Consider the following 68,191-nt stretch of genomic DNA (forward strand, 5'->3'; position numbering starts at 1 on the left):
GTCGTTCCAGTTGAGAGGAAAGGGGTTTCCCCCGTTTCTGAGCATGGAGTGCGTCTTGGACTTCCTCCGCCTGACTAGGAGCTGGGAGAAAACAGGACAAGGCTCACTGTTGAGCGGAGAAATGTGGGATTCAGAATGCTGATACAGCAGCTGTAAACCAACGGGACGCGCTCGTGTTTACTTTGAGTGGAGTACATTTTTGAACTTTGCTCGTTCAGCGTCCATGTTGGTCGGCGAGCATTCCGGCTTGTGTGCGTCAGCGCCCCAGTGGCAGTCGTCAAAAATGTTAACGGCACGCAGTGTGCACTACCGACAACGTGCTTCAAAAGAATATCTCTATCCACCAGTAGCTTCAGGCTGTGTGTACCCCAACATGGGTGCTCCACGAGCCATAAACCGCTATATCCCAGCCCTGACAGTTGACCATGGCCCCCATCACGGCCACGCCGGAGCCTCGAGCGGACGTTACCCTTCGCGGCTAGGAGCTGTTGGTTTCCCCTTGCTTGGCACTGCTGAACGGAGAAGTGAACAGGGTGCTTCTCACTGATGGCAGGAACATGGAAGAGTGCTGTGCCGCTCACCGGAGTTCGCCTGCCGCTGAATGCCTGCTCTGGCTGTCCTCTTGCAGGACAACTCTCATCCCGGCCCTTGGTATACAGGCCCCTCCGACGTGACATTCTGCCACTATCCTTCCTCTGGTCAGCTTCTAGGATGGTTGCTTGCGTTAGGTCAAAGGCCTCGCCACCTCCGCCTGAAGGGGGTATTCCCACGGCCCTCTGTTCAGTTTTCACACGGCGTCTCCACCCACGCCGGCGTGACGCTTCTCGGGATCCTGACCCTCTATCACAGACTTGGTCCATAAAGTGTCCCCGGATGGCAACCGCGCTAACGGTAGCTGCCACACAGGTAACGCCCTCGATAGCCTCAGTTTCAGCCCCGCGGGTGCCGCTAACTGATGCTTTGTTTTCGCCAAAAGCACCTGGCATCACACGCCCGCACTGATCGAGTGAATTACCACAGTTACACACGTTCGCTCCCTCTCTCCACTTGGCTTCCATCCTTCGCCTGCCTTTCCGACCCATCACTAACGAGAAGAAAGGATCGAAGACTTTGTTCAAAACTAATACGCAGAGCGGTGTGACATTCTCCCAATATAGGGTTGATGCATTACTTAGGCGCGTCGACGAAGGCGGGGCCCCTGGGCGGGCCGTTCAGAGACTTCTATCCGTGATGCCCAGGAACATAGAAATCGCTCAGAGAGTGGCGGTTCTACAGCTCGATAGTCAACAGCCTCCATCCTAGTGCAGTTTCAGCCTGACCGCTCTGGCGTGAGGGCGACCCGTGCTACGAACGTCGTTGGTCCCCCTGCTAGTCATGCTAACGGCACGATCAGCGAAGCTGCGATGTATGGCGAAGTGCCATCCCCCGAAAAAGACTGAAGGGGCGACTCGAGAATCAGCCCAGTTCAACGGGACCGAGGACAATCTGAAGTAGACGCTGTCGCCAACATCTCCGCATCCACGGCAAACTGTCACTCTTCTGTCGGCAACATCTGCTCAAGCACAAGCGGGGACTATGCACGTTCCCTCCCCGGACATGTGAAAGAGGAGAATGCCCTGTGTCGTCTCTAGCATAGATAAATAGACTAGGGGGGATATTGCGGGGACCACAGAACGCGGGACCATCCATCTGGAATGCTGCAGCCCGGGTCTACGTCATGGAATGTGGCTTCGTTATCAAGTAAAATTCCCCACATCCACCACGTATGTGGACACCTTCATGGAGGGACGCACGTCAAGCTAACTGGCGTCTGTCACAGCATGCGAGATGTGAACAGTTATAGTATAGAAACAAGCAAGCGCGCGGTATGCCCTCATGTGAGGCGTCAGGAACAACAGGCCAGCTCCGCTCAGGGGATCCCTTTGGGTTAGGGAGAAGAAAACCGATCAGCGTCGATACTGCGCCAGTCCCACGCCAAGCGTATGTGTCGTTCGCTGTACGCGCTGTTGTTCGCGATGAGGTAAAGACAAAACTGTTCGTATATCCGTTCGGTAGAAAGTCAAACTTCAACCGCGAGGGGATCAACCGGCACGGCACAAAGATCAAAGCCGCTATTCGTGGATCCGATCGAAGAGGGCTCTCTGGGAAAGGCACAGCAGTCTCAGAAACCGATGCCTTCCTTGCCACTTGATGGAAACCAGACACAACTACACTCGCAGCAAGAAGCAAGTAAGATTAACTGTCACCGCAGAGGAAAGACGTGCACCACACGTTCGATCACAAATTATGTGCCACCGACCCCTGCCATCAGTTCCACCTTTCTGGGAAACAACACCCGAAGTTCTCCATGATCGGACAGCATTGGTGATCATCTACATAGTATGAAAGAGATGTATGACCGCCACACTTTTGGGGCTCGGCGTGGCTTTTCTCTCTGTGGGATTGAAACGTCGAATGACTCAGTATATAAGTGAGCCACTGGTCACGACCCAGCTCAGGCAGAATGGGGACAAGCGGGAAGCCTTTATTCGAAGAGCCCAGAGCTGTTTTTTCCCAGTTGCTCCGCCACAGGGGTTCTTAGTGGGGGGGTCAACCGGCGTCGTCGGCGACCAAGCATCGGAGGAATCCATCACTATATGATGGAGAGGAAGCTTTGTAAGAGTCATCCATTTTTATGTGGGGTATCACTATGCGCAAAGACAGTGCGATGAGGCTGGCGTAGTAAACACATCCATACGGGCTTGGCTTGTGCTGTATTGTGCATCACGGGGTGTATCTATTCCCCGTCTCACGCGTGTGGGTCAGAAACGCCCAACAAGATGCGGAGACTCCCTCACTCCCGGGGTTCGAACCGCGGCTGAGAGGGATTATTAACTCTCCTTTGCTAGAGTCGCCCATTTAGCATATCCACGGCAATCCCACTGTTCCATCATCGTCACCACAGTACCCTCATATTCGAGTCGCTGAGGGCGGTCGTCCGATGCTTCGCGGGTTTGTGTCGCTTAGTTGCACAGCCGCCTCGTCCGTCGCTTGCACCAGCCACTAGGGCTAAAATTTCTTTTTCCTGCTGATCTGGCCTTCTGATCCTTTGGGGCTGGGACTTTTGTCACCCATCACCACTTTTGCAGGAGCCAGCGAAGGTGTGGGAGTGATGGCAGACATGGTACACAATTTTCTCAAGAGCTTCCCTTGCTACTGCCCGGGGGCTCCTGTTCCTACCGTACGATGATGGGCTGCGTGACTGCATGTGCACACTCGAGCTGGTGTCACTCGCGCTCACAGCGCATGTCTCGGCTCAAGAGAGGGGGGCAGACATGCGGTTCCTGCCTGCCAACTCACACTGATTCAAGCGCATTGGTCGAATAATTTAGTATCCCAATAATAAGTTCTTTATGTGCACATCCTGCGCTTCTGTGTGGTCTGCGTGTCTACTGACCCGGTACAACGCCGCACGCGGCCCACGCATGTCTTTCAGTCGCTCGCAAACTACATGCAGTACCGCTGCCGCCACTTGACTAATTGCCCGTGGTTTTTCTAAACTCGCGCTGTTGTCTTCTCCTCTCACCCTCTACACCCGTTCCTTATTAGGCGCGCTCAAGTGCTTGGTTCGATTCTGGTAGAAAGAGGACGTCTAATTCTTAAGGGAGGGGACTGCATGCTCGCATTTGTTATTCTATTTCACCTGCTTTGACAATTTCCTCGTGTCCTTTCGTAACAGCAAATATCCTTTGGTATATCCTCTCCAGGGATCTATTTGTTCCCCAATTTCTGCCGAGGCTCTACCCTTAGCAGGTGCTGCAGCGGGGAGTTCTGTCTAGTCGGTAACTTTCGATGTGTAACTCATGCATCGGCGCGGAACCCTTTTTTAATTACTGTTTCTTCTCGGACGCGAACGATCATGGCATTCTGTAGATGCGCGCTGTGTTGGAACACATGGCGGTTCTGAGTGTGAGAGCCTTCCAACTGCAGCACTAGCTCGAGGGACGCAGACGCTTGGTTGTTTCCTGGCAAGAGGTGCCTCTGCTGTTCTTCGCGTCCCGTTCGGGGGTCGCGTTTGCCGAGTAGCCTGACCGGCAGGGTCATACAGTTTTTCCTAAACTGCTTGCTTTCCTGTCTTGCTCAAAGCTGCTCCACGATGCGTTCGTCATCGAACGACCGTCGCAGAGTTTTCTGAAGTCAGCATCTGTGTCCTTCCTCGGCTGGAGGCCGGAGTTGGGTAGGCGCCATCACGACGAGCAGTGCGACGCACTTTTGACTAACGAGATGCAAATAGGGCATTGGCAGACCTTCGTCTTCGAGTATTAGTTTTCCCTGCCGTAGTCGATCGCATTTGAAACCTGGTCTCTCGCTCATCGTGAACACTGCGGGCCTAATCTGTCAGTGGCGCTCTGTCTGCTCATGGTATCCAACGCAGAGGCCGTGTGGATGACTGCATTGTTCTACTTAGCGTTGAGCCTCTGCTGAAGGCCGAGAACCTGCCTGCCAGCGTGGCGGGTCGCGCGCCTGGCGGCGGGCGGCCCCCTTGTGTCGGTGGTTGAGGGCGGGTGACTCTCGTCGCGTGTCCCACTCTGCTCCAGCAGCGCCAACAGACGCTCGGCTGGCAATCCTCCAACAGATATTGGAGACGCTCTCGACCTTGCCCCCCGTCCTTGAAGACCCGCCCCGCGCTCGAGGATGGAAACGTCTTCCCTCGCACACAGGGGCATTCACGCGAACCAGGTAGATGCGCCGCAAAGCGAGCACCCAAAAAAGGTGGAAAACTGGGAGGTCCTCCGCGCGGCGGGACGCGGCCGGCGATCAAGTGTGGGCAGCACGGCCAGCGGAGGCCTGGATACTGGCAGCAGCAGCACATGCAGCAGCCGCAGGGACTTGAGCAGGCCAGTTCATAGCCCACCCGTCTGCAGACAGGCTTCCGCGGCGTCGGGTCGTTCGCGGACGCCTGCGAGTGCTCCGCTTCGCGGGCTTTGCCACTTGGGGTATGCGGCGACCGAGTCTGCTCGCGGGGGCCTCATCCTGAACCCGTCCGCGTCCGCAGGACAACGGAAGGCCGGTCCCCAGCCCCCGGCCGCGTTGCCGCTGCCGAGCGAACGCCGTGGGCACTCGGCGGCCGCATGCCACGTTCCAACCCCCACTCCCGCCGACTTCGTCAATCCCACTGCGGGCGAGGCAGGCCGGGTGCCTTGTGCCGCCGACAGTACCAGGCAGTGTGACTCTGCAGCGCCCCATGCCCGCAGCAAGGGCGAGCGGGCGCCCGGCGGCGGCCAAACAGGAACTCCGCGGCCGGGGCCGAAGTCAGCGGGTCGCCGACTCGGCTTAAATGGGGGCCCAGGCTCTGTGGAGGCTTGTGCTGACCAGAGCTGGTGCCCGCGTGACCACCCGGGAGACGGCAGAGGCGAGGAAGCAGAGAACGCTTGCGCCATCCGCAAATCTCCCGCCCTTACCTGGGACCACCAGCACACGGACACAGCCGCCAGATGGCGGACGCTCACCGAGCAAACCTCGCCTGCCACACAGAAACACCGGAACCGACTTCGGCGGAGGAAACCACGTACGCGGAAGACGCTTCCGCCAGTGGCTAGCTCCGCAGATGCCACTGCTGGAGCTGCACACGCCCCCCAGGGTGCTGCGAACGTGGACCGCGGGACAGGGATCGAGCGCCAGAACGGCGGCGACATACGGCGTCGGGATAAGGACTACCGGCGCGAAGTCGAATCGGAAGAATGTGATTCGTGGGGGGAGGACGCTGACGCTCGCGGCCCGTACACGATGGCAGACCCTCGAAAAAAAGCCAGCCAGGTGGAAGCGTTCGGGCAAGCGAACAAGGAGGCACTGGAGGACGGTGTGCGTCTGATCCTACAGGTAAGCGACCTCGTCGGAGAGCTGTGAGGAACACGGACAGAAGTGACACCCTATTCTGCAGCAGCCGTCATTGTGGAGCGGCGTCAGCGCAGCTTGCAGACAGATGCACACGCTTCTGGTTTGACTGAATCATCGCACCCAGATAATTCCATACCAGTGGACCGGTTTGTAACTCCGCAAGGGATGTGTGCCGCGGCCGAACGAAGTCGTAGGGATTTTTCAGCTTCCTTTCCTCGTATTCCTCGTCGCCTGCATGTGCGCAGTGCATTTCCGACCTACCAGACAAATTCAAAGTGGGAAAGCTCTGTTTCCTACGTGGTCGAGGCGTTTGGCTGTCAGTGTCGGAGACGCTTACTCGAAAGTGCTTGTACACAAAGAACAGTGAGCGCGGCAGTCCGTGAGGCTTGTCTGTGACGTGTGACTGATGTGACAGGCTATAGGCGAGGATTTGAATCGGCCGGGCCTGCGGGACACGCCGAAGAGAGTCGCGGCTGCCTTCGAAGCTTTCTCTCAGGGCTATCGTTACGACCCGAAAGGTATGAATTCATGCGTCTTCCACTCGACTCGAGTGCCCGTGGTGTTCGGGTTTGTTGTTGAGAGCGAACGGCATTGCGTGAGTGTCCGCGGGCGAGCGTTCCAGCTGCGGCTGCGGTGCCGTTCGATGCTGTGACCCACCAGATATCATGCTCGCGCGACAGGCCCGATGCGCTCGCGAGAGGGGTTAGTGTGCTTGTGAACGGCGCTGTGAACTCGCATTCTGTTGCGTGCAGAGGTCATCCAGGACGCACTCTTCCATGTGGACGATTGGGCAGGAGCACGCGGAGACTTCACCTCTGGCAAGCGGATGGTCACCGTGGGGCAGATTGATGTAAGCTCCCTGTGCGAGCATCACCTGCTCCCGTTCTTCGGCAAATGCCATATCGGGTAAGAAAGGCATTGCTAGCCTTGGGCACGGAGGGCGGCGGCAGCAATCTGCGGCTGCCCACGCAGATGAAGGGTACCAGTTGTCGGGAGACAGGCGACGAGGCGTCTCTCCTAGAGGACATTTTGGCATGCGACGAATCTGTGAGGAGGAGGAGTAGCCTGAACATATTGCACGGGTCTCGCGAGCGATGCCGCTTCTGGAAGGCCCTATGTACACTCGAAGCTGGAACCATACAGCATGTGCAAATGGTGCAGCCCACGTGGGTGAGTCTTCATGTGCGTGGGTGTTGCAGGTATATCCCTGACAAGCACGTGCTGGGCCTTTCGAAATTTGCACGGCTCACGCAAGTTTATTCGCGCAGACTGCAGATTCAGGTAGGTGTCGCTCCGAAGTATGGAGCGTGAATGTGTCTTGCCCTATATCCTGAGGAAACCGGGGGAGCGCACCTCATTGTGGGCGGCACTGTGTGGCTCCATCACTTGCCTCTACTGCGGACCACAGGGTGCGAGTTCAGGTGATACGTACAGTGCGCTGACGTACTAGTGTGACGTATTGAGGCCGCTGCCCACTTTTGCGGACCCCGGAGTATGGTGCCGACAAACGTATTTTTCACAGCTGCGGGTGGCAAACTGCACGCGTCGTCTCATCCACAGATGCGAGAGACTTCTCGCTGACGTTGAGTACGTATCTTGGGATAGATGTGACTGAGATGGGTCTCAAGAGGAATATATCAGTGGCAGGTCGGGTTCTGCGCCTTGGCTGTGTTTATCTGCTCTCAGGAGAGGCTGACTCAGCAGATTGCCGCGGCGGTGATGGAAGTCGTGAAACCTCGAGGGGTTGCTGTTCTGCTTGAGTGCAAGTTAGTGACTCGCAGGGGGGTGCTTGCTGTCGCGACAAGTCTCACTCATTGCGCGGGGACGTGTCGGTGCGTCCAGCGAAATGCCAGTCAAGAAGCCATTTGTCACGAAATGGCACCCGGGACAAACACGGGCGCCCACTGACGATCGTTATAGTAACTCGTTGCAGTTTTGAGTGTAGCAGAGCTGCGTTTAACGGCCAGTTTTCTTTCCTCATCCTAAGGGACAGACAACGTATGAGACACCATTCCGACCTGCGTGCTGTGCTGTTCTCAGTCACATGTGCATGGCAATGCGAGGCGTCTGTATACCGAATAGCGTGACGACGACGAAAGCCTTCCTCGGCGTCTTCGAGTGAGTTTCTCCAACGACAGAGATCATGACAATTCTTTTTTACTTAATTGCTAATCAGTTTTTACAGCGGTCTGTTGATGATTTATTAAATATCAAAGCTGATTCTTCAATGCTGGAATGTTTTGCTTTACAAAGAAAGAAGAAAAATAAAGTTTCCACCAGCCGAATGTGGGGGTGGGATACAACCATTTGGCTAGTGACAATGTGACAACGTAGACGACAGCGAAGCTATGTGTGTAGGTGACCATGCTTCTCCCAAAGGAAGTGTATGCCTGCTTACGCTTGCGATTTCTTCCCAGAACGGATTCTGACCTTCGGAGCGAGTTCCTGTCGTCAGTTTATCGGCGGCTGCCGTTCACAACGTAGCATCTACCCGATAGAGGATAATTACTGCAAGATGGAAACCTTGCGGTGATCGTCTCTACGCTCCGACGACAGCATCAGCAACTACTTGAACGCTTGCTTCGCGAGGGAAACCTCCGACGTTTTCAGTTTCTACTGAAGGCGACAGCCTTATGGCGCTGCGAAGGCAGCCAAATTCTGTGGCCGCCGGTCGTGTATGCGCCAGGATTGCACCTCTCCATTTCGGGAGCGAGCACAAGCATCGCCAGCGACCTTCGCTCGGCACGCAGTGTAGCATGTGTCGGAGACGCTGCTGACGCATCCATGCAGTAAACGGATATTCCACTTGGGGTTAGCTGTTCCAGCTCACACGACGAGTTGTTGTCTGCCAGTCGCGTTGTTGTCTTGTATGTGTGAGCCTGTACAGCGTGGCTCTCGGTAGTCGTGCGTGAGCTGTAAACAGGTGTGTCTACCTGTTTTCGGTATCCGTCCGCAGGCCTGGAATGGAAGCGGCGAAGCGCCGCTACAGTGCGTGCAGTCGGTTGGCAGTGGTTCGCAAGCGGCTGAAAAGTGCAGAATACTGTATTTACTGCGTGCACCCGTTGGCCGCGCAGGACGCCTCATGTTATTCCGGCCTAATTAGATCGTGTGTGTTTGCACCTACAACAACTTGGAAGGTGCGCGACTGTGTGCAGAGAAATGCACGCGCTGGCCTCTCTTGGTGGTGCGAGCTCGCGCTGACGTCCAGCTCAATGCTGTATTTCTTATAGAGACCAGCGTGCATGTCAAGTGTCTGTTGTGCCCCCCGGGTTGGCGTAAATGCACTGAATATATAATGCGATTTGAGTACAAAAAGGAAACATTCTCCACGTCGATTTGCTTGTTCGCCTGATTCCGTGTGCAAAACTTAAGAGCTGGAGCGGTAGTAATTCGCCCTAGTGCGACGCCTGTCAGCGACGCTGTTTTCAGCACGGAAGCCCCCAAAATTGTGGGCAATGGATGATGCTACCCGGCTGAACAGTGAGAGTGCGTCACCCGGTTTGAGAGACTACCACGCGCGCCAAGCAGTCATTATATGGCGAGGCGCGGAGGCAATGTTTCTAGGAGAGCATAATGCAGATGATCGGCGGCAATCCTTTCTAGCAAGAGGGGCAAACTGAAAGTAATAATGCCCGATAAAAAGAGCCTGGTGTAAAACTGCTCGTGGCCTGGCGTCGTGGAACAGAAGAAGGCCTTGCGCAGCTGTGACACACGTCAGCCGCGCAGTCAGTAAGAAACATGTTAGCGCGGCCATGACTGTTCCTACAGGCTGTAGGTTTTCGATTATCCATATGATGCAAATAATCGCACAGATTTGAAACAAATCACGGCTCCCTGCACACCGCATCGAATGCGTGAGATGCGCTAGGGAATCCGCATCAGAACCGGAGTGTTATTATCATAAAGCATTTCATACCAGGCACGTAGAGTAAGTATGTGACCCCTCCTCATGCTCAGTACTCGTAGTTCGACTGTTCACAGTCGCACGCACGTAAAGAGTAACGCTGTGCTGGTTTCGCTGATGGAAGAGACACCGCCTCTGGCAACATCACCTTTTTCCACGCGATATGCCACGTAACAGTCCTGCGCCAAGAGCTGTCGTACCGTCGAATCATTATAGATGTAGGCGCGACCCACAAACGTCAAGTGGTAAAGGCCATTGCAGATTTGCAGAGTGTCGTTGGAGGCGTTTTTCCGCCGAAGCGATTCGGGCGAGTTGCGGCCGTGCGATGGAAACACACATCGCGTAGCGGTCGACGTTGCGACGCGTGTTCTGCTCAGAGTAGTGTTGACGCCCTGAGAGTTACAAGTGGACGATTGGCAACGCATCCGGAACGATCCGCACACAGTGACGACACCGCCGATGACACTGTATGGTCACACCTTGATCATGGGTTGCGTGCTTCTTTGCCCCAATGGTTTATAGTGCATTTCCTACTAGCAGTAGACGTCGCGGCGCTGGGTAATGCTGGAAGACCGGTTCTCTGCTCCCTGTAGTCTCCCAGTTGTTCCCAAGGAAGCGAGGTGAAAGTGTCCGTAGTACCAACTGAGTGCGCCGGTGCCCGGTCACCTTCCCACGCGGAAAAATAATTAGGCAGGATCCGCAGACCCTACGGCTTCACTGGCCTGCCGCAGCGGCCAGGTGGTGATACTTCACGGCTGCCAAAAACACGGCGAGTTTGCTTGATTTACCCGGCCCTGATGTCAACGGATGCTATTCGGGGCGAAGTTATGTTGTCTCGTTAATGGCTCAGAGTCACCGCAACACTTACAACGGTGATCGCGCAGAGCGGGTTTCGAGTTTTTCAAGCCTGACCAGCTGGTGCCGCCGCCTCAGCCGGCGCCCTAGCCTGACCTTGCAAGCGTCTTCTCAGACCTGCGTACAAAGACAGCCATCCACGACGCCAAGACAAACAGTCATTCACAGCCGCTGAGAATGCTCTCCCGTTGCGTCATATGCGTTTCCAGCTTGCGGTCCTCTAGACTCATCTGATTCTCATCCGGCGTTTTTTACGAGTCGTACTGTCTGTTTCGAGAGGTATCGCCCCGTAGCAAACACTTTCGTTAATTCGGGCGAGACCGGAAATCCAGTGGTGACTTCTTGTCCCTCTTTACGTCTGACACACCAGTGTTCCTATCACATAAATAATAGGGGCATCGAGGGCGGCAGTCCCGACTCTGGGGCTCCAGTGTTGATTTGGTTGAAGCAACACGGGACACTAACTCTTCTCCTCCCACTTTCTTCTTGAAGTGAAACATCGAGCAAATTTTTGAAAAGGATGATTCAAGAAGACATCCGTGGTGTGCGAATAAATCTCTCTATGCTTGGGCTTGCATGCACAGCGATACCTGAGTCGGCAGCCGCATGTGCGGTCTTTGTACTGCGGCTCCACATGAGGGTTAAAGAGCGTGGACACACGGTTCTCCACTATTGCCTCGTCGCGGATTGCTCCACACTATTGCTTCGCTTGTGACGCAGGAGTTTTCAGTGAAGACGTACTGACTGATGTTGAGCAATGGAACACGGTCGAAACATCGCCAGTGATGAAAAGCCAGGGGCACATCTATGCTTCCAGTACACATCTGGTCGCAGTACCGCGCCAACTCCAAATTGCCCATGGACGTAAGATCTCCACTGTCCTTCGGTGTCGATGGCTAGCTAAGTCTGTCCCCCCTTGAGTAAAAACGACTGGAAGAATGCAAGTTCATTAGAGGGCGAGCGACGCCGTCAGTGACACGCGGGGTCTCGTGCTCCCGTGGCAGCGAACTCGAGGATCATTTGCCTACTCTCTGGGTTAGGAAGCAAATCGGACGCGCGGAAGCGCATATTGTGGGCTGTGTGAATATATGCCGCGAGCCCGCTGGTTGACCGTGTTTCAAGGCTCCGCTGATTCACCGCCTTCAAAGACACCGCAGCCTTCCGGCGCGGGATCAAGCCTCCCTGCGCGGCTTCTCCCCTCAACCAAAAATAAAATCCGTGTGACGTACTTGCTGAGCGTGAAGGTAACACGTGCCGACACAACGTCACGGTGATGCATTAGGCCTCCAACCGCCGTTCAAGCCGCTACCCTATTCTCCCGCAAACTACCGCGCCTCACTACTGGCAAGGCGGTGAGGTCTCAATTATCATGTCGCGAAAATTCCAAGCTTACGCACTGAAAGTACAGCGTCCATGCAGATTCGACCTCAGATCGTTCATGCTGTCGTACTCAGGGCAGTGTTTCCCCACGTCCATCGCTTAGCTGTCCACAAACTGGCGCCGTGGTCTGGTTTCCCTCTGGTGATCTATGACGCTTCGCCCCAACGCACCTATGCCCTAACTTTTCTCTTCGCTTCAGTCTCGACTCATCGTCATATTCTTACATTCTGAGCGGGACATAAGAGAAACAACGACCTCTCCAGTTGCTTAGTGAAGTCTCGAAGACGGAACACCGCATAGTCATGTTTCTTCCAACAGAGAAGAGCATGTCATAACTAGCTGCGCGGTGTGCTTTATGCAAAACGGAAGTAAGCTCTAAACCGCTCGGGGACTCGGCATTTCGGCCTCAAGGTACACTGCTCCCTGTGTGCGGTGCTCACGGTCTGAGAATAAGCGTTAGTTCCACGCATTAAAAAGCGACCATGTGTGCTCGAGGCTTACATTATGGGAGGCGTGTGCTAAGGAAGCTTAGCTGTGGGGGATGCCACTGCACATTAGGCCCAAGCGGCGGAGCTTCCTTAGTAGACGCCGCTTCGTTAATCGCTGCTGGCTGACTTGGAACACACGCGCCTGCTTGGCGTCGCTTGCTCTCTAGAGCAATGCCACACGAGCCCTGCTGACATGATTCACGCATCTAGCCTGCAGCTTTTCCCGCACATGCTTGTTTTTCCAACGACGTACTGACTGAAGCAATTTGCACAATTGCACAGTATCCACTAGAGCAACGTGTCGCTTCCTAACGGATACTACCTTGCTCCCCGATAGGCACGCATCGTACAGGTGATCTAGTTCAACAAACAAGAAGGGTTAGACAGCGCCAACAGATGTGATCAACCTGCCAGAGAACGTCTATTGCCCGCATGTTGGGCGTTGGAGCGGAACTCGATGAAGGTTTGCAGATGAATGCATTCGCATACATTATATTTGGTCATCTGAGACATGTGAACTACCACTTGCTCATCCCTAACGTCACGCTGGGCTTACATGCTGAATTAGACGGTATAGACGCACGGGAGACTCAAGCTGAAGTCATAGCGGGCAACCCTTACGCGGCAAGAGTTCACACACCTCAGAAATAATCCTAAGCCTGACGACGGATCCCCCCACCCGGTCCTTAGTTCTGCTCGGATAGCACGTTGGGAGTCTCGCTTACGAACTGGTGAAGGCCAACACGAAAAACAACCACAGGAATTTATGTGATTAGATTGTCCCGTCCTTGTAAGCGGTGCTCCCCCCACCTGCCCCCCAACCCTCCGCACGGCGGACGACCCGGAACCGCACAGAGGGAGGACTGTATTACCCCGGATCTGATGGCACGGTGGAATTCTACCAATGTTTGCTCTCTGTGCTCATGGGGGTGATACTTACAGACTGTCACCGATGGCACATAAATAAAAACCAGCACGATGATACACGTTTCCAAACGAAGTCGATGCGTATGGGCAGGCAGAATCTGTGGTAGAAGAGCGGGACGGAAGCTAGGACGGGGCGTTTGGCACTTGAAATCCTGAAGCTGCCAAGGTGCCATTTGACGGGGCTCCATTGGCTATGCGATTCCCGTAAATCCAGAATCCTTACCCGCTGAAGGAATGTAGAGAATGAACACGTGGCGCAGACACATTTGACGTGCATTGTCCAAAAACGCAAATTATCACGTAAAATCCTCGCGTGGAGACGACAGCAGCACCCTGTAGCAAATGAGCAGGATGGAAATGCCAAAAACAGCGACCGTACCTCCCTCCGGCTTTCACCTAAACGTGTAGATATTGCTAGACTACTTAATATCCCGTCACGATTAGCTCCTTTTCCTCGGATCCTCAGCCTTCCCTCTGCAACGACCTCTTACTGACTGGAGGAACGCAGTTCATCCAAGCGGACGAATAGTTATTTTCTGTGTGCTTTTCACAGCCCGATGTCATGTCGTGGTGACGGCTACAAAGCGCATTTTGTCACCGTGTATCCGGACGTCCGCTGTACGTTCCAAATAACTCCAGTACACAGCTACGCCTCCCTAGAATCAATCCGCGGCGACCTGTGCAGCAAACCAGTGTGACCGTGCCAGACCACGACAGCCCAATCCTTACATGCTGGATAAGGGCAACAAAGAGTGGACACGAAACAAGAACTACGCTGTGCCTCCAAACGACGATAAATTCGAGGATTCCCAGCCTTGCTCTTCCCCGCACTGTACCGTTACACGCGTTTCTGTGTGAGCACTGAGGAATGCCAAAACTGCTTACGAACTGATGATACAAACGGCGACACACAGCATCACGACAGGCACGTGACGTTGACGGTCTGAAAGCTCCAGTGCGTATTTGCTTCGGGATATGCTTCGCAAGTAAGGTATCTCGCATTCTAGACACAGTCGTCGGAAGCTCCGCCACCACTCTGCAAGCATATTGCACTGCACCTCTGGCATCCAATTAGGGTTCTGGCGTTCCCGCTCCTACATCCTGTTAGGAATTGGAGAAGCCGCAGCGTTTTGCAAGGGTATCGCACACGTCTACGACGTTCTCGCAGACTGTGTTGCACATGAGGCGAAGACCGGAGTTCTGCGGCGGGATGACATAAAGTTGAGAGCAAACCGAGGTCTGGCCCTAATTGGTACGGTACGTACGCTCTGATATCGTTCCAGGTAGACACCAAGACAGAGTGCGACGCGGCTGAAACTGCAGGCATCTCGCGGCCTAATGGACCGTGCTTCGTCCGGTCACCCTCAACCGCCGGTCTGCATCAGGCGACATGGGATGCCCAAGATCCGGTGCTGAGTGATCAGACCTCATACAGTTATTTCAATGAAATAGTTCAATGAACATCGGAGCTGCTTGTGCTCCGAAATCGAGATAATGCTAAGAAAAAAGGAACAAATAAAACAACTGCGTTCTAGAAGTGAGTCGCGACAACGATTGCGCGATACTCTCCCAGCTCCCTTCCTGACTGGAAGAAGTCTGCTCATTCCCTCACACAGCTACTTACTCACTGTGAGTAGAGACAGTGTGTGTGAAAAGCGCTTGGTGGTAAAGTTTGAATCGGTGGCTTGTTTCAGCCCTTTCCGCGCCTGCCCTCATTTGACGCACACAATATGGAAAATGCATATCGAGCACTCTGAGTCATTTTGTGTGTCTACTCCTGTCGCACGCTTCACTTCACGGATCAAGGAGAAGACGCATCAGCTTGACGCTGCGTGCTACAAGCGCGTCTGTCCGGGTGGACTCCTAGCTGAGGCACTGAGAGGAGGTTATCTGCCTGCCAACACGGATAATGGCGTAGGGAAAACAAATCGGTGTTACTAGCATGAGTGACCTGCTTGGAGAAAGGGCTTCTCTCTATACAAGGTGCATCCCTGGCTGTCGCTTTAAGGTGCCCACCGCGTGGCAGCCTACGCGCTGTTCGTTCCGATGAACGGGGCAGACACAGCGGTCGTGATGACTTCCGCGCACGTCGCCTCTTGCTTCAGCTTCACCGCTACACTCGGATGCTAAATTCTGTTACCCAAGCACCCTGAACTCGCTGACGTACGGCCTTTTTACAAGCAGACACGTAATGCGAGCATTCGCATTGGACTTCTTGAATGCTCCTTCGCCGGGTGGTCGGTCATCATTTCTATTCTCGAGGATACGGGAATTCAGAGGATAGGCGGATACCGCTTACATGCAATTCGGCAGCGCCCTAGAGACACGTAGTCTGTGACTCGAAATCCACTTTCAGCAGAAGGCTGAGACACACTACAAGACATGCTGTCGTCGCTGGCAGCTGGCTATAAAAAACGTCGACTGTCGATCACCATGCTTACATGTTTCTGAGGAGGAAGAGGGGACACGCCGGCAACAGGACACCCTAAAGAAATTGCTTTGTGCTCAAAAAAATCAAGGAATGCATATCCGCCCTGAACGAAGCTACCGAAGGCTGCAAGATGCGATGCGTTTGTTGGAACCACCTCATGAGGTGGCGCAGTGCGGCAGTAGGATGCCTCAGCAAGATCTGCATTGGCTGACGCGAATTGCGCCAACAATCTTCTGGCGCACCTTGCGCAACAACCTGAAGATTATATACAGGCTTTACTTGCAAAAGAGATGTAATGCGCAGTCGGATTTCAGGCTTACTTGAATAATGGCACTGAATTTGCGCGTAGGCGAAATAGGCGAGGAACGCATAGAATGCGACCTCCAGCAAAATCAGGCTGGCGCGGAGAGCTTTACGTGCCTTCCCTGTGCGACGAGTCGTCTTTTTCGACTTGGCTCGACTGAAGAAAACAGAGATATGTTAGCAGTGAAACTGCAACGGCTGAGATTGGCGACGAGGCATACAGATGTCAGTGTGTACCAAGAACACACCTCTGATATTCTCTTCCAGGCCTTGTCACTCGGAGGCGCGTGGAGTGGTTGGTTTGCAGAGAGATGTTCCACCTCTGATCTGGAAGCGCCACCGTCGGCTTCCTCGCAGCAGAGGACGTCTGTACCAACCAGCTATCCCCGTGCACCGAGCTGTATTGTCGCGCTATACGGCTTTCCACCCTCTTCTGTAGGCCGCGCCAAGGTGTTTCCCTGTACTTCGACCCCCTATATATTCATTGCGGCCCTTGTCCGCTACTTACGAGGCAATATCCAGACGATGCGACTCCGTCGCCTCCGCTTGTCGTGCTGATTCTTCGGGCGAGCTGGGTGTTCTTTCGACCTCAAGAGCCACAGCCTCATCCCTAAAGAAAATAGCGTTGCACGTCAGCTGTATTTCATCGGAGATATCCTTCGATGGGGATGGCACATAAACCGTCTACTTCCCTCTCTGGCTGTTTGGATTCGCACGAGTGTTGAAATCGATAAATCTACTCTGATATTCTCTTCCAGGCCGTGTCACTCGGAGGCGCGTGGAGTGGTTGGTTTGCAGAGAGATGTTCCACCTCCGATCTGGAAGCGCCACCGTCGGCTTCCTCGCAGCAGAGGACGTCTGTACCAACCAGCTATCCCCGTGCACCGAGCTGTATTGTCGCGCTATACGGCTTTCCACCCTCTTCTGTAGGCCGCGCCAAGGTGTTTCCCTGTACTTCGACCCCCTATATATTCATTGCGGCCCTTGTCCGCTACTTACGAGGCAATATCCAGACGATGCGACTCCGTCGCCTCCGCTTGTTGTTCTGATTCTTCGGGCGAGCTGAGTGTTCTTTCGACCTCAAGAGCCACAGCCTCATCCCTAAAGAAAATAGCGTAGCACGTCAGCTGTATTTCATCTGAGATATCCTTCGATGGGGATGGCACATAAACCGTCTACTTCCCTCTCTGGCTGTTTGGATTCGCACGAATGTTGGAATCAATGGATCTACTCCTGGGTGGATGGCAAATAAGGCGTCAAGAGGGGGTGGCAGTATAAGAGGAGACACGTTCATACAGCTGGATGGGATACTGGAAGAAATAGATGCGATCCAGGGGAGAGCCTTTGTTGTCTGGGACACGAATCCCTCAAGATGCAGGACAGGGGGGCAGAATCGCTAGATTTGTTTTGACAGACGGCCGAGTTCAGAAGCAAAGTCCGCAATTCGCACACGCAGAAACATGCAGCGTCTATCAGGGAAACCCGCAGAGTCCAATGCGCCTATGAGAGAACTATCATGTAGAGCCACACCGCAGAGCTCGGCCCTTCGACGGCTAGCGCAGCAGCGCACGCGTTGACCAGCCTTGAGCAGAAATGCTGACACTGAAAAACACGCGACAATGGTAGTCGACGGCCAGCAGAAAAATCGAAGAAGATGGTGCTCAAGTTATGCTGTGGGCTGTCTTGTAATCGATGAAGCAGACAAGGAAAAGAGAGCGGGCTTGCCCGTACCCATGTTGAGGCTCCTGCGCCTTTGGATCCAAAGCGGCGTCGGCTGCCGTCAAGTAAGCAGCCGCCAAGAAAAGCAGCGCCACTACGAAGTGGGCAATGTATCGGCAGGAACTCATTTGGCTTTGTTACGTTTTAAAGACGATAACGAGGGGTTCCGCGAGTTGTGAGTAGTTAGCTCGACGGCACCTCGATGCCCAAGATCGACGAGTAGGCAGGTCAAGCCGTACGCAGCCTTTCGAACAGACAGAAAGATCACAGTATGCAAAGATTGCGCAACCACAAGACGTTCTGGAGCCTGGACTAATCCTAGCAAGAGACGGCAGCAGGCTGCGGTTAGCCAGTGTGGCCTGCTTCACATGCATTCCGAGGTGAATTTTCCGGGGGCTGTGTCCCAGCGCGCGGTGAAGGCGGCCGACGCTGGAGGCGTGCGGGGAACTACTGTTGCCAGCTGAGGTGCCAGCTGTGGCACTGCCGAGTGACGGAAGCGGTGAGTACAGCAAAACAGTTCTTGCAGGGAAGCTGTGTGTGTGTCCGGAGGAATGATGGCACTTTGAGTTGCCCGTAGCTTCTGGACTCCTAGTATCGTTGCTTGAGGGCACTCGAGCGACTCGAGCGACGAGGCGCGGCGCGGCCGGGCCGGGTCGCTCGAAACCCCTGGCATGGCCAGGCGCGGTCGTCTCCGAGCCCCATGCCAGGCCACTGTGTGCGCGGAAACTAGTACAGCGGCACTACGAGTTGCTCCGCGCGTACGGACTGGTGTCTGAGGGACCTGCCACCGCACTTTCGCACAAGCTTTTCGACAATGAATAGTGATACACTTCTCCTGTGTCGCTTTCGGGGCGTTTGTAGTAGCGCTGCGCCCCACCTCCACGCCTGCGGGTCGTTCCGCCAAGCCGAAAATAATCGTACTGCGGCGGTGCTTCTGCAGTAAAAATAAAAGCCGCGCACAAACAGCACTTAAGACCATGGACGAAATCTGTTGTCACTGACGAGGTGTTCTAGACCGCCATGATCGGGCGCTCGCATAGAAGTATTCCAATACAACCTTTCCGCCTTGCCCATTCAGCAAAGGTACAAAGAAGAAGATCAACAGCGAAAGCATCTTAGGGGGTCGATACTGACCCGGAGATACGAAAGTTAAGGGAGCAAATGGGATTAGATACCCCCGTTGTCTTAACTGTAAATTATGGATACTCGCTATTGGAAATATTGAAAATCAAACACCAGGGACGTGTTGCCATGAGTTTGTGCCCCTTCCTGCCCATTCGTGCTGTTTCTGTGCCCTCTAGCCGCCGGGCAGCCTTATGCGCAGTTGGAGGAATTTCCCTGTACAGGGGAACAAAGCTGTCCTGAGTGAGTCGAAATAGAAGCTTTGTCATTGTAAACAAGATGTATGTGCCTAGAGGGTGGACGGCAGTTTGGCTTCTCGTTCCTCTGATGTAGAAAGGCTGGTTGGAGGACGACTGGCAGTAGAGGCTCCCGTGTTATTTCTGTCTCTATAATAGACCTGCGAATACCAGTCACCTCACTTGGCTTGTTTTTTTCCAGTCACACGGAGTGAAATTCAGGGCTGCGTCTTCGTCTGCAAACTTGAGCTTCGGGAAGCGGTGCTCAGAGCTGCCCTTTTCCCCAACAGTTTTAATTCATGGGAGAAAGCCTCCCCGCAGCGTGCTGCCTAGTAACACGCGATCATAGTACCAGCTTCATCTAGCCCCTAACACAAGCTGAGCACAGACCGCCCGTCTATCGTTTCGACACGCCTTCCATATTTATCGGTAGGAGGCAGAGGTACCAACAGGACTGGTTACCCCAGTGCCGCCAAGCACGCGAGCCAGCAGCGTGGGTGTGCTTGGTGAAAAGTTCCGCAAACCACCATCTTTCGCACGCATGTGTGATTTGCTCTATCGTGATGACTGACGCATCTCAGAAGTACATTCCATCATGGCGGCAGTGCCACTGATAAAGGAAAGTACATGCTCTTCATTCGGTAAAGGAAACAGAAAAACTGACAGCCGACGGTGCCACGCAGTGATGAGATGTTTTAACACATTCGTGACAGTAGTCCTGCCTTTTGAAGTTGAGTAGCATGCCACAAGCAAACAGCTGCAATATGCTGAGAGACGGCACGTGGCAATGAGGTTGCACATGGAAGGGACGTTTGTGGTTTCAGTGCCCCCGCAAGGCCGTCGTCGTCATTGATTGTCGTGCACCAAGGAATCGAAGACAGCGTTCGCAGGCAGGCATGCGGCATCGAGTAAGGGACGCTGTGCCCACGCGACCGTTGTATCGCCAAGAAAACAAGGCCCCGATGGCGAGCAGAGCGCATAGATGTGCTGCCGGTAACAGTGGCTATACAGAACCCATTTCTTGCCAACTGCAGGCGACAGGGAATAGTCATATGCAAAGAACGAAACGCGTGAGCGACGTAACAGGGGTATGCATTTGGGGTAGTCCACCTGCGGGTCAGGAAAAGAATGCCAAGCTCTCGGAAGCTACGGCGCCCTTCCGAGGTGCCGGTGTCCATGGCCGAGCTACGGCCGACAAACGGGTCAAGTCCGAAGAGTTGTTGAGCAGATTCGCAGTTTCCTTGGCTCCTCCTGGAATTCTTAGACATAATATTCTGTGACAGAAGCCACGGGGCCGTGGGATCGGAGACGCAGTTGGAGTTACAACGGGTAGAGTTCATACCCCTCCTTTTGAATCCGAGCAACTCATAAGTCTCCACTTCGAGGATGCTCTCGCGCATGTTCAATCGAGGGGTCTTCCTGTGTGCAGGACGTATGGCTTCACTTTCCGACACACACGCGCCTGGTAACGGGCAACTGACACGGCGACGCCGCACGACTGTTGAAAGCCACGCAGCGGCGCCTCCAATGGGCGGCTACCAGAGCACTAGAGGCTCCCTACTCTTATGTGAGGGAGCAATGGACGTTGCTTCCAGACCCGTACTACGATAAGACGTCGGTCCAAACTGAGCTACCGATTTGCCCGGCACGCGCACGGGCGTTTCGAATGCCGCCTCTATCCTTCGGCGGCCGTAACTAAATCCCAACCGACAGCGTCGCATTCAGTGTGCAGGTCCGCACATAATAACGTCGACCAACGCATTCCAAGGCTCCCATGCGGACGGAATTAAACAATTTGTTTTTGCCTCACGGAGTAGGGAGCAGATTACCGCCGTGGAGTGCGAGCAAATAGATCCTCGGTCAGTGGGGCACCTAATACTTCACGACTGTGTGCAAGGCTGTCTTTTGAATGTTCGCTGTGATACTGACGATGTACGCCCACCGAGGGGTCCATAAACTGTGCTACGCGGAAAGAAAAGTTGTGCCGCCTAGCAGCAGGTGAGCTGAGATTGAACGGACTTCCGGTGCCCCAGGGAAGAAGTCGCTGGCGTTCACTGCGCTGTCTGATCTGTCCCTCCGAATAACTAATGCATTGCGATGCTTGCACACCCTTTCGCCAGCCAAAAGGTCTTTTTGCGCATCCGTTTCCGTCGTGGATACTCTCCGGGTGTAAACAGGGCAAAACGCCCTCCTGACGTAAACAGGATGCTGTCGAACTGCGCGACCGCATCAGGGCGTTCGCGGCGTTCTCGCCTGCTCGCCTCAAGCAGTAGGCCAGTACCGTGCACCCGCTTGCACGCTGCTGTTGCACCGCTGTTTCTCGTCGCGCGGATTCAATTGTAGTTGTACAGGTGTGGAGCGAGGAACTTTTGTACACAGACAATAGTGTTTCAGCGTCCGAGGCAGAGAACTCGATTGGATACTCGAGTAGCCGCGCAGCGATGAACCTGAATAATAGAAGAAGTCACCACGCATGCCATTCCCATCAACTAACCCCTGAAGCTAGACTCCTTTTTATACGTGCGGAATTGAACGCATAGCTTGGTAAAAGCTACCTTTTTCTGGGAAGTAAATATTACGGGTTCGACTGCTGGTTCACATCTCGAGGTCGTTGCTTATCGGATCCGAGTCCTACCCGCAAGACGCAGGCCGCTTTTCGTCTCCCTGGCTGCGTCGTTGCGAATGACCGGGCTTTGGGGGCTGAAGCAGCTGGATGTCCCCCTCGATTGCCTCATGCTATTGAGGGCACTTCAACACTATTTTCTCTGAAGAGGACGCATGGGCATGGTGGAGATTTGAGATGCGAATCTCCAAAAAAAAACCTCGACCCTCTGATCAATGAAGCTCCGTCGGGCACGCTTCCTTTGTAGACGCAGTGGTGTGCTGGATGCCTCTGTCGTCTCCAGGCTCCGGGGGTGCTAGGCGCGGTATCTGAAAGAGGAGAACAGAAAGTTGGGGGGGGGGGGGGGGGAGAAGCCGAGGGGGGAGCAATCAATTTCGTGTACTGAGAAAAACAGAATATGGAGCAGCGCTGGAGGTCAGCGTACAACTACGAGCGCCCCTTCATTCTACAGGGTAGATAAATCACTGCGAACTGAGTACTAACAATAATCGTTTTTTTTTTGACTGGATATTTTGGCCCGCAGAGCGTGTAGGCAGCATGTGACGCTTTACTGTTCATCATTTCTAGCATCTCGTATGTTTCTTTTCCAGTTACTCGGGGTTCCCTGTGTATTTCGCCTGAGTATCTATGCAGCTTCCTGTGCCTCTTTATTTTGGACGCCTTTCTTTTCCCTTCCTTCGCTGAAGATTCTGGAACCTTAAATACCACAAGAAACCCTACAAGCGTGGCAAGAAACGGCACGCTGTGCTTTTTCGCGTCTTTTTTCGGCTGCCCATGGCGGAGGAGACGTGAAGGCGAAGTGTGCTCCAGAATCTGGGAGGGCAGTCCCTTTGCCGCATGCCACACAGCTTTTTGTTCTTCCCTGTCATAATCTGACTCCGTTCCTCTTGTAACTCTGATCCAGCGCGGCCTGTCCTCTTCCCCGTTTTCCTCTTTCTCTTGATGGACTTCCGCTTTCTGCCCTCGCGCACAGTCGTTGCGTCCGGCGTTCGAGAGCTCTCCTGCCTGCTTTCCGTACGCATATTCGCAGAATTCTTTTCGTCGTTTCCACGCTTGCTGTCCCGTGGCTCGTTCGCCCTCCACGTCACGTACTCGTCTCTTTTTTTTCCCGTGTTTTTACAATCCCTCCCGCAGTTTTCACGTTGCCTGCGGGTCGTAGAGGAACCGGAGGCTGTCTCCCCCATCCCTTCAGTGACTACCATCTGAGCGTGCTGCTCGCTTGCAGGGATGGGGTGATGTCGAGGATTGGCCCTCTGTCCGGAAATGCCTAATTTTTTTTGCTGACACTTCTTGGAGCGTTTTTCGGGTTTGCGCCTTCCCCGCCGGAAATTTCCAGCAGCATGCGTCTGCTGTGTTGTCCGGGATTTTTTCTTGCGTGCAACTGACTGGAGTACAGCTGATTCCTTTGTGTCCGCAACTATCCACTAGAGGTTTGCGGTGAAGTCTGCAGGCGCCTGTGTTGCAGGCCGTCTCGCGGCAACGACTCTGTGTCTACGACTCCCCGTGTCCGCTTTAACTTGCCGCCCCCTGGCCTTCTCTGCTTTGCCAGACCCTGTCTGGCGTGAGTACTGAGACAAGTCAAGTGCCCTGTCGCTGCCACCATTCGGCTGTTTGCGCGGTTCCGGTATTCGAAATAGGGCTTCACCCACTCCACATAACTCCATCTGACCACCTCTGCATGCGTGACGTGGCTGCATCAATCAAAGATGAGTGCGCGTGGCGCCGCGGGCCCCGGCACAGGCAGATCCGGCCTCGACGGTGGGAATTCGTCCGGACCCGGAGACGATGCAGGCACTAACACGCCCGAGGCCCCTCGTAAGCTCCCCAGGGATCTCTTTGCTCATTCCTGTCCCCCCCCCCTCCCCCCACCCCGCCATCCGTTGCCGTAGCCGGTTGGTTGCCCAGACTCACGCGCTTTCCGTTGTTCCGCCACGCTGTCAATTGTCCTCTGTGTGTTGCATTCTTCCTGAGTAGCGTACCCCGCCTGGAAGCGAAGTTAGCGGGGGTGGCTGACTCAGTACCGCGTGATGTTGTTTTGAGTGGCTGCGTGGTGTGTGTGTGTGTGTGTGTGTGTGTGTGCAGCAGCGTGCCGCCCGTATATGCGGGTTCTGGGTCCGGCGGCGTCGTCTCGCGGCGGCTCCCACAAGAGCGTCCGCGTCGACGCGCTGACTTACCAGGCGTGGACTAATCCGTTTGTGCCCCTCAGCGCGGCAGCCGACCTGCGGCAGGAGGCCCGCGAGGCGCTTGCCGCGGAGGAGTGCTACGATGAGCACCTCGTGGCCGTAGACAGGGAGCTGAAAGCTGCAGCGGAGCAGGAGGCGCGGCTGGCGATGGACGGAGCGCGCGCAGCGGCGGAGACTGAGCACACGGCAGATGCTGCTAGCGCGGACGCCGAAGTCCCCGCGAGCTTCGAGGCGCCCGAGGGACTTGTGCGTGACGCCCAGGAGTCGGGACGCGCGAGCGTTGAGGCGGAGGCCGCCGACCGGCAGGACATGCTGGGCGAAGATCCGCGGACGCCGGCGAGCCCGTCACGCGACCCATCCAGTGAAGGGAGCTGCCCGCTACGGGCCGGCTGCCAGGCCTCGAGGGGCGAAGAAAGCCGGGTGACAGTGAAGGGCGAAGACTCATCTGGGGAGCCCTCATCTTCGACCGCGTGTTTTTCGATGCATTCTGGAGACGAGGCGGAATACCAAGCAGGCAGGCGCAGTCCGATGACCGAGAGAGACTCTTCCGCTGACGCCCGCGGACCGGCGAGCGAGAAAGACATCGGTTCACTTCCGCCGAAATCTAAAGCTCTCTCCTCAGCAGGCCCCGTCACCACTCCAGGTGGCTCGCCTTCCTCTGGCAGAGTCGTCCCCGCTGAGATCACGAAGGGCAGTGAAGAGGCATACGCCGCAGCTCGCCAGGCGTCTACCGAACCGCCGTCGCCTGCAGGCGAGTCGCTGCGCGACTCGGAAGGAGCCTGTGTGTTTTCTGCAGGCAGCGAGCCGCCGCCGGCGCGGGGGAGGAGGCCGACCCCCCCTCCTCGTGCCGCTAATCTTGTGACAGTGCCTGTAGCTCATCTCGTGACCCCCATGCCCTTCAAGCTCTTTGACGCGGCGCCGTTTCTTCGCCCAGCCGCGACGCCGTCGGCGGGCAAGCGGGGAGCGCTAGGGGAGAAGAAGGGCAAACGCCATCTGCCAGTGCCGGCCTCTTCGCAGAGCGCGTCAGAGACGTCGACGCCGCCGAGTGGGTCGTCCGCGGGGGCCGCGAAGCGCGTCGGGGCGGGGGCCGGCGACCGCGGGGGCCGGAAGGCTGATCGCGGCGCGACCGGAGGCGCTGGCGAGGACGAGAAAGCGGGCCGCGGAGGCGGCGGAGGCAGGGGACGACGAAGAGGCGGAGGCGGAGGCGGCGGCGCGTCTGGGCTAGCGAGCGAGCGAGGCGGCGCCGAGGAGGGCCGCGCCGCCGCCGCTGGCGCCGGCCCCACGGAAGAAGAGCTTGCAGAGCTCCACCAACAGCAACTCCGGGTTCTAGACGAGGAGACGGCCGCGTTTGCTGATGGATGTCGCGACTGGTCCGGGGACTTCAACTGCCTTGATCAGGAGAAAGTCTACGGCTGTCTGTATGTGCACCGCAAGGCACAGCGTCTCCACTCGCAGCGGGCGTCCCAGTCTGGTGCGGCGGCGGAGCCGAAGTTGACAGCGGGCTTCTCGTCTACAGGAGCCGTTTGCTCATCGGTTCAAGGTTCGAGTGTGGTCCGTGACGAAGGATGGAAGACGTGGGAGGAAGAAGAAGCCCTGAAAGAGCAGCAGAGGATCTGGGCAGAGGAGGGGTACGGAAAGGAGTACGCTGCAGGACTGGCCCCTGCAGGCCCCGAAGGACGAGCGAGGGAACACCTCTTGCAGATTCGGCATCCTCACGGCTTCGACGCGTCAATGAACTTCATTGCCCAAAATCTCCACATACCCGCACGAAAAGTAAGGAAGATGCAGCCCTGCCCTCTCAGTGCTCGCCTCGCGTGGGATGGCTCCAGCCAGATGTTTTTAGGGCTCCGTCTCACACTCCCCCTATTCGGTCGAACCCGCTCTCGCGCGACTGAGGCAGCCGTGAAACTTGTGAGAAGATATTTTCTATCTTTTGGAGCTTGTGTTTGCGCTTGTGTCATGCGTTGTAGATTCAGGAACAGGCCACCGCGCTCTACTCTATTCACGAGTCCTGCTGCGAAAAGGGCGAAGCGGAGGAGGCCTCAGACGCGGCTTCGGCGCCCGCTCCTCTGGCGTCGTCCTTTCCTTCGCTGGTGCTACTTCCCGATGCCTCCATGGCCTCCCCACATGCACGGACAGGAACCGGCGCGGATGCGGTGTCTGCGTCCCCTGATGCGTCGCATGTGAAAGCCAAGCCTGGCGGCTTTTCGGATATGACACACTCTGGTTCTTCTGCTTTGCACCCAGGATCGTTGACTCAAAATGGCGCCTCGCAGCGGGGCCTCGCGCCGGGATCTGACTCTCAGGCGCTGTCCTTTAGTGCGCTTCAAAATCTCCACCACAACGTCTCTGTGCAGCTGCGGCTCGTTTCGGATTGGCAGCGCGCTGCGTCGACCGCCCTCTGCGACGGCGCCACGGGGCCGGCAGAGCCAATCTCTGCGGCCGCTCGGTTAGCGGAGTTGATGGACTGCGGAGGCGACCATGCATGCGGAACGTCTGAGCAGTCAGACGGCGCGACGAGCGACTGGCTCAACCGCGCAGAAAAAGGCCGCCGCGGGGACCGTGAGGGCGAGGTAGAGCAGAGAGGACACAGATCGCCGGGAGAAGGGAAACGAAGCGACTCGCCTGACACCGGTGAGACTCGCAGGAACGCAGATGGTTACCAGGCGACACCCAGCGACTCGGATGCGCGCGCGAAGGGCCCAGGAGGTGCGCAGAGGGCTCCTGATACAGCGTCACCATCTCATTCTTCTCGTGCGTTGTCGGGTTCGTCGGCGACTAGACCGCATTCGTTCACTATCACCAAGCGCGAAAGAGAAAGAAAGGGGAGGCTATTTTCGGTGCCTTTGGGCGGTCGCCTAGACATTCTGGAGGCCGAGCAACTCCTTCAGGAGGGGCTGCTCCTTCACCGGTTTGTTGAGCTCCACGATCAGCTTCGGCCGCTGGCGCAGCGAGTGAAGCGGTCGCGGGCGTTCGCCGCGAAAATCAGGTCCCTTCTGCGGGGCGAATGCGCTGTGCGCTCTCCCGCGTGCGAGAAGACTGGCGCCTCTTCGTCATCGAATGCTGAAGCGGATCATGGAGCCGCCACATCGGGCGGCGCCGGTCGGGCTACCGTAGCTGGAGCAACGCGGTCGTCAGCGTCGGGCGCTGGGCGGCACCGGTCCCCGCTGTCGGCCGCGAACGAGCTAGGCGGCGGGGCGTCGTCTTCGCCGCGAAAGTCGAGCGAGAGTGGGTCACCCGCGTCTGTCCACGAGGGCGGAGGAGGGGGGACATCGGGGACTGCCTCGTCGGGCCTCAGTGGAGCGCAAGACGGCGCTCAAGGGGTCGGAAAGAAGGATGACGATGGCCCGGGGTCTCGCCGGGTCCGAATCCCGATCGGCGCGTTGAAAGCGCTCTTGATTGAAGGGTTCTTCTCCGTGCCGTTCCTTGTCCCAGAGTTCCTTTATCTCCTCCAGCAGCTTCAACAAATGCTGACCTGGCGACAGCTCCTGCATGCAGCGGCGTCGGCGGGCGACCTGCAGCAGTGCGAAGAACTGCTGGAGGAAGCAGACGAAGTCTGTGTTTTCATCCCAGGATGGGATGACTATAAGGGCCACGTCGCAGCTGCCGCGTTGATTGAGAAAGTCGAGCGGTTGCTCCAGCGGCCCGTCCGCCTTCAGCTTGCGATCGCGTTGATCAAAGAAGAGGGAGGCTCGTCAGTTTACGTTCAGCAAAGCGCCTGCATGCGCGAGCTGAAGAAGCGACTGAAAGCTGCTCACCAGTGGATCTGTCGAGTCCGGACGCCTCCGTTCCGGAGGTACCTCGAATCCTCTTGCTCTGACAAGAAGCTGCTTGAGGAACTGAACCAACTGGCTGCGGAGGTCGAACTTCTTCTCCCTGCCTCGGAGCTGCAGCACTCGGGTCTGGCGAGTGCCCACCACGCCTCAACGCCGCCGGCACTTCGTTCGTCTCCCGCAGGAGACGAGGACTCGGCTGCGCCTCCTGGCGTGTCGCGGTCAGCGTCTCCTCGACAGGTGACGGGGTCTCAGAAGTCTGGGGTAAAGTCCGGCTCGAGGGGGCACGTGCCTGCGGCGTCGCCGCAGTCCCCGGCTGCTTCACCGTCTCCTCAAAGCGACCACGGAGCTGCGAGGCGATCGGCCTTCTCTCCGACTGTGCCGGAGGTCTCGGCGGAGGGCTCGCTGGAGGAAGCCAACCCGACGCCCGAAGAAGTTGAAGAGCTCGTCTGCTCGCACGCTTCGATGAAGGTTCAGCTGTCGGTCGCGAAGTTCTTCGAGGCCCTGCACGGCCGCTGGCGCAAGTGGCTGAAGCGCTTCAAGAAAGTTGGGGCGAGTTCGTTGTCGCTCCCCGAGACGCAGCAGCTTCTGCAGGAGGGGGAGAGCCTCGGCGCGTGTCTGAACATCCAGCAGTGGCTGCTTGAGCTCCGCCGCCACGTCGAGGCCGCGACGAAATTCACTTCGCGGGCGCGCCTGCTGCTTGACAGAGCAGCTGGCGCGGCGGTCGCGGCCGCCGCCGAACGAGCCGGCTGGAGTGTGGGGTCCTTAGACGCCTTCCGCCGCAAAGGCAAACTGCAACCCGAGGATCTCATGCACGTCCTCGAGTTGCAGCAGCAGAGGCGGGACGGCACCGCTGCCGTCACGGGCGCGGGCCTTCTCTCCGGAAGCGCCGAGCAGGGCGCGCCGGCGCCTGGGGCTCCTAGCGGAGGAGACCCCGGCAGCGGCCGAGTCACGCGCGGGGGTTCCGGGGCACAGCGGGCATCGGGGCCTGGGGACTCTGAGGCGGCAGACTGTCAGACAGGGAAGAGGAGAGAGAGCGAGGGCGCAGAGGCCGAAGGCGCGGGCGCGGGCGACGAAGGCACACTGCCCGCGGATCATTGTCGCGCATCTTACGATGAACTGGTTGAACTCATCGGCTCCCACGGTAAGATGTGGTTGGGGGGGGGCGGATCGGGGGGAACGGGGCGGGGAGGGCGCTGGAGATCTCCAGGCGCCATGACACCGTGGTATGTGAGGAGGCCTTCACGGCGTCGTCGTACTGGCAGTGCTGACCGGCGACCTGCTCACAAGAGTCTGCGAGGATAACGTGGCAGGGCAGCGCTTACACTCCGGTGTGGTTGACGGCACAAGGGCGGTTGTAGTGTTGTGAAGGAAAGAGCGGCGCGTGCCGGCTGATCTGCAAAGCAAATCTCTCTTCTGGCTCGTTGTGTTTCCTGTGTCGATAGATTCCCTTGTGATCAAGAACTGGCCGCTGCACCAGGAGCTCCAGGAGCTGCGCGAGAAGGCGGGCCGGTGGCTGAAGCGCGCCGTCGACCTCATTGGCCCCGTGCGCGCGAACGAGGAGGGTGCTGCTCACGTTGAGCCGAATGGTGACTTCTCTTCTCGCCCCTCGGAGGAGAGTTTGCAGGCGGAATCGGATGAAGGCGAAGCGGAAAAGGACGGCGACGGCGCCACTGCGGACGAGAAGGCCGTGGGCAGTTCCGACGCGTCGAGCGAGTCGGGAGCTGACAGGTCTTCGCCTGACGCACAGGCCAGCGGCCGAGCCCAGACACAAACGCCAGCTGGAGTCTCTGGGGCAGTCCCCGCGCTGATTGCAGGCAGCCCCACGGTCGTTCGGCAGGCCGCCCTGCTGCTGCTCGACTGCGATGGCGTATGCATCTGCGAAGCAACCGAGAAACGTCTGGAGCAGCTGCTCAAGTATTCTCTGTGGTGTCGCCGCGTCCACGCCCTACAGTGCCCTGTTGACGAGAACGAGGTCAAGGAGCTTCTTGAAGAGCCCACGCACGAAGGCTGTAAGCGTGTTGGTCGCCGCCAGCGCTCCGGGGGGGTCATTATGTTTCCTCCAGGCGGCGGAGGGGGGAGGCGAAGTGAGAGGGCGGAAGCGTGGTGCTTGCAAGGCGGGGTATCGCCTGTGGTTTAGTTGATCCGCCGACTTTCGCGGTGCAGACTTCATTCATTCTTGTTCTCCATTCACGTCGGCGTACGTGTATGTTTGCATCTCTCTGCAACCGTACCAGAGGCTCGGGCCAAGCTAGTGTGCAGCGGCTACTAATTTCTGCTTTCGGTGTGCGTGAAGCAGTTGCGGGGTCGCAGTCTTTTAGTGAATAGGCGTGTGTGTGTTGTTTCGCAGTCTTCGAGTGGCTCGACCGCCAGACGCCTGTGAGTCATCTCATGCAAGCGGCGGCAGCGGCGGCCCTCCGTAGGGACCCGAGGTCGCTTGCCTGGAAGCTCCGCTTGGCAGACGGCGTTGAGACCGCACGCGAGACTCAAGCGGCTGCGGCGGCCGCGGAAGTGAGTGCAGCTGCGTGCGCGCGTGCGGCCGCGGAGCGCGGAGAATATAACGCAAAAGAGTGTGACATGGAAGGGGGCGAACGCGAGCCCGAGGGAGGAGAGGATGCTGCGGAGAGCGAGGAGGACGCTAGGGTGCCTGGGGAGGATGGTGAGCAAGAGCAGAGGGCCGACAACGGCGCAGACGGCTGTGGAGAAGGGAAGGAAGAGAGTGAGCCGGAACCCAAGCAAACAGAGGCTGGTGGCGAGGCCAGCGGGCAGGAGAGCGAGACTCCGCGTGGCGCGGAGGACGACGAGGCCGACCAGCAGAAACGAGACGACGAATTGGGACTCGAAGCCCAACTCGGGTCGGAGGACGCCGGGCAGACCGACGGAGACGCTCGACAGCTGGCCGCCTGGGCAGAGCTGACAAAGCTGCCCGAGTTCGAGTTCATCAACGCTCTTGAGGCTGTGTCGAGAGAATGGAATGATCGCCTTGAAAAGTAAGCCGGGGAACGAGGAAACGCGCATGGAGCGAATGGGGTCGCGTAGAGGATTCGCGCCTCCAAGAGGATAGGCGGAGTCCACCTGCGCGCCGGTAGGGGCGAATCGTGATGGCACGCGTGTGGGTGGTGGTGCCTGCATGACCGACGTCTTCTCGCGCAGAAGCGCCTCGATGCATGCTCATGTGGACTGGTGATCATTCGCTGCAGGCTGAAGAACGCGTCTCCTCTCCCGACCGCATCCGAATGGCGACAGTTGTTTGAAGAGGCGGCGGAGGCACCAGTGCGCCTGGTGTCGTTGAGGGCCGAAGTGCACAGCTACCTCCAGCAGCAGCAGCGCGTAGAGGAGCAGCTGCGGCAGACGTGCACGTCTGCGACGTCCTTCTCGTCTCTGAAACATCTGCGTCAAATGCAGAAGGAGGTGCGGGGCTGTTGCGTGCGCATTGAGGCTTGGGCAGCGGTCGAGGAGCGAATTGCCCTGCTTCAGCACATGGAACAGCAGGCGCTTGCGCTCCTCCGAAGTCGCCAACCGCTCGTCGAACTCCAGAAGTTCTTGTCCGAGCAGCAGAAGGTGCTCAACCTGCCGGAAGAGACGCCTGACCTGCCGCACCGCACGCGCGTCAAAGAAGCTGTCTCCAGCGCGGAGGCGTGGGCGAAGCAAACCGTCATCCTGAGAGAGAAAGGCGCCACGCTGCAGCAGTGGCGACAGCACGTCCACAGAGGAAGCTACTTGAAGGTTATTGCCCCCGGTAACCAGCCAACTTGCGAGAAACCCATAAAAGGACGTAGATGACAGATGCCCGAACTCGTCTGTGCGCGCACATGTGGGGGACTATTTGAAACACCAGGAGGCGTGAACGACATGTGAACATTGGAGATTTTTGAGTGCTGTAGGAGGAAGAAACAGGGAAACGAAGCGCGCAGGCGCATATGAAATGGGAGAGCAACGTGGCCCCGCAGCAACGGTGCAGTGACGCGCAGATTCGAGAAGCAGGAAACCCTTGGTTTGAACCTTAAATCCTAAACCGTAATACCGGGAGCAGACACGTGACCGTAACAGCAGGCCACTTTCCCCATTTTGGGGTTTCTCGGTGGCGGGCATTGCCCACTGTGTACGTCGTATTCGCAGGATGACGCGCCGTTTTTTTACGCGGCGGTTCGTGTTTCTTGGTTGTGTCCACGTGTGGCGCAGGCGTGGAGAAGCTGCGGCAGCAGCTGGCGCAGAGCGAGGAGTGGATGTCTGTGTATGAAAAGCTGCTGGAATTGCCCCAACAGCTCCGCGACCGTCGCCGGCAGCAGCGCCTGGCGTCGGGCAAGACTCCTGCGTCCTTCTTTCTGCCCACCTCCCCGCCGTGTCTGTCGGCGGCGTCCGCGTCTCCGCTGCCTGGCTTCGGCGGGGCCTTCTGCCACCCTGGGGTCCTCTCGCCCTCGTTTCTGGGCAGCCAGCTGTACCACGGAGGCGCGGGTTCCCTGTCAGAGGGGAGCTTGTCGGCGACGGCCAGTGGCGGCAGTGTCGCGTCTGCAGCGATGGGCGCAGGGGCCTGCTTCGCTTCGCAGGCAGTTCAAGGCAGCGCCGCTTCGCCGGTGGCGGATCACACCAGTACAGGCCCTGGAGGGGCGCCCGCCAAGGGCCCGTCGGGCCAAACGGGGTCTCCACTCCACGGGGTGTCCCTTTCTCAGTCCCCGGCGTTTATGCTACAAGAAAGTTGCTACACGCCGACTTCGCAGTTGAGCTCGGTTTCGCCCGACGTTAGCGGAAGGGCAGCGGGTGTTCCAGGCGGCGCGATTTCGCCTGATGTGGGCTCTGGCCTCTCCGCCGCGTCCTTCGGCGTGCCTTCGGCAGCGGCCTCGGCTTGCGCGTCTGGCGCAGCCGGCGGGGGCAGTCCAGGGGCCGCTGGAGGGACGTTGGGACTTACGTCGTCTCTCTCGTCGGCTTCCAGTTGTTCCGGTGCCTTTCAGTTTCCCTCAAAAAACACTCAGGAGGGGAAAGACAGGGGCTGTCAAGGCGGCCGGGCTGCCGCAGAGACAGACGCGGCGCCGCCCTTGGAGCCGCTGTCGTGCTACCTGACGATAGAGGACGCCGAAAGGCTGACGCGGCAGCCCTTTGGCTTGGGCATCTCCTTGTCGACATTCGCTGAGTTGTGCGCGGACACGGAGGCCGCCAAGAAACTCCAGAGGAGATGCATCTCGGCGCTATACCAGTCGTACGCCGAGAGACGGGCGTGTCTCTTTGCGGTCGCAGCCGACCTGGAGGGCGGGGAAACCAAGGCCTTTTCCCGGCTGCGCAAGAAACAAAAGGAGCTGATGCTCCAGTGCGACGAGGAGGAGAGGAAGAAGCAACGACGGAGACGTGAAGACGCGAGGAAGAAGAGCGAGGACCAACAAAGCGAGCTGGGCAAAGAGGGGGAACAGGGTTCGAAAGGCGCCACCGCCGAAGAGAGCCACGAAAGAGACGATGCGGCCTGCAGGTGCGCAACTTCACGTGAGTCTCAGCCGCTTGCAGACGCTCAGGACGAGCTCCGATTCCATGCAAGGGCGCAGATGCCGGTGGATGACGCCTCCGCGGGGGCTGCGTCTCAACCCGCTGAAGGGGAGACGGGCGCGAGTGCTTTTTGCAGTCTCACTGATTCTTCGGGGGCAGCTACAGGCGGCAGCAGCCACAGCGAGGCGTTGCTGAGAGAGGATGGCGTAGGCGAGCGTCCTGCAGAACCAAGTGATGACAATGGAGCCACTGAGAGCAAGTCCACGCGCTCTCCCTCTCCCGGACCGCGCGAAGAAGAGGAACGCGACCGCGCCCGAGGGGAGGCGGCAGAAAAGGAGATTGCGCGACTTGAGACCCAGGTGGAGCAGCTGGGCGCCCGGGAGGCGTTTCGGCAGCTGAAGAGGACAACAAAGCGACTCCGCAGCCTCTTGGAGGAGTGCAAGGCAGCGCCGGTTCGCGTGGCTGAAGCCAAATTCATTCAGGCTGAACTGCGTATTCGAATCGTCAATCACCAGCTTCTTTCTCTGCTGAGGTGCTCACGCCATCCTCTGGAGGTTGCGGAGAAGTTCGTCGAAGAGGTTGAGAAAAGGTAAATGTGTTTGGGTAGCTGAGAGATTTGAATTCCTCACCCCGTGCGCTGAGGTTGGTTTTTCCGCGAGCAGCGGGGACTCAATTTTGTGAACCAGTGGGTTGCTCGTCGCCGCCTCTCTAGACATTGCTGCGCGCGGGGCTCCCGAGTCTGTCTCAGTCGGTCACTTGACGGCCCAACAGGAATGTATGGGAGGTGTGTCTATGCGTTGATGAATGATGCAAGGTCCCAGAAGCCATCAGGAGGCCGGTGTCCTCCAGTGTCATTGTTTCCTGTCGGATCGAGCTGTGTCTGCTGTCGTCATCTCACTGAGCCGTTGGAGGGGCGCATGCTGCGGGGGGTCGCGGGTTCATCGAGGTGACTTCACGGCTTCGTCAGTCACTCTCTACCTTCTACACAGTTTCTGTCGCGGGTTGCCTGACGCGCGTTGCCTTGCTGGATGTGCTTCGCTGGGCTTCAGGAACTTGCAGGAGCCGAGGAAGCGGGTGGAGGAGGCGCCTGCCGGCGACGCAGTTGGAGGCGAAGAGGGGCGGGCAGCCCCGGAGGACCCTCAGGCTGTCGGCGACGGCGGGTGCGAGGAAGACGACGAGGCGGAGTGTGAAGAGGAGGAGGACGAGCAGGCGGCAGGGCAGCGCGCGGCTGGAGTGTCGCAGGCCCAGCAGCAGGTGATGCACCACATGCGCACTCGCAAACGGGCTGCGGCTGCAGAGATGCAGCCTGCAGCAGCCCGCGCGGACAGCCCGACGATGGGTCCTGCAACGCAGCCAGGCAGTGCGCCGATGGCAGACTCTGCTGTCCGCCATTCCCACGCGGGGCAGCCGGATGAAAGCATTCAGGTGTGTCAGTCGCCCGCGGCCGAGACGGAGATGACAGGTCAAGAGCCCGCGCCGTCTGGTGACCTGGTGACGATCGCCGCAGACAACCCCTCGCAGCCGGGGTCCTCGGCGGGACGGGGGTCACAGAAGAGGCCTCCGCCTCCTATCCGCCGCAGCTCGCGACCCACTCGCAGGCCCCGGCTCCACAGCAAGTCGCCCTCGCGCTCCGCCGCAGCGGGCGCCGGCAGGGGAGCGGAGGCCCAAGCTGCGGGAGGCGGCGCTGCTGCCTCCGCCTCGGCACCGCAGACGGCCGCGGGTGGCGCGCCGTCAGGCTCAGGATGGCTGTCAGCTGACGCTGCTGGCGGAAGTCTCTCCGCGCAGCACGCAGGAGCTGCGTCTATCGCGAAACTGGGGGAGCAGCGGCGTTCCCTGGCCCCAGCTTCGGGGGTGGGTTGTGGGACTCCGCAGGCGCGACTGTGGGCTTCGAGATCCTGCGGACTTCACTGGGCAGCGCCTCAGCGCTCTCGGTGGGTCGTGCAGAAAGGTACGAAGGGGCAGATGAGATCAGCTCGGGAGACGAGGATAGTGAGGAGGAAGAAGAGAGGATCAGAGTGCTGCAGGAGGTTCATCCGCTCGATGGACGGGCCGCGCTACAGCTCGTGGCTAGCAGCAAGCCTGGCAAATCCCAGCGTCGCAGCCCGGCTGCGGCTGAGGGGTGTCAAGGCGTGGGGACTCTCGTTGCGCTTCTTCAGGATTGCGAGAAGAAGGGCGACAACGACATGCTCTCCGCTGGAGGTGCCAAGCAGCCAAGAGATGAGGCTGGTGTGTCATCTGAGGGAAACAGGGGCACGGACGCGGGTCCCGTTCCTTTCGTGGGGCCGCCATCCATCATCATTGATTTGCCGGGATTCGCCGCTTTGAGGACGCGCGTTGCGGCGGCTGCCCGCTGGGTTGAGTTATACAAGCACCTGAAGCTTCCGCTGGATAATTTCTGCGGAGTCATAGGGAACAAGGAGGAAGCTGTGTCCGCTGGACAACAGCTCGAAGTCTTCAATGTCGCTCAGCGCCAGAGACAATTTCTCCTTTGGGAGCTTCGCCAGCTGCAGCTGGAGGAAACCGGGGGCGTGTGCGCATGCCGCGAGGAGGAGGAAGAAGACGTTGAAGAGGATGCTGACGTCGAAAATGAACTCCCCAAACAGCCGGCGAGCGCCAGGCTTGAGGAGAACATGGAGCAGACAGGTGATCGATCTGAACCGGATCAGCATGGAGAGGCTAGGCAGGGCGGTGAAGCCAGAGCCCAGGTGGAGGAAGGTGACGTGGATTCGAGCCCCGAGTCGCCCCAGTTCCGCGACGAATCGTCGCAAGAAGGCGCGTCACCAGCGCAAGGAGAGGAAGCGGAGTCGTCGTCGCAGCCGTTCCTGATGAGCCAGAAAGAGAGTGTGGGCGCCCCAGAGTTGAGCGAGGCAGCCACGCCAGACTCGAGGGCGCAGGCGAAGACGTCCTCCCCTGCGAGCGCGACTGCCGACCAAGCGTCGACGCCGTCAAAGGGACGCAGCCGCAGGTGCTGCCTCAGTGGAACCTCTGGTGGCGCCTTCCGCCACCGAGCGTCTTCGCTGTTCATTCTCAAGTGCTTCCAGCTCGTTCTCCCCTTCCTTGCCGATGAGACACAGAAACTCCTTCTCTATCTGCTGCTTCACGGCCTCGAGCCGCGCACCCGCGAGCACATGCATGTGGATCTGCAGAAGCTCCTCCGTTACCTGCCTGCACCCCTCCAAGTGAACCCAGCATTCTTTTCAGTTCACGAAGACGATGCTTGCGAGTCGGACGCCCCGGGCGCCGCGGAGGCCGAGGGCAGACCGGGGGCCAAGGAGGGTCAGACAGGCGACTCGGTTGTGGTGGAAGAGCGGGAGAGGATGCAGGGAGACGCCCGCAGCGCCCACGGCACCGATTTGAGCGCAGACGCGTCGGAAGGTCGAGCTCGTTCCAACGCTGGACGGGCGCGTCCACCTGCAGGATCGGAGTCTTCTTCCTTGCCGACATATGTGCCGACAGAAGCGCCCGTCTGCCCGTGGTTTCTCCCGGTGACCCGCGTCGCTGCCCCGTCTTCACTTCTTCTGGCTCAGGGCTCGCTGACGGCGGCGACGTCGCCACCGGCGACGGGCGCTGGGGGCGGAGTGGCTGGCAAGAAGCACGCTGCGCTGCATGCATCCTTGCTTGCCACTGCCCACCACGCGCCGGCGGTGTCGCACGCTAGCAAGGCGGCTGGCGCCCAGGCTCTCGCCGCTCCTCTTGCGGCAGGCGGGGCGGCCGCGGGCTTGCCCTCCGCTGTGGGAGCCGTTGCGCCTGGCGGGCCTCCTCTCGCGGGAGCCGCGCCGACCGCTTCGCCTTTCGACGCGGACACAGGGATCGCAAGCTCAGCCGCCCTTCGCAAAGTTCTGGGCCCGAGGCTGCTACAGAAACTGAGCGAGCTGCCGCCGCCGCCGACTGCCCCCGCCCCCGTTTACGCGTTCCACCTCTTAACGGCCTACGCTCTGCAGTACCGACACCTGACCTGCAGCAAGGTTCCGTGGCCCATCAGCGACATCAAAACGTATCCGCCGTCGCTCCTCTGTCTCTTCCGCACCGTCAAAGAGAGAAAGACTATTCTTGAACACATCGTAAGTCCCTCGCAGCCCAAGGCCAAGTGGGAGCACCGAGGCGCGCCACGGCGGGACGGACGAGCGGACTGCTTGAGGCCGTGCTCCCAGCTATTGCATTGAGTCTGCACACTGCATCCGCTGTCGCGCGTGCGCCAAGGTGCAGTTATTTACATAAATACATATAATCTACATATGTATGTATATATGGATGGAAATGTGTATAGACGTATGTAGCTACAGGTATGGACTGGCCGCGGCCCTCCTTCGGCCTTTACAAAGTGTGATTCGCACTAGCGTTGGCAGCCCTGCGTGTGTCGCTCAGGCAAGCTTTACCTCGTCTGCGCGTCCAATGGCCAGTTCGTTGAGAGCGGTCCACGGGGCAGCTGGCAGCTTCCTCGACGCAGGAGCTACGCCGTTCTTCTCGTCCTTGACCTCGGCTGTTTCCGCCTCCGGCGGGGGTCAGACCCGCAGTAGCGGGTCTGGGGCCCTATGGGGCGGTGGTCGGGGCGCGGGTCTCCCCGCGTACACTCGGGGTTTGCCCCCGAAGCTAGGCGACGGCGCTGCGCCCGACCTACGCTTTTCGCCGTCGGCCTCTGTATTCGCTTCTGCGCAGCCTGCGGCTGCTCTTCCTGGCAGTAAAGCAGGATGCATGTCAGGGCGTGCAGCGAGTCGAGGCGGTGCTCGCGTGGGCCGCGTCGGCAGCCGCGCGATGGTGGGCGACGCGGCGCATGCACCGCCAACTTCCCTGAAGCGAAACCAGTCCTTGGACGAAGGCAGCCTTACCCCTGGCCCTGACGCAGCCTCCGGCCGCGAGGCGCCGTTCGCGTATCCCTCTTCTGTGCCTCTCTCTGCTTCGTCTCTGTCGACAGCGTCCGCTGGCAGTGCGGCGGCGCCGTTCGCGGCAGCGCGCGCGACTGCGGACGCTGTGCAGGCGGCCGCGAGGTTCCTCGCCGACACGAGCCTTGAAGGGGAAGATGCCTTCTTGTCGGCACTGCTTTCGTGGAAGAATGGTAGCGGCCTGGACTCCCTCAACAGTCTGAAGAGTCCCTCCAGCGGCGCTGCCGGCGGACTACAGGGGCAGCTCGAACAGCTGCAACGCGCTGCAGCCGTCGCAGCAGGTGTGCTGCCTCCCTCGTCGCTGAGAGGCGCGCAGGCCGCTTCGGATTTGACGTCGCCTTCCAGCGCGACAGGTGGAGTGGCCGCCGGGGTTGGCAGCTTTGCGGGCGTCAGCGCCTCGCCCGGCGTTTCAGGAGTTGCTGCGGCGGGAGGCCCGTTTTCGCCGCAGCACTTCGTCGAAGGCGGCGCCGCCGCTGCAGGAATCGGGCCTGCGCCTCCAGTAGGTGGTGCCCCCGGGAAGAAATCGAAAGAGCGACTGTCGATCCCGCCTAGGAACTGTGGCCCCAAGTTTGACGAGGGCGCGCGGATTCGCAACTTCACGCACAAGGAATTGCTGAGAGCCGCAGATACGCCGGGTGCGTCTCTGGCTGAGGGCCTCCTGTTGCTGCGCGCCGCCGGAAGCATCTGCCGCTTCCATTTGGATGAGGTCTTCATGCTTCTCGCCGTCGTCGTCGTCGAGCTCGTTACGCAGTGGTGGGTGAAGCGGCAGTATTCGTTCCTGGCGAAGCAGGAGCGGAATCTGATGAAGCGAGAGAAGGCGGAGGCGACGCTGCTGGCGGCTGACGCTCGGCACGCGGCCGCGGACGCAGAGCGTGAGCTCGAGCAGGCCATGTCCACCGTGAGGGCTGCAGAGCTTGCTTTGACTCGGGCCACGGAGACGGTGGAGCACATGGACGTCTCCGGCGAAGCAGGCTGTTTCAAGCGGCGAGATGCCGAAGCGACAGATCCCGGACTGCTTGACGGCACCCAGGACATCGCTGGAAAAGGAACACGGCGTGGACACGATGCAGGCGACTTCGAGGAGGCGCACGTGAAGGCCGTGAAACGCTCTCTGTCCGTCGAAGGCGCAGAACTTTGGAAGGCAGGGAAAGCCACGCGCCGGAGAGAGCGGCTCGCCGCATTGGACCTCGCCCCGCCCATGCGCCGTCGCCTTCTGTCGTCGCTGCGCCGGTCTTCTCTAGGGCCAGCCTCTGGGCAGTTCGCCAACGGCGGCGAGAACGGCAGCCTTGCAGCGTCGGCGGGAGGCGCGACGCCGGTGGCGAAAGACGAGCGAGAAGCGGATGGGCTCCGCGCACACCCGGCCGCCTCTCAACTCGGCCAGCAGGGCGTTCCCTACGAGGGCCTGACGGTTCACGACTTGTGCTGCGAAGAGGGCGTCCGGCGGCTGGTTGAGGGGGAAGCTCAGGAGCTTCGACGGCGACAAAGGCGCCAGAGCGAGAAGGACAAGCTGTCGGTGATTCTCCAGTCTGCGCTGCGTCGGCGCGCCCGTGGCCTGGCTTCGACCCAAGTTCTGGGGCTCCAAAACACCGATCACAGCCAGCGGGAAGGCGACGGCGGGGCAGTCAGCGTCGAAGGCTCTATGGACAATGTGGACGCCCGCGTTGGCGCTACGCTGGAGGACAGAAACGGCGAAGACGGGGAGGAGAACCGGGCCCCAGGGTTCAAGCCGCTCGGCACTGCGCAGCGACGCGGAGGGCCTGGGCGCAAGAAACTCGTCAACGATGAAGAGAGAGAGAAGACTCAGCACCACGAGGACGCGCTTGATGAGGAGGCGATGTCTCGGGGCAGCCTGCACTCCTCGGCAGCGGTGTCTGAAGCGGACCCAGAGGAGTACCTGGCATGCAGCGACCACCTGGGAGCTATCTCGAGCGATAGCGAGCCGGAGTACCTTTCCGCCCTCTTTGATCCCGACCAAGGCGCGCGTCTCCTCTCTCGACGCCGCAGGGCTCAGATGCTGCGCTCTCTGCAGCGAGTGGCGAGGAAGGAACTGGGATTTGCTGCCGAGGCGCATCCTGCGCAGGACACGAAGGAAGACGCCGACAAGCGGGTGCGCAGCTCGGCTTCGCCAGCAGCTTCCTCAGAGGACGGTGAGGCTCGCGCGCGCGCCACCGCCATGGCGTCGAAGGCGGAGGCCGGGGCAGCCCTGGAGGCAGCAATGCACGATCTGCAGAGAGTGCGCGAGCAGGTGGCGACCGCGCGGCGCGCCGCAGAGGAAGCAGAGAGGAGACTGCGACGGGTGGGCAGAGATGCACTCGACGGGCTGGATATGGACAAGCTAGAAAAGGGCAGGCGCCGAACGAAGGCAAGCCGCTCCAGCACTGCCTTGTGGAAGGACTGCCCGTGGAACGTGGCACTCGAGTCGTGGGAGTGGATTCCCCGCGTCGTCCGGGGCGCGAGCCGGACTAGGCGAAACGGGGACTGCGAACGAAGTGTTTCTTTCGCCTCCCCCCCCCCCTCACGCCAGGCGAAGGAAGGGACAGGCAGATGGAGGAAGGCGTGAAGCTTCAGGCGGCAAGCAGCATGAGTCTCGGAGCTCGAGGGCCGGGAGGCGATGGCGCTGGCTGCGGCGCCCGTGACAGTCAGCTTCGTGAGTCACCCAGGGGTACCGAAAACAGCGGCGTCGCGGAGAGCCCGGATCTGATAGGTTTCGCCGGGCGGGAAGAGGGCCCCGAGGAGGCCCAGTCTCTGTTCGCTGCTTTCGGCGCCGACACAGAGAGCAACGGGAACAAGCGAGTCTTGCAGCGTCGAAAGCTTTCTGCGTCTTCGGCGATGCCTGTGACGGCGCCGCAGGGCGTGAATCGGGGGCGATCCAAGCGCGTGAAAGGAAGGCGCTTTTCTTCCTCGCCGCAGCGCGAGCCGCTCCAGGCATCCGACATGGGAAGTCCACCCAGAGGAGTGGCGGCGGGCAGCCTCGGCATGGAAGAAGGGCCGTCGGCGACGGGTTGGCGCGGCGACTCTCTGGCAGGCCACGCACCCGGGAGGCGGCCGTGTTCTGCCTTTACGGTGGATGCCTCAGGCAGCAGCGGCGACCTAGTGGCAGCCGCTCCGTATCGTGACGCGTGCTTTGCCATCCGGTCGCCGTGGGAGTCGGCAGGAGGCCAAGGGGGTGCGTCGGGCTCCGCACGGGGCCTGGACGAAGAGGAGAGGGGCCGCGGCGCGTGCTCGCCAGTCTCTGTGCTGCCCTGGTTGGCCTCCTCGCAGTGGCCCGCGGCGGTCGCCGCCCGGCGCGCGGCGGCGACGCAGTGCGTCTTGTGGGGCTTCTGCGAGTACCTCGGAAGCTTCCTGCCGGAAGACGAAAGCAGCAGCCGGTCGCTCTCTTACGTATGTGTGTCCTCCTGCCTGCCGCAGGAGCCGGTGGCGAGCTCGGGAAGCGGCACCGCGCCCGCGACGACAGCCGTCGCGCTGTACAAGCGCTCACTCAGAGACTTTGACTTCATCAAGAAGGAGTACGCGCAGCGCCTTCTGCCTCCGCAAGCCGAGCACCAGCAGCAGCAGCTCGCTGTGCAGCTGCATGCGGACGAAGGCGGCATGCTGTGGGGCCTCGGATGCCGTCGCGCCTGCAGCGACAGCGATGGCGGACGAAAGCGGCGAGGCGTCCGCAGCGGCCGAACAAAGGCGCAGCCCCTCGCGAAGGAAGAGGAAGACCAGGCGAAGAGCGAGGGAATTGCCGGAGACGCAGAGTCGCCCGCCAAGCTGTCGCAAGAGGAGTCCACCAGCGAACACAGCAGCACCGGCAGCAGTCGGTGGAGTGACGAGTCTGAGGATGATGAGGCACCGGAGTCGTCCACGGAAGGGGAGGAGGACGAGGCTCTGGCAGGCACGCCGTTCGAGATGAAGCGCAGAGGCCCCCTCACCGCCCAGGAGTCCAGGGATGACGGAAGGGACGCCGTCTCGGTCTTCGGAGGCTCTACGGCTGGCCAGCAGCAGCGTAGGCGAAGACCTGGTGGGCGGCGGAGACCTCCAAGTGAAACTGACGACGACGAAGCAAATGAGGAAAAGGCCTCTGTGCTGTCCCTGACGCGATTGGTGGAAATGCTGGACTCGCTTCCCCTGCAAATCCCGATGAAAGGCCGAGTCGTCTACACGCTACTCTCTGCCGTGGACTGGGCAGTCCAGGCGAGGGAGGCCATTGCGTTTTTGCCGCGGGTAAGTGGAGAGCGCGGGGGGCGAAGGACGGCAGTCTGGCCAGCGGCAGCCGACACGGCAGTGGTATATGTGGCTGGTGGCGCGCTGGATGCTTGATTTCCAGAGTCTTAGGACCTGCACGTGATGCTGATGCGCGTATCATGGTTGGTTCCCTGTCACGATTTCGATGGGATGTGCAGGACTCTCTACGCCGCCAGTGGGTTCAGCTGATTCAAGATGCAGGCGATACTGCAGAGGATCCTGCGCTGCCGATCACGCCTTCGCTCATTCTCTCCCACGTTCCAGACGCACGAGGCAAGGCGACGACAGATGAGGAGGGCACCAGTCGCGCGAAGGCGGCGGGCGACCAGGACAGGCAGTCCCCAGAGCTTCAGGAGCAGAGCGACGGCGCAGGAAGCTGTCCCGCCGGCGGACCGGAAGGCGATGGGGTCGCTGAGGGCCGCGTGCCGACCGCTTCAGAGTCGCGGGGCGTCGAGTCCCCGTCAAAGGTCAGACTGGAGGAGACTGGCAGCACGGGCCTGTCGCCTTTGGTGTCTCCGGACGAGCCGCGGCGTCGCCGCGAGTCGGACGGTTCCCTCGCAGGGCCGCGCGAGGACGATGAGGGCGAGGCCTCCGCTCTCGACTCGCTTGCGGGCGGGCGCGCGCGCCGGCGCCGCGTGGCGCGACCATTTGCATCTGCCGCCCACATGCGCCGACGCCCCAGTCTGCAGCGTTCGCAGTCTCTGGACGACGGGGGCGGGACGTATTCCGCGTGTCACACGCCGAGCGCCTCAGACTCCACCGCCGGTTGTGCCGGCCGCCGGTTGAGCAGTTCAGCCAGTCATCCGCCGGACGAGTTCCTCATTCAGACGTTCCCGCATCCCACGCTGTCGCCTATCCAGCGCGCCTTCATCTACGTGGAGGAGGCGTCGGCGCTGCTGCACGCGACGTCGCCAGAAGTCTGTCTGGTGTGCGCGCGGCCGCCGACAGTACCGCGCGCGGCGGCGGTCTCTGCGGCTTCGCTGTCGTCGGGCGTCGCAGTGGATCTCGACGACGAACTCGCGCGCGAAGGCGCAGAAGGCATCTCCGTCGGCCGGTCGTGGGTCCGCTGCGCCGAGTGCTCACGCGGCTTCCACGTCGCGTGCGTCGCGACGCTCTCCAGGCAGCAACAGGCGTTGCGGCGCGGCGGCGCGGGGCAAGAGGGCCTCGCGGACGCCGCAGCCGGCCGGTGCCCGTCGCTGGTTGACCAGGCCTCTGCCTCCTCCGAGGCCATGCGCCCGAGCGCGCTGGGGCTGGGCGCCGCCGGCGCAGAAGCTGAGAGGGACGCCGCCCGCGAAGGCGGAGGCGACATGCTTGAGGACGACGCAGAGAAACGCCGACGCGAGGCCGAGGAGATGCAGGCGTATCCGCCAGGCACCGTGGATTCTGCCCTAGGCGCAGGCGTGAAGGGCGACTCGGTGGGGGGCGAAGGAGACGAAGAGAGCTTCGCAGGCGGATTCTGTCCTGTCTGGCGGTGCCCGTGCTGCATTGTGCGAACCGGGTCGTTCTCCGAGGCAACTCTCGAGTTCTTCTTCCTCACATTCACAGCCACCATGAGAATCGCTGCAGACCCCAGTGGCCCCCGGAGGATGCCTTCGTTCAGACGGGTAGGAGACATAAACCAGCGTGCACCGCCCAGCGTTTTGGTCCCACTCCTCAGACACTTTGGTGGTGCTGAACGTAGCTCTTCCTGTGTCTGCATCTATTTAATTTATGTATCTATATACACATATGCATATTTATATAACTGTATATGTATCTATGGGCATATGTGTGGGACTGACAAGAGGTTTTAGGGTGTCGATCGCCTGCATGATGCAGCGAATCAATTGTATCTTTCGTTCGTTTATGCGTGTGTGGTGCGTATTTCAGGTGTATCGGCTACTTAAGACTGCGTCCGAGTGGCCTCTTCGAGGTTTTTTGCTGCGCGAGCGTCGGATCCTCCAGCAGCGGATGTGTCTGCTGCGCCTGTGGCTTTCGGACTACCACACTTTCCTCCTCTCACTGCCGACGGAGCACAGCACCTTCGCGGACCTGCATGCATTCAAACGCTTAGCCAACGGGAGTTCAGAGTCCCTCGGCGAACCCGCGGTGTTGCGTGTAGCGAGGCCGCTGCCTGCGCTGAGCGACGATGAGGCTCGGGACGGTCCGGATGATGGCGCCGCAGACTACCCAGGCAGAGGAAACGTGAAGCAGCACGATGACTCCCTTCAAGAAGACGGCTTGGTGGCAAACGCGGACGGCGGCCGCGAGTCAGCGAGCGATATCAAAGCTGGACGCGAGACAGGCGCGGGGGACAGGCCGGAACGTGACCTCAAGGCAGACGCGGAAGAAGTCGAAGGCGTCCAGCAAGAGGCCGGCGGCGGCGACGCAACTTCTCACGGCTCACGGCAGCCGGTGGCAGATGTCGAGATGAAGGAGGGCGAATTCAGTTGTGCAGAGAGCGATCCGCTAGCAGGCGCGGGGGACTCTGCTGCACAGCAGTTGATGCCGGGGTCGGAGCTAGAAGACGCAGAGAAGCTTTTTGCTGCGCAGGAATGCCGTGAGCAGTCTCTAGATGAGGCTCAGGCGGAAGCAGGGATGCAGGCAGCAGAGGGCGGCGCGGCAAAGGGACAGCCAGGGGGTTTGGCTCCTTCGGAGGACGCGGGCGCCGCCGCCGTGGAGGCCGCCGGTGAAGCTGGAGACGACTCGGAGGGATCAGGACAGGCGGCAGCAGCTGCAGATGGAAGCCTCGAGGCGCAAGTCAAGGCCGAGCAGGAGGAGAGGGAGGACGGGAACGAAGAGGAGAAGGACGACGAAAAGGACCAAGAGCGAGACGACGACGGGTCTGAGGCTCCTGAAGCAAGCGAAGACGCCACTCCACCACTTCCAGCTTTGCAAAGGAGACCGCGAGCCGCCCTGACACCCTCCACGCGCACGACGCGAAGTCGGACTGGAGCGATTAAGGCCCCGTCTGCGCGGCAGATGCTTCACTTGGATCGGCGAGGCACGAAGCGCCAAGCCAAGAAACCCAAGGGCGTGTCGGCTCGCGGCGCGCGCGTCGCGGGCGCCGCCGTCGATAGCTGCGGAATTCCCCAAGCATACGGGTTCGCGTCCGCAGGAGACAGGGGCTACTTCGCATCGCACACCTCCACGCATGTGGGCGCCGCCGCGACCGCGGAGCTCGGCGAGCCTTCGGGGGCGGTCGAGGGAGGCGCGAGGGGGCTGCACGCGTTTTGGTTCCTGGAAGACGGGACGGGCTTCACGACCCAGTCGGGAGCCTCTTTCAGCCTCGCGGATCTGGGGGTTCCTGCTGCGTGTCGCCCGATGTCCGCGACCTCTGGCACGACTGGACGAGCGGGCAAGCGCGTGGGCGGGCCTGGACGGGGCAAGCGGGGCCCGACTGGTGGCGGGCTTCTGGGAACGGCGTTCGCCGTCGACGGGGCTCTGCGGGGGCGCATGGGCGGGCTCGGCGGTCGGACGTCCCATGCCGCCGGCGCCTTCAGGAAGGGTCGAGGCCGCCGCGGGGCTCCTCTCTCGCACAGACTGGGGGACAGGGCGAGCCGCTCGGCCGCCGCGAGTCTGTGTGCAGACCACACCGGGGCGCGGGGCGAGGACCCGTTCCTGCGGATGGAGCGGGCGCGCGTGTTTGCGCAAGTCGAGAAACGCCTTCAGGGCCGCGTAGTTGTGCACCTTGAGCCCGACAGTGCCGAGGAGCGAGAGGAAGACGACGAGCGCGAGGAGAAGGACCAGGCGCTGGGAGGCGGAACCGAGGGCGAAGAGGCAAGCCGCCGAACCTGCGACGGCCAAGGAGATCTTTACTCACTCCGTGGGGAGTCTCGGCGCATTTCTGACGAGGAGGAAGGCGACGGGAAACGCGGTGAAGCGGCCTTGCCCGGCGAGAGCCGGCCGCGACCCCGCGGAGGGGCTGTCCCGTCGACCACCTCGTCGACGACGACGCGGAAGCGAGGCTCAGCAGACGAAAAAGAGGAGACGCAGCTCCTGGCGGCCTCACGCGGCGCTGACGACGGCAGACCCACGGTACTGGAGATCATTTTGCCGAATGGCTTCGGCCGTCTGAAGCGCGGCATGCGAGGCCTTGACTGGGGACGCATCCCCGAGATCCAAGGTCTCTCCATGATGGTCTGCGTCGGCATGTTCATCGGCATTGGGCGCGTCCACGAGATCGGCGAACTCGACTTCCTTCTCGACCGTTTGCTGAAATGGAACAGCGCGCTCAAGTAAGGAAGCCAAATGGTGTTCTCCACGTAGGATGACTCTTTGTTTGTTGGGCGCATGCACTGTTTTCGTGGACGGGCGCGTCGTGTGCTTGCGCGAAGACCGATCGCGCCCACGCATTTGCAGGCCGTCTTTTTTTCTGCGAGGTGTCTTTTTCCCCTGAATGCACTGTAGCTAACATGCGACAGCCTGCTACAGTGGGAGAACCTTCTTCCTCCCCTCTGTCGTTTGTTGACCACGCGGGCCCCGGCGCTTCGACGCTGCTCATGCGTGTATTGTGTCGTCTGTGTCTTCCTTCAGACTCGTCGCCGACATCCTTCCTCAGCGGAGACGAATCTTCTCGCCGAGCGCGCATTCACCTGTTGCCGCGCAGCTGGCAGCTCCGTCGCCTGCGTCGCCCTCGTTGTCTGCGCCTCCTGCCGGCGCATCCGCTTCCGCTCTTGCGAAGGCTGGCCCTGCCGGAGTCCCTTCGCCTCCGGCGTCGACAGCGGGTGCGACCCGCGCCTCCGGCGAGTGGGCGTGTGTCTCCTTCAAAGCCCTGAAGCTGTGGCTCTCCGAGGCGCGGCCGCACAAGGCGGTGTCTGTTCCTTATCTCAGCAAAGCAGAGACCCTCTTGAAGGAAGGAACGGCGCTGCAAACCCGTCTGGCGAGGGCGCTCGCTGAGATCGACGGGGAGGAGGAAGAAGAGCGTCTGGCGGAGGAGGGCGAAGGCGAAACCGGCCGCGACACGGCGCAGAACACCACAGCCGCAGAGCGTCGTGCCTCGTCTACATGCGCAGGCACAGACGAAACAGAGTCGAGGCGGGGGCCGGCAAAGGAGCAGAAGGACGGTGAAGGCCACGCAGCAGAATCCCCGCCTCAGGGTTCGGGAGCGAAGACCGCAGATGCCGTCCAGCGAGCTCCTGGCGATGGCCATGGCGGGGCTTCGCTGGGCACGTCACACGGCCGCCAGCAGTCCAGGAATGTTGACAACGAAGAAGAGGACTGGGAGCTGTTGGAGGCGGTTGGCGCAGCTCGCAAGAAGAGGCGGCGGGCCATTGCCATGCGCAGTCCGGAGGCGGCGGCGGCTCTTGTGCGGACGCCGGCGTTGGCCGTCTTTGGGGACAGCGAGGCGCTTTGCTTGTTGGAGACGCGGAACATTGAGTGGCTCAAACTCGAGCAGCAGCTGTTCCAGTCGGGCGTTACCGGCATCGACGGAGAGGAGTTCTTCCACCATATCGTCGCATGCAGCGCCTGGTTTCGAGAGGCCTCCGTGCTTGTGTACTCTATTCGCTGCCACGGCCTCCCGCACCGGAAGAGCTCTAAGGAAAACTCTCTCGCTAAGATCACGGCGAGTGGAGGCCGCGAGCAGGCTCCGTCGACCGACGCAGCGGCGCCTCAGCTAGGCGGGGATGAGGCCGAAGCGTCCCCGCAGAAGACGGGAGACCGGGACGAGGGGCACGAGCCGGAGGAATGGAAACCGAGACCTCAAGAAGACGCCGCGGCCCGAAAGCCCGCCGCCCCCCCTGCGGTGCCCTGGGTGCAGAGGTCTGTTTACCATCTCTGGCGAATGACTCAAGTCTTCTCTCCGCTGAAACGGAAGTGCCTCGAGCGATGTCAGCAGCGGGCCGAGGAGCTGAGGAGACGGCGAGGTCATGCGGTCGCGGCTCGAGAGACGACAGGCGACTCGAACAGTCCCTCGTGCCCCTTGAAGCGGGAGGAAGGAGACGTCGGCCCCAGCGCTCCGCACACTTCTCCGCCTTCTTGTGAATTGACTGGCGCAGACAAGGCCGCGCAGAGTTCCGCGGCGTGCTCGCGGCCCCAGACCGTGCCCGAGGCGAGCTCCTTGTCGACGTCTCCTCAGCCGGGTCGCGAGTCCTGCGAGTTTAAGGCCGCAGCTGCTGACGGAGAAGCCCAGGCCGACACGCAGCGTGAGGAGGCGACGGCCTCCTTCCGGGTGCATGGGAGTGTCCGCGTCTTCATTGAGCAAGGCGAAATCTTGAGCCGACTTCTGCGCGCCACTCTGGATCGCGCCATGGCGTTTGAAACGCGCCTTCGCGGCCTGCACGCTCTCGGCCCCCTCCCGTATGTCATGCTGCCAAAGGTCGGCACTGCCTCACCGCCACCTGGCAGCGGCGCCTCCGCCGCCGCGACCGCGTCGTGTCTGCCCACCGAGGGTCGCGAACCCACAGATGGCGCCGCGCAGAAAGCAGAGGCGGCCGTCGCGCCTGCTCGACACGAAGGGACGGGCGAGGGAGAAACGACGCAGCCGGCTCGTCGGGGAGGCGGCGCAGACGAGGAGGGAGTCGCCCCGCAGATGGAGACGAACAAAAAAGAGGCGTCCGCGTCACGCGCGGCGGAGGAAGAAGGGAAGAAGGGGCCGGCGAGCAAGGAAAAACTCTCCATGTCGCAGTGGAGCGAGTTGCTCGACGAAGCGCGGAGCATAGGGGTGCGCGTGGAGCGAGTGGAGTGGATCTTGAGAGAGAACGAAAAAATTCGACGGTGTGAGCAACAGCTTCAGAGGGTCGCCAGCAAAGAGACCAAGCTCCCCTCAGTTCAGGCTCTGCACACGCTCGTAAGTCGCGCTTCCCGTGAGGAGGCGAGCAACTCGCTCGCCCACGGTTTCGGGGCCCTCGGCTCGAGCCAGGGAACAGGAAGGACGCGGTTTTCTTCCTCATCACAGAGGGACAGCCTTGAGTTCTCATTGCTGAATTCGACACAAGATGCAGCGCCGCGCGTCCCCATGATGCTGGGTCCGTGGTTTATTCTGAGGCTAGCACATGACGCATACTCTGAATGTCGCTCAGCGTAAACGAAGTGGGCGGCCCGGTCTCAGAGTGCCACGCCCCACCCGCAAAACGTCCACGAGGATGCGGCAAAAACCAAAAGGTCGAATCTACACTCGTCTGGGTCGACGCCGCGGCCAGAGGCCGAGTGCCTTCCACTGTGGACTTGTGGCTGCTTCGCGGAGCCCCGAGCGGCGGCGTTTCTGTTGGCACGTGTCTAACTCTTGCATACATTGATCTTATTCTTGCGTCTCGCCCTGTGTGTGCGTTGGACTCCAGGTGACGGAGGCGACGTCTTTGCCTGTTTCGCTTCAAGCCCTCGCAGCGGTCGAGGCGGGCGTGGCGGCGCTGTTATCGTGGCGCGCGCGCGCGGAGGCCGCGCTGCATCAAGTTCAGCTGCATCTGCTTCTGCAACGCCGCCAGCAGGCGGCTCCCCAGCTGCTCCAGCAGCTGCAGCTTCTTCAGCAGCTGCAGCAGCAGCCTGTAAACCTTGACACGGTACGGGCGCTCCTGCGGGAGGCCGACAATCTTCCGGTTCAGGCGTCCAGTGTGCCGCTCTACCAGGAGTTGGCGCAAAGGGTCGAGGAGGCCACGTTGCGTGAGCAGCAGCAACAGCACGCCAAGCGATCGAGGGAAGGTGCGAAGCAGCTCCAGACCTCTCTCTCCTCTCAGGGCGGCTGGGGCGCGGCTTTGGCGGCCGTAGCGGCCCAGCATCAGCAGCAGCTGCTTCATCTGCAGCAGTCACAGGGTCGCGGCTCTGAAGGCGGCTCGCTGCCGTCGGGCTTCTCGCCGTCCTCTTCGGGGGGCCTTCCTCTGGCCCAGACGCTTCTGCAGGGCGCCGGCGGCTCAGGAGGAGGCGGCGGAGGCGCCTCGCCGGCTGCGGCAGCCGTCGCCGCGCTTCAACAGCAGCAGCTGCTTAGGCACTTGGCTGCTAGCGGAGGGCCTTCGCACGTCTTCGCTGCGGGAAAGCATCCGCATCGCCCATGCTTGCAGCCGCGCGGTGCCGTCGTCGGCGTGGAGGGCCTGGACGGGGACGAGGGACACGTGGGGGCAGCAGGCCCGAAACGCGGGTCTCGAGGCGGGGCCCTAGGCAGGCCTAAGAAGAAGCCGCGTCCGGCATTCCCTACTTCGACGCTGGGAGCAGCTACTGCTCTCCCCCATCATTCCCCCCATTCTCTCGGAGGCTCTGCCGGCACCTACGCCGGCGCTCAGTCTGGAGTCCTCCCTCAGGGCGACGTCTCCTCGTCGCAAGCTGAGGAGGCTCACGCGCTCGCCAGAGGCGGCGGAGTCGGTGAGATGGGCTTTGGGAGCGGGGGTCGGCCAGGCGGCCCGGGGGCCAGTGGGCTTTCGGGGCACAGCCCTTCACAGCAGCACGGAGGCAGTGGAGGAAACTCGCCATCGCCAGCGGCCACCGCAGCCGCGACCCACCTGCTGCTTCAGCAGCAGCTGCACCATCAGCAGCAGCTCCAGCACCACTTGCAGCAGCAGCGCCACCAGCAACTGCTTCAGCAGCAGCTGCGTCACTCTCACCAGGCGCAGTCGATGGGCTCGCAGGGGCCACAGCACTCGCCGGCCGTGCGGGCTTCGCCGGCTGGCGTCGCCGCGGACCTCTCGTCCTCGGCCTCCTCCGGCGGCCTGGGCGTCGGCGTCGAAGGCATGTCCACCTCCGGAGGCGGCCCGTCCTTTCTGCAGCAGAGGCTGCAGCTCGAGCATCTGCAGCAATTGCAGCAACAAGTGCAGAGGCAGCAGTTACTCCAGGAGCGGCAGATGCTGCCGTCCGGCGGGCAGACGCCACTTCAGCTGCAGCAGCTACAGCAGCAGAGAGCGCACGAGCAGGCTCTGCAGCAGCAGCGGCAGATGCTTCTGCAGCAGCAGCAAATGCGACAGCATCTCTCTCAGCCTCCTCAGGGCATGCCGCCGCCACGATAATCACGCGAGGGCTGTGCGCGTTGCAGCGGGTAGTCGAGGCGGGGTGGCGCTCTTGTGACGCGTCGGGCTCCAGCCGCGCTTCTGCGTGGCTGGGCGCAGCCCGTCCCTCTTCGAAGCTGTGTTTGGTGCAAACTGTCAATCCTGTGCACTGAGCTATGCATCCGGGGATGCCACAAAGGACCCGGTATCGGTGTCTCGTTCATGTGTATGTACCAAAGCTGTTACAACTTACAGTGTCTATCTTCTTAAACTCGGTAGGGTGCGTCTGAAGGCTTTGTTGTGATATGGCAGTGCCCACGCATGAACGTTTTTCTCTCTGCGCACTGGGCGCACTCGTTAACCGGTCTTCCACGATGCGCACTCCGAATGCATCATCTCACTTCCAACCTCGACAAGAGGCAGCAGGAAAAGTAGATCGGACTGTGCCTGTCAGTCAGTTTGTTCGCTGAGCTCTGGCCTTGTCATTCGCTACGCATTGAAAGCCAGACTTCTATTGAGAGCTACGTGACTAAGCCAGCTGCGGACGGTCCAAATGGCGCTCTTATCCGTAATCATCTGTAGCTTATGGCCGCTGTGCTTCTAGCCTCAAGCATCTTGGCAGGCACGTAAGACGGCACGAGGTTGCTTGCACGCGCCGCCTATATGCATGTATCAAGAGAGAGAGTTTTTCGATTTGTAGTTTTTCCGTAGTCTTGCTGGCAGGGAAATTATACCATCTTGGGTATCAACGTATCACGGACGTCACGCCGGCAAAGCGGCTGTGGAACCTTGCGATCTCTCCAATCCCTTATCCGTCCCCCCGAGCATGCCCCAGAACTCAAGCTCCGGCTATCCGTCTCCTAAAAGTCAAAAAGAAATCGACTGCGGTTCTCCATTCGGCGTTTCAGGCGGGCTTTCTCCGCGGGTGTCCGCCCCCACCGATGTGCTGGCTCGCGAGGATTAAAAAGCGTTTTCTTCTGTAAGTGTGTTTGCAAATCGCTTCCACGGTCTCCTTCGCGGTCGGCGCTGGCGTGCATCCGTGCAGCTTCCGTCATCGAGCCTCTGTGGCTTGAGGAGGCGTCGTGTAGCCGCTGGGGGGATCCTCGGGCGTTGGGCGCTGCCTCCTCGTCCTTGTGAGGGTCTCCACGCTGGCATTTTTTCCCTGATTCCTCGGGGCCTCCAGACGTATCAGGGGTACTGTCCTCGGAGGGGCACAGCGGCCCGTGCGGCCCGTCGTGGGTCTCCCGCTCCCCTCCGTGTCCCACTGAGGGGCCACGCGCCCCTGTGAGGGAGCGCGCCAACAGGAAGTCCGCGGCTGACGCTTCCGCACGCCCCGCCATGAAGTGGGCGACAGCGCGGACGTGTACGGGGCTAAACAAGCCTGAGAAAACGACAAGCGGCACAGGCAGGCTACCGTGAATGAATGACACAAAGGCGGATGCGGGGCGCGACCCGCGGCGTATAGCGGCGGGCGGCGTGGGGCGCGACACGAGAGGATAGGCATCTGCAAACAACTGGCCGCACGGTGCGGACGTCCGAGGCAGGGCTCTGCTCGTGGTGGTCGGTGCAACTCACTGAGCAGAGGCCGTCCAGCTTGAAACTCTGACGCGCACGAGCCTGCTCCTGCTGGCCGCAAAGACAGGTCACCCGGAGGCGGCGTGCAAAAGACTTCAGCTGGAGTCCAGAGATCAACTGCCAGGGCCTGAGTGCTCTCGCGGACCGCCTGCGAAAGACACAGCGAAGCCAACAGCAAAATCACGCCAACGGCGAACTGAAACTCTGGGTAGGCGTTCCATGCGGCGCATAAACCGACCGCTGAGTGAATATACGCACGCAGAGGATGCGCGCGAACAACTGCATTTTGCCCTCTTGGCGGTTCTGCTCATGCCTCGATTCCTCTCCGCTCATGTGAAACTGTGCCTTGGCTCTCAGCGTGCACAAAACCCTTGTCGAGGCGCGCGTCCCGTTGTTCCCCAGGCCGTATTCCCGTTGCGCTTGGCTGAGTTTTTCATATCGACGTCCACCCCATGTGTGTTCAGCTTTCTGCACGCCACTTCGGAACTCCACACGAGCCACACACGCCCCTGGACTACTGCGCTTGCACGCACCGGTACTCTCGAGTTCGGTGGCTGTGTGGGTCGCCAGCCCCCGAGGCCTGCCCCGCTTACTTCTTCCCACATCCTGCACTGGAGGAAGCACCGAGCCCTCCACGCCGCCGCCGCGGCCATCCGGTCGTAGTCTGCGCGTTCAGAGGCGCTGCGGAAGCACGCGCGAAGCGCCTCTAAGCTCCAATGCAGCAGGGCCTTCAGCAACTCGATGCTGGCTGCGCATGGGGCCGCCTCGAATGGTGCCTGGCCAAGGCTGCGAACGAGCAAAGCCGCTGCGTCTGTCGCAGCTTGTGTGTCTCTCCACGTTGGCGTCAACGCCTCTGCCTGCTCTGTGGAGCCCGCCGGGAAGCGGGCGGCTCCAGGCGGAAGCGCAGAGGACGCGCGTGGAGACACAGAGGTGGCAAGGCCCAGACCCAGGCTCGTTCGCCCGGCACTCTGACGGCCTGCACCCGCCACCGACTCCTCGCCGAGAGCCTCGCCAGCTGGCGTCTCTTGATTACGTTGGAGACTCGCCTGGATGTGCTCTAAAAGCTGCGGCAACACATATGCAGACAGGGACGCGGACTCAAAGCCAACCTCCCACACACTTTCGTTAAAGCAAATCAGGTCGTATGCTGCAGCAGCGCCAGCCTCGGCCGAGGTTCGAAGGACGCCTGCAGCTTAGGCGGAACCCATGTATAGAGACGAGGCAACGGAGAAGTAGTCTGCAGCAACTCTCAAGAACCAGCAAGACGTGTCACCCGCCGATGAAATCTATTTCTCTGCTCACACGTACCGGCCAATCCAGCAGTAGAAAGCCATTGTGGCTCGCCGTTACCTTGGAGTCGCTCTCCTGCTCGCGCTGCACTATCTTCAGCATCTCGGTGAGCAACGTGCACATCGCCTTCGCGCCAAGCAGAAGTCCTTCTTCAGCCGCTCTTCCCACGTCAACCGCAGATAAGGCGTGCGAGCACCCCGGCGTCGCTTCGGCTTCTGCCACCGTCGCTAGGAGTCCGCAGAGGCTGCGGAGGCACTCGAGTGGCTGTCCAGCGAGAAGGCTACTCCGCATCTGCAGCAGTTTTAGCTCCACATACATTTGGAAGTTGGCCGGCTCTCGTCTCATGAACCTGATCTCAGAGCTGGTTCTCCGGAAGCAACTGTGATATAGCAACGATGACGCGGCGTCATCACAGTTTCTCGGGAGATGCCTGTAGAACCGCCGCAGGCTCCAGCGAATAGGGTCAGACGAGGGAAGTGCACGCGGTGCCGGCACGCTTTGAGATCCACCTGCCGCCTGCGCCCTGCCGGCGCGAGCAGGGACCTCCCGCAGACCGTCTTCGGCAGCCCCCCGCGAAGCCCTACGGGGCGGCTCTTCGTCTTCATTTCCGCCGCCCAAAGGAGTCTTCCGATGCGCCGATGGGCTATGGGCAGCCCCACGACACAGTGGCCGCGGCATAGCAGAGATATTTATCGCTCTTTTAGTTCTTTCTCGCTGATTCAGGGCCCTCCGGAGCGCGCCAAACGAAAGACACAGACCTGCAGAAGTGGGTGAAGCGGCGCTCGTAGCACGGAAGCAAGGCGAAAACACAGGAGAGGACAGAGGGGCCGACGAGGACAAGACCGCAGCCGCAGAGGTTCCTGGCGGGTGGAAGAGACGCCAGCGAAAGCGTGACGAAAGTCGCGCGGGGCTGTAGAACCCCCTCTGCGTCAGAACGCCAAGCGCGGCGGCGGTGAGAACCGAAGCCGACCTCCAGCGATGCGCCAGGACGTCTGCCAGGGCCGCCGTGTATAGGGAAAGAAAACTGCAGGCGCAAGCAGTTGAAAAAAATAGAGAACGCAGGCTGTAAACGCCAGCACACGCGTTCAAATAGGCCTTTATCTGACGAGGGCTCCAACCCCACACCCTAAAACGTGTCACACTGGTAAGTAGTGGACGTACGTGAAGCAGAGCAGCACTGAAGACGCTACCGTGCTCGACTCTACAGTTCAACCTGAATGGCAGAGCGGGACAGCGGTCACGCAGCTCAAGCAGCGATCTACCTTCTGGGATTGAGCCTCAGAGCTCTGGCGGCGTGCGCGCGCGCCTGTTCGACGAGGGCAAGTTCGCCTTCTCCAAACCAGCCCCTGGTCTTTTGTCGCGCGTTGAGCGCCTCAGATAGCCAGAGGGCCTCCGGGCGCCGTGTCCCCCGACCGCCCGTGCCCGCCGGCGGCCTGCGACCGCGGTCATGGGGGCTCAGGGCGGGCGGAGCCAGATCCGCAGCTCGCGTCCCCCCTGTGGCCTCGGCCTCCATCTTCTGCCTCGCCTGCAGAGGCTCTAACACACGCGCACACACGTCTCCTCTGCTACACGGATGACTGAGCCTAGCGGCGCCCCGTGTCTCTAGCCCGTCGCCAGGGCGGCGGCCTCGATTGCCCCGCGCCTCCGCCGGCGCACCCTCCGACTGGGCGCCGCGAGCATTTCGACTTAACGGCGCAGCTTCATCGCCATCTTCCCGAAATCTGGGCTGGGTGGCGGGCGAGGAGGGGAAAGCTGCAGTCCCTTCGAGTGCTTGAGGCAGATAAGAGCGCGAGGGCTGCGACGAGAAGGAGGGCACGGCGCCGCGGCGGAAGGGCAGGAGGTGGAGCCGGCGCTCGACCGCCGCCAGGAGTTCGGGGTCGCTCGACGCGTCCAGCAGCAGCGCCGCTTTCCTGAGAAAAACCAGCCGAGCCTAGAAGAAAACACGTCTGAGCGACGACTGCGGGAACGGCAGGTTTCAATCCGGCGCAGTACACGGTGCCTCAACGGAGTGTCGGCGAGCGCGAGTTGCTCGTCGGCAACGCCCAGGCGTCAGGGACTTGCTTCTGACGGCCCAGTAGCAAACACAAGGTGAGGTGAACTTGTCTGCAGACGCCGCAGACAGGGACGCCGCCGCGTGGGCTGCGAACTGGCCTGCGCACCACGCAGGTGCCTCGCAGGCCGCTTCGTCAGTACGCCTTTCAGGCGCAACCTGCAACCGCTCTCTCTCTCTCGCGATTTCCTGGATCTACGCGTACGGTCAAGGCAACTTGACAGCGCAGCCAGCGTCACAGGTGGCCCAGAGAAAAGGGCAAATTTGCTGGGCCGATCTGCGGCTGAGGGAGGCAAGGCAGCAGCCCCCCGGAGAGACAGTGAACAGTTTTGCGTAGAGAGAGAGGGGACGGGGACAAGGTTCCGCTCTGCAGTCTGCAGTGATCTCCACACTCCCAGTCGGCAGCAGGCAGAGCAAACAGCCGCGGAGCCGGCGTGGAGCGAATGGCGTTTGCTTCCGTGTGTTGGGTGACGAGGGAGAGTAAAGGTATCTGTTCCGTACGCCCTGCTGAGGGCACTGTGCCAAGAGAGTAAGATAAGTTGTTTAGCCCTACCTGGCATAGATGGAGGCCTTCTCTCCTCTCCCGCGGACTTTCGCCGAGGCGGCAGAGTAGAAGCGCTCCGCGATGCCCCATTCCTGCACCCGCCGCGCTTCGTCTCCCGCCCTCACAAGAGTCTCCCCTGGCGATTCGCCACGCATCGCGCTGAGAAGCGCACGGATTCTGCGAGAAAGGCAGAGAAGGCATATCGGCGGAACGTTACATGCGCGCGCGGCGCTGCCGTCGCGGGCCAAGTGAGGCGAGGATGAGGCGAGGATGAGGAGGGGACCTGCGCTTTTCAGTGAGCCAAAGGTTGAGGTACCCGGCGCGGCCTCCCTATCATTTTCACTCCGGGACGTCTCGGGAGCAACAGTTGGTCTTCACAAACATTCCCTCATGCATGGAACTGCAGCAGTGGCTGCTGAGGTCTCTGAACGCAGCGAGACGCGTCACGTCGCAGACCACGAGGCACTAGATCGAACTCTCCGCTGAAGGGGAAACCCGGGGGAAGATAGTCAGGCAGGCGTTCCAGAGAAGAGAAATTCAAAGGCAAAGAGCAAGCTATACGCGATCAGAGCGGAAATGGGAGAGTGTGGCTAATAATGGCCTGTACCATAAACGCAGCGAAGCATCACAGCGCAGTCTCCAGCATCTAGAGTGCCACAGCCGATGGGAGCATGATTGTATAGTGGCAGCCACAATCCAGGACGAGATTTTCGGTCGAGAATTGCGAGAAACGTTCATTTCGAGAGGCCGTCGGTATCTGTGTATCACCGTTTGGGGGTGAACGGTGAATACAACGGGAAGGTAAATCTCGAGCAGAGCTCATGCTCAGGCGGTGAACGTTTGCATGCACAGAAACGCGTTGACCTGCAAAAGCCCCAAAGAGCGCAAAATGAGGCTGCCATGAGACGAAGTAGCGGAAAAGTAGGGTTTCATTTCTATCTCGAGTCTAAGATACACCTGGTTTCTAGTCTATCAAAGCTTTCTCGTTGGTGTTTATTCCTGCGTGCATGCGCCGGTGAAGAATCGCACACTCGCGGTATCCGTCGTCACAATGGATCTTTCGTTTTCCAGATAGACCGTCCCATTTGGAGAGCTTCTGAATTTTGAAAATCGGTTGTTCCTCCATATCCGATCCGGTCCAGTGGCGAGTTCCCGCTTCAGCGACTGGCACGCAGATACAACTTGTGCGTGAACCTGGAGACAGGAAGGGCGACACAGACAGTCGTCCAGGGCTTCTTCGGAGTCGCGGCCTCCGGCGACGCTGCGCAGACTGCGTGAGCAGATTGGGCTGTCTTTGGCATAACGAGAAGTTCTGTATATGGACGACTATTGGAGTAGAGGCAACTAGAGGGTTCAGTCGAAGAGTTCAGCGCGTCTGGTTGCGGGCATTACCAAGAGCAATTGGCTGTGTGCGGCGAGCGCGGTACAACGCTGTCAGCTGCGCCGGTCTTAGGCCTCCAAAGCAACCCGCCTCAGCAGGGACAGCCATCATCCTACATGCATGCCGCGTAGTCGTCCAAACGTGTCTTCAATAAAAAGACCTCTCGAACCATCATATATACAAGTGCTATCCCATTTTACCTCTGCCACCTTTATGAGCATGCCACCTGGCTCCACCACATCAATGGGGGTCCCATTGGTGTCTTCCACAAAGCATGGCGGCAGCAATAATGAGACGGCATTCGTACAGCTCCCACGCACGAACGGTTCACGGCTTTCGCCCCGTTACAGGCCTTTGGGCGGCACTTGCCATGCAACTGCTCAGCAGGCCTTCATTAACTGTTCCTAAATTTTCTATCCCGTCACAAGCCGGTGCAGGACCAAGTGAAAGTCATGACATTATTGTCGCCTGTATGCAGGTGTTGTTTTTTCGTGTATACGCTGGATACCACCCTCTGTAGATGCAGCGAGGCCAAAGGTGCACTTTTTCGATGGAGCAGAAAAACATCGTTGGTGTTGTTGTCATGGCCGTGCGCCCCTGGGAAAGCGTTGCGACCGCGTCAGAAAACCACACACGAAGCAACGGACATGACCAGAGATACTGTAGGACTCTCTGAGTGTACACAAAACGGGCGGTTGTGTAGTTGAGCCACGGCTGTCAATTTTTGGGGTCCGTGCTGACATGGCAGGCTCCTCTTTTTCGTGCAATCTGTCGTGTTGGTCATTATTCCGACACTGATTATGCCACGGCCAACGTCCGGACGCGAAGAACTCCAAGTGATATGACACAACTGCCCACTGCGAACAAATATGAGGGAATGGTCACCCGAAACCAGACAGGGAAGGATGAATTAAACTAAACACTCACGCTCGCACTCTGTCGTATCAAATTGTCGGATACCGGCAGGCAATGTCGAGGAGCATCAAGTCGGCTATTGTCTGTGATTAATTAGAAACAAGACGATGTAGTTATTTCTCAGCAACTCCACAAGAGCCCTTAAAAAAATTGATGTCGCGTCGAGCTCTGCTTCCTTCTACCGTGTTTCCGCTCTTCGCGTGCTCAGTCTTGCAGTTCTTCGCCTGGAAGTAATATACGGAAAAACGAAGATGTCTTTTCCCAACAAGCACGAAAACTGTACCATCGGATGCGTAGGCCGCAACTGGACACAGACGGAGGGCTTTTCACCGTTCGCGGCAGACAGACTTTGTGAACCGTAAGGGTAGACTGCATCAAACCACGGTTTCGCCTTACCGCCACGGGGCATAACACTTCCACCGCAGAGATTTGTCCGGTAAAGTGCTAAAATGGAAGGCTGGTGTACCTGCATCAAAGGCATTCTCGCATGAATTACGGGTGTTTGTCCTACGTTCAAGCCAGTCACTCTTTCCTTCCTGTGACCTCATGTGTGTACACCTTCGAGATCTGACAAAGCGTGCATCCGGAGGGGCTTGAAAAGGGGTCAAAAGTGCGGCTTCAGTCCAAAAGGCTCGTCATGAACAGAACCACATCTCCACGTGCTCCACACAGCAGCATGGACGGCACCTGTTCTTTTGTTTAAAGAGCACAAAGTAATCTGGTATCTTACTTTTTGGGACCTAAGATTTGCACATGGATGAAGATGCGCATTCTGTGTGGCTTTTCTGTTCCTGGCTCCCTGCCCCCAGGAGAATAGTTGATGTTACTCTTGTGCCGTTCCTGTCACTTGAAGTGTGTAGCCTGGAAAACGCATCGCCTCTAATCTGGAGCCGTTGAAGAAGGCTCTTTGCCCCGAACGTGGAAGCGCGCCGCAGAAGGCTTCGAAAACGCCGTTCCCGACCGAAAGAGTGTGCCTGTCGACGTATCCCGACAGGAAGGAGTGCTTCTTTTTTTAATGGGAAGATACTGTTATGATGCAGAAGCTTAAAGAATGGCGCCACGCCAGTGGTCGCCCCAAGACTCGACAGACAAGTTATTTCGAGATGCGCAAGACGTTGGCGGCCTCCGTACATAGGCGTCGGCGCTCCCTTTGCCGCCCCGCATGCATCCGGGAAATTTTAGCTTCTCCCATCTTCGTTCCTTTCTCTGTCCATTTTATCGTGGCTGAAGACTCACGCGCTCTCCGGATGCGACTCCACTTTGTCAACCTCGCGGTTTCCCTTGATGTGTTCACTCGCACATGCATGGAGAAGTCGACATCGGAAAGAGCTCGAGAGCGTCAGACTTCCCTAGTTTAAATTGGCGCATGTCGAGTTCCCAGCTTCTCCGCTGTTCAGTGAGAGACGGGAAGCCTGTTGTCCTTCATTCAGGACGTCTTTGATCTCCTTAAGTGGACGCTCTCCTTTACTTCCTCCCCTTCACTGCAGTGACTCGCACCGGCCGGAGTACTGCTGCCTACTTTGTCTGCTGTTTTCAGGCGCGCGATTTCCTGAGCCGTGTTTGGCGGAACGTGTGTCACTTTTTCTGGTCATACGCATCGTGGAAACTCCCTAGAATCGTCTTCGCTTCTTCCACTGTGCCTCGTGCAGCGAGTCCCTCATCGCGTGCCTCTGTAGTGCCTCGCCGTGTGCTGCGTACCTAGATGTGTAAGCAAACTGGACTCGCTCCTGAATAGCTGGCTGCGCGCATCGTGTTGATCGACTACTGTTGAACTCGTAAACCGTTTTCTCGCTGCATTTTGGATTCTTTGTTCATTTGTTGGCTCTTAGGACCACTCTCTGCTCCGCCCTGGCCTGCGGGTCTCTCTCAATATATATACTTTTATATCACCTGCAAGAGTTGTCCGTGTTCTGCGTCTTCGTTTACGCCGTTCCACGAGTGTTTGCGTTCCCATTTGTCTGGCGTAGTTTGTTCTGACTCATCTTGTGTAGAAACCACTACGTCGTTACTTTGTGTCCCCTTTCACTCCTCCCCCCCCCTCGTGGCTGCGGCACTGCTAACTGAGCCTGCGTCTACTACCTCAGTTTGTTCGTCCCGGTTTGTTTTGTTTTGTCGCCGCTGGCGGCATTCTGCCTCGTCCCTCCGCTTCGTGTCTCTTTTTTCAGCGCCAGCGGCCTTCCAGCCGCTGACTCGCTTCTCAGAGTCCAGCGAGGGTCCAGACGCGACCGCGAAGAGAACCGTGCGGGCACGGAGAACAGCAGGGATAAGGGGAGAGAGGAGACGCACCGCGAGGAGGGAGGTCCGCACACGACGCTGCCAGGCTGTGTCCTGTGTCCGCTGAGCGCCAGCAAATCCTCTCGTTGTTTGCGCGGCTGCCGCTTCATCCTGTGGTCAGGCCGCTGGGGTCGCCACGGTTCCTCTCGCTGACCCTTGGTCTCCTCGCTCCGCTGTCTCCTAGGCCAGATGAGCGCTGCAGCCTCAGGCATGCCTGGTGGTCCCCCCGGCGCGGGGGTCGCGGACGGCGCCCACCTGGCGGCCGCGAACCTGCCGCTCGCGAGCCTCTTGGAGGAGACACTAGCAGCCAATCCAGCGGCGATCCGCTGCGCCGAGGAGCAACTGCAGATGCGCAGCGCGAGCGAGTCCTTCGCCAAAGACCTCCTTCTTCTTCTTGTCGGTGCGGACGTTTCCCCAGCCGCAAAGCAGGCCGGTAAGCCCACGCCGAGCTGCAGAGGGAGGATAGAGAGAGCGCCGCAACCCCGCTGTCTCGGCGGGGCGCATGTGGTGTTGTAAAAGCGTTTAGGGTTCAGAGTAAACATATCTAACCACAAGCGTGCGTCGACATGCTGTCTCACAACCGCAGTGGACAGCAGCGTCTCGCCGTGCGCAGCGGCCCCAAGGGAAGCCACTGCCGCTCCTTAGCCGCCTTCTGCGTGGATGCTGCCGGGGAGAGTAACTCTCCGTGTTTCGGGGTGCCTGCGCATCCGCGTGGGCGCCTTTAATTATCCAACTCAGCTGTGCGGGCGTGGCTGCGCAGCTGAGTCGCCACGCAGAGTGGTGTGAGCACGTCTGCGCGTCGCCTGTAGCAAATGACGGTCCTTTCGTCGCCGCCTGCGTCACGCGCCCGAGCCTTCATTCGCATCTCACGTGGCGCGTGTGTGTGCGTCGGCTTGTGTGTAGAGAGTGACGCGTATAGACCGCTCAACCGGTCGTGTGTGCCGCATGCGACTGGGAAGCGAGACTGCTGGCGCTGGCGGATGCGTGTCTGGCTGCTTTTGTGCGTGGGTGTATGTGTGCACAGGGGCCATTTACTTCAAGAACTTCATTCGTCGGCTGTGGGACGTGGATCCGCAGCAGGGCGGCATCAGCGAGGCCAATCGCGCGCTGGTCAAGGAGCATCTGTTGTGTCTGTTGCTCGCGCCGACGACGGCGAAGCGTGTTCAGATGCAGCTGGCGGATGCGCTGGCGCGGATCGCGGAGACCGACTTGCCGCTGGACTGGCCGGCGCTGCTGCCTGAGCTGAGCCAGAAGCACCTTGTCCCCACAGCGGCGTCGCTGCAGCAGAGTCCGCCGCCCGCGGACCAGAAGGCGTTGCTGCAGCAGCAGATCGCCGCGCTGGAGATCCTGCATGCAGTCCTGAAGAAGTACCGCTCGGCGCTCCGCTCCGACGAGGTGCTTCTCGAACTTCAACAGATCCTGCCGCCCACGCAGGAGCCGCTGCTCCATGTCTTTGGCACCGCGCTGAAGCTGCTGGAAGTCGCTGTGGCGGAGAGCGGCGCGGGCGACCAGGGGAAGAGCGCGATGAACGGCAGCAAAGCCGTCACGAACTGCGCAGAGCTGCTCCAAGTACTTCTCCTCGCCGCCAAGGTCTTCTTCTCCCTCAACACCGTCGACTTGCCTGAGTTCTTCGAAGACCACATGCGCGAGTTCATCGGCGGATTCGTCGCCCTCCTCAGACTCGACCTCACGCCGCAGCAGGTCGACCCCACGCAGGACTCCGACGACGGTGTCCCCGGTGAGATAAAGAGAGAGAGAGATCGATAGATGTAGCGAGGTAGATAGATATACATGCAGATAGATATAGATATAAATATAGAGATAGGTAGATAGATCGAGTTAGACTGATGGACAGATAGATACAGATATATAGGTAGATATAGATATAGATGGAAAGAGAGGTACAGAGACGGGAAGACCCGCGCGAACGACTGGTGGCGGCGAGGACTTCAGCCGAAAACAGGCGCGGAGTCACGCGAGACGCCTCTCTCTTGCCGGAGATCTGTCGAGCGCAGTGCGCCTTCCTCGCACCCGGGACGCAAGTATGTGGTCGAGAGATTCTGTTTTCCGAAGGAGGGAGAAAACCGCCGAAAAGGGCATTTGTCATGGCTTGTGGCTTCCAAAAGGAGGCGGAGGGAGGGAAGGGCGAAGCAGATCTCGATCGGCGGACATCGGGTTTTTGCGAGTGCGTGCGCCTTTGCAGGCGTCTTGGAGAAGGTGGCGACGCAAGTCTGCGCAAATCTCAAGCTGTACGCTGACAAATACCAAGAAGAGTTTCAGCCCTACGTCACGCCATGCACGCATGCAGGTGAGAGTCGGGGCGAGACAGGCCACAGCGAAGCGGGACACCTAATGCAAGTTCAGACATAAAAGGGGTACAAGGAAGGGATTAGAAGTCGGAAGAGGAGAAGAGCAAAGACTGCATGCATGTCGCTGAGGGATGAGTGCCCCAAAGGATTCGCGTAGATGGGGGACTTGAAGTCTCGCCGCGGATCCGGTCACAGGGGACAGTTCTCCTGAGGCATCAAATGACAGGCCGCTGCATGCATCGCCTCACTGTTAGTGGCTCCCAGAGATCTCGGCGGGCACTGCGACCCTGGGGTCTATTTCACGAGTCGCGTGTGTGTTGGTGAATGGCGCATATGAGTAACGCGGCGAGGCAAGTGCGTGGCGACCTCTTCAGCCGGATAGCTTTTCTACACATGCGGGAGTCCAGGCTGTCGAATCCTTTCTTCACACTCCGGTTTCGCGCAGGAGCTGTCCCCAGGGGGAGCGAAGTTGTATCACGGAATGACGATTGCCGTATCCAAAGCTCTGAGGCAGTTTTTTTTCTCTGAACTGGAAAAGAGATTGGCGCGTGCTGACTTTGGTGTCTGCAGTGTGGGAGAAGATGCAGAAGATTTCCTCCAAACAGCGCTACGACTTCCTCGCCGCCGCGGCGATGGACTTCCTCAGCAGCGCGGCCTCAACTGCGTGGCAGCCGCCCGAGGGCGCGCCAGAGGGGACCTCCGGAGACCCCTTCGCAGACGCCAACCTGCTGAAGGAAATCTGCGAAAAAATCATCGTCCCCAATGTGCAATTAAGTGACGGCGGTAAGAGACAACTCAAGGCTCAGACCGGCAACGGGTTCATGACAAGAATCGACTTAGGGCATTTGCATATATGTATAAATAGAGAGAGATAGATTGAGGTAGACAGATAGGCATAGACACGTACACCTGGAGGAGCTGTCTCCTCGGTAAGTTCTGGGTCGTCGCGTCCATTCCAAGTCTTGCCTCTGCCGCCTGTGTTTGCTTTTCGTGTTTTGTCTCTGTCGTGCCGCACTGGTAGGCGTTTCTGGCACTTCGCGTCTGGTTTTCCTCAAGCGTGCCGCCTGGGGTAACTGCCCCGCGTAAGCGTCGGCGCCTTCGCCTCAGACAGTGGCGAAGGGGTGTGTTTCATCGCTAGCGAAGTGTAAGCTGTCCTGCCCGTGACTGCATTAGTGTTGCTCTCTGAGCGCGAAGGACGGCAGGCGCGGAGCAGCCCATTTCGTGACGCGTGCGGGCCTCAGTCGTTCTCACTGTGTTGCCCGGGGTGGTGCAGACGTCGAATTGATTGAAGACGCGCCCCTGGAGTTCACTCGGCGCGACCTGGAGGGCGGGGAGCACCATGCGACGCGGCGGAGCTCCGCGCTGGAGCTTGTCAAGAGTCTTTCGAAGTTGCACGACGAGGCAGTCACGAACTTGGTTCTGCAAGTCGTCAACGTGTTGTCTGCCCAAGCGGCGAGCGTCGGAGGCGGGGAAACCGTCCCCGGCGAGCGGCTCATCGACGCCAGCACGTTTCTGGTGATGGCCGTTGGCGTGCGCGGCACCACGCGCTTCCGCGGCGTCCAGGCCGTCAACTCCCGCGTCGACGTGGAGAACTTCTTCAAGGCTTCGCTCCTCGGAGAGCTGAAGAAACCCGACGTGAACCGACACGTGATCGTTCGCGTCGCCGCCATCAAAGTTGTCGCCGCCTTCAGAAACCTGTTTGACGCCCAGTAAGCCTCGGAGACCTTCACACGGAGACGCTGGCAGGGAAAATAACGATAGATGCTTTTCACGTCTTTCGTAACGCAGACTCGTTCCCAGACGTCCTGCGGGCGGAGATAGCGGCTGCCGGCAACATATATATATATATATATATATATATATATATAACCCTAAACCCTAATATATATATATATATATATATATATATATATATATATATATATATATATATATATATATATATATATATGGCGGTGGTTGGGTACTTCGTCGTCACGCAGTCGGCAGTCAAGCCACGAGTCCCGCGCCGCGAAGGGTTGGGCCTGCGCGCTCAGTCTGTATGGGCTTTTCTGTGGGCGAGCAAGGGGCGGCTCGCTCTGAGCGGAGCCTGTCTGTCTGCGACTCCTTCGAAGGCGCTCTTCTTCGGTGACGCTGTTGCGCCGAGGGGGCGTCGGTGTGTTTGCAGTGGCGCAGACCTGGTGCATCGCGTCTTTCTGAATTTTCTCGCTGCTTTTCGGGGCGTTGTCCTACAGGCTGCTTCACGGCGTGCTGCCTCTTCTGGTGTCACATTTGTCGTCGTCTCAAGTTGTGGTGCATACCTACGCGGCGTACGCGCTGGAGCGCCTCCTGAGCACGAAGCAGCACGGCCAGCCGAAAATTGACAAGGCGACGGCGGCGCCCCTTCTGAAGCAGGTAAGCAGCCAGCCGCATGAAGGACGTGGAGTCGCGCTGCAGAGAGCTCGCGAGCCTCGCGCATCGGTTGAGCCGGTGTGCCGAGGCATTCATTCCGCCTGGTCGTCTGGGTCCCGCTATCCAAGGATAATTGTATCTTAAAACTTCTTAGTTGAACAACTTGCATGTATATTTAGACGTATATATTATTTTTATCTATTTTTATGTATTTCTCCTGCGCGGCTGCTGTGCGTGTCCAGGCAATTGAAATTCTTCTTCGTCTGCTCGAGACGACGCGCGCGCGGGCTTCTACGGACGGTCGGTTCGAGAACGAGTTCATCATGAAGTGTCTGCTGAGAATTTTCATCTTCCTCAAGGAAGACTCGACAGGGGCCGCGATGCCTGCGCTGTCTGTGGTTCTCGAGTGCATCAAGACGGTGGCGGCAAAGCCCTCAAATCCGTCCTTCTCGCACTACCTTTTCGAGTCCCTCGCCACTCTGGTGAAGATCCTCAGCGCTTCCGCGGAGCACCGCACGCAGATGGAGGCGCAGGTCGTCCCCGTCCTCAGCGTTCTCATTCAGCAAACTCTGCATGATTTCATTCCCTACTGCTTCCAGGTACGCAGTCGCGCGCGTCCGTGCCGCGTGTTTGCGCAGCGCGCTTGCGAGTTTTTCGCGATGAAAACCGGGGGAAGCGCGGGGTGCCAGGCTGTCGAACGTCGCCGCGGCGTTCAGGAGCCGGCGCACAGGCGACGACGGGGTCGCCTGCATGCCAGAGGAAGGACGGACGACGTGCAGAAAGGAGTCTGAAGACGTGCTGCTGGCTCCGCGGGCTGCAATCCTGCAGGCCGCCAGACACTGGAGAGCAGGAAAGTCGTGTGTTCTCAAGTCGGCTGAAGCGCGAGCCTTCGCTCGACTCAACGGCGATAGTGTGTCATGACGTTGAGAATTTCTCAGTTCGCAGGTTGCGCGTTCCTGTTTGGGCTTCGCGTTCGAATTCGCTGTTTGTCGTGTCTCCCTCTGCAGTAAGGCCGCGTAATGGCGGATGTGTATGTACCACGAGAAGCTGAGAGTGACCACCGTCCCGGTGGCGACGTGGTGTTGACTTCGCAGATCTTAGGGCTCCTTCTGGAGACAGCGGAAGAACGATATGCAGCGACGTCGCAGCTGTACGTGGAGCTGTACCGACATCTCCTTCAGCCAGGTGTCTGGGCAGCTTCGCAGGGCAACGTGCCGGCACTCATTCGCCTGCTGTCTTCCTATTGCCGGCGGCACGCACTCTTCACGGATCTCATCAAGGACAACATGCAGACGCTTCTGGAGAGGTTCCAGTACTGCCTGTACCACAAAAAACTCATGACTGCTTCGTTCGACTTGCTCAACGTCATCTTCAAGTTGCTGCCTTTCGCGTTCTACGCGCAGTTTTTCAACATGCTTCTCACCGTTCTCCTTAAGCGCGTCCACGAGCTCAACAAGAGGCCTTCCGTCTGCCGAGACGTCTGCCTCTCCCTCATGCTCTTCCAGGTGAGTTCGGCACCTTGAGTGATCGAAAGAACGAGATCACGCGAGAGAGAGAAACAAAACAAACGTTACGCCTCTGTCTCTGGCGTCCGCCTCAAAAACCTTTTGCCCATGGGCGCGTTTCCGTGACACCCTGCTTCGCGTTTGGATGTGCATCAGCTTCCTTTCCGGTCTTTTTTGTTTGACTGCGCTGCCGCGACGGGCGGTGTCCGTTTGGCCTTGGCTTCGGTTCTGCCGGTGTATTGATGTGGGAGGGGAACAAGCGCAACGGGCGATGCTTCTCTGAAGAGGAAAAACCTGTAAATGCCTGTGGAGGCCTGTGTCTGAGAGCGTCTGTGCTTGTATCGATCAACAACGGGGACTGATACTTGTTTCCTCCTTGTGCGCCTTTCTTTTCTGTAGTGCAAATGCGAAGATCCCTCGACTCTGGTCAACGCGCTTGAGGCTATCCAGTCGGGCCTGTCGCAGCAGGTCCTTTCGTTCATCGTCCTGCCGGCTGTCGCCGCTTCCTCAGCTTCTCCTCTCCGCGTGAAGAAAGTCCTGATTCTTGGCCTCGCGCGCATGGCGACTTGCCCCGCCGTAACTGCGAACAAGCCGGTGCTGGGTGGGACGCTCGAGGCGCTCGCGCTGCTCATTTCCAAGAAAGAAGAGGAGGAACGAAGTAAGTTCTCG

The 68,191-nt window shown here is 59.5% G+C and overlaps 6 protein-coding genes across 6 annotated transcripts in view; 4 read left to right on the forward strand and 2 right to left on the reverse strand.

The window, feature by feature from the left end:
- Positions 1-4,674: 4,674 nt before the first annotated feature.
- Positions 4,675-7,999, forward strand: BESB_013130 (putative GTP cyclohydrolase I; the record flags this gene model as incomplete). The annotated part of the gene is made up of 6 exons (XM_029360043.1): positions 4,675-5,859; positions 6,293-6,395; positions 6,630-6,783; positions 7,077-7,158; positions 7,564-7,643; positions 7,918-7,999. The coding sequence occupies 6 exons, from the start codon at positions 4,675-4,677 to the stop codon at positions 7,997-7,999; spliced, it is 1,686 nt and encodes a 561-aa protein (XP_029216710.1).
- A 7,459-nt stretch (positions 8,000-15,458) lies between these two features.
- On the reverse strand, positions 15,459-18,012 carry BESB_013140 (uncharacterized protein; the record flags this gene model as incomplete). Its single annotated transcript, XM_029360044.1, has 6 exons — positions 15,459-15,557; positions 15,873-16,069; positions 16,183-16,322; positions 16,674-16,775; positions 17,165-17,266; positions 17,897-18,012. 6 exons carry the CDS (start codon positions 18,010-18,012, stop codon positions 15,459-15,461), a joined length of 756 nt encoding a protein of 251 aa, XP_029216711.1.
- A 5,559-nt stretch (positions 18,013-23,571) lies between these two features.
- BESB_013150 (PLU-1 family protein) lies at positions 23,572-40,733 on the forward strand (the record flags this gene model as incomplete). Its single annotated transcript, XM_029360045.1, has 10 exons — positions 23,572-23,680; positions 23,948-25,821; positions 26,019-28,965; positions 29,267-29,833; positions 30,172-30,811; positions 31,022-31,560; positions 32,004-33,882; positions 34,343-35,023; positions 35,086-37,354; positions 37,659-40,733. 10 exons carry the CDS (start codon positions 23,572-23,574, stop codon positions 40,731-40,733), a joined length of 14,580 nt encoding a protein of 4,859 aa, XP_029216712.1.
- Positions 40,734-40,753: 20 nt separating this feature from the next.
- Positions 40,754-51,309, forward strand: BESB_013160 (PLU-1 family protein; the record flags this gene model as incomplete). The annotated part of the gene is made up of 5 exons (XM_029360046.1): positions 40,754-42,379; positions 42,559-44,004; positions 44,270-46,617; positions 46,916-49,169; positions 49,660-51,309. 5 exons carry the CDS (start codon positions 40,754-40,756, stop codon positions 51,307-51,309), a joined length of 9,324 nt encoding a protein of 3,107 aa, XP_029216713.1.
- Positions 51,310-52,148: 839 nt separating this feature from the next.
- BESB_013170 (uncharacterized protein) lies at positions 52,149-56,902 on the reverse strand (the record flags this gene model as incomplete). Its single annotated transcript, XM_029360047.1, has 6 exons — positions 52,149-52,669; positions 52,864-53,011; positions 53,457-53,927; positions 54,172-55,177; positions 55,416-56,063; positions 56,757-56,902. The coding sequence occupies 6 exons, from the start codon at positions 56,900-56,902 to the stop codon at positions 52,149-52,151; spliced, it is 2,940 nt and encodes a 979-aa protein (XP_029216714.1).
- A 4,604-nt stretch (positions 56,903-61,506) lies between these two features.
- The window catches only part of BESB_013180 (importin-beta N-terminal domain-containing protein), a gene marked incomplete at both ends in the record, with an annotated part of 7,932 nt that continues 1,247 nt past the window's right edge, over positions 61,507-68,191 (forward strand). Inside the window, 9 exons of the mRNA XM_029360048.1 lie at positions 61,507-61,750; positions 62,342-63,055; positions 63,521-63,625; positions 64,197-64,409; positions 64,900-65,335; positions 65,861-66,020; positions 66,260-66,616; positions 67,112-67,522; positions 67,922-68,180. Coding sequence (XP_029216715.1) covers positions 61,507-61,750; positions 62,342-63,055; positions 63,521-63,625; positions 64,197-64,409; positions 64,900-65,335; positions 65,861-66,020; positions 66,260-66,616; positions 67,112-67,522; positions 67,922-68,180 — 2,899 coding nt within the window. The remainder of the gene's footprint in view (positions 61,751-62,341; positions 63,056-63,520; positions 63,626-64,196; positions 64,410-64,899; positions 65,336-65,860; positions 66,021-66,259; positions 66,617-67,111; positions 67,523-67,921; positions 68,181-68,191) is intronic.

This window comes from Besnoitia besnoiti, chromosome IX, assembly GCF_002563875.1.
Source record: "Besnoitia besnoiti strain Bb-Ger1 chromosome IX, whole genome shotgun sequence".
NCBI classification, from domain to species: Eukaryota; Apicomplexa; class Conoidasida; order Eucoccidiorida; family Sarcocystidae; genus Besnoitia; species Besnoitia besnoiti.